This window comes from Apus apus, chromosome 6 (assembly GCF_020740795.1).
Source record: "Apus apus isolate bApuApu2 chromosome 6, bApuApu2.pri.cur, whole genome shotgun sequence".
Lineage (NCBI taxonomy): Eukaryota > Metazoa > Chordata > Aves > Apodiformes > Apodidae > Apus > Apus apus.
Window position 1 is genome coordinate 22,218,728 of NC_067287.1, and position 72,089 is coordinate 22,290,816.

Below are 72,089 nucleotides of genomic sequence, written 5' to 3' on the forward strand. Positions count from 1 at the left end.
TTTCAGCCACTCCTGGATCTCCTTTTCCCACTTACCTACCATTCTTTCAGTGTATCAGCACAGGTCAAAAGAGGAACACAGGTTTACATGCACTGGTCCCCCAATTCCAGTTCAGAACAGGCTAAGCAAATGCAACATTAATACTGCCAGGGCACTGGGAAAGGGTCTCTGTGTAAATGAAATACAAGTCTTCAAGTTATGGTTTAGAGAAGACTTAAATCGTGCTGATGCCTTTGAACTACCCTCCACGCGTAGCCTCAGACCATTGACTGAACTCCCATGTCTTGTCCAGCATGCACAGGATTCAGAGTAACCCTGAAGCTGGCTGCATGAGAAGCCAGTTGTTTCAAACTCCTAGTTAAGATTTTTTTATATTTTTTTTTTTTATTTGTAAGTGACTCTGAAACAGGAATAGGTCCTGAGAGTTAAAGGATCCCTCTCAATTGAACGGGTAAAAATCACTTATTGAAACCAGGACTAGAGATAACCTAAAACATCCCTCTCTCAAAGAAAAAAAGGGTAGTGTTCTCCCTTAACTGTACGGGTGGATACAGTAGGGAAAAAGAAGGAAGGAGGAAAAAAGAAGAAAACAAAACAAAACAAAAAGAAGAGAAAAGAAAAAAATAAAAAGGAAGAAAAAATAAGAAAAAAAAGAAAAATAAAAAAGAGAAAGAAGAAATAAAAATACTGTGTGTGAAGTGTTCTGGGATACACAGAGTTAACTGTTCAACAAGAAATTCTATCACTATTCAGAGATTATCTAAATAGTTCAGAATATAATGTAATATGTGTCTCTTAAAGGAAGTTGTCAGTGTCTGACGGGTTTTTATTACAATTGCTCACTATAAAATGCACTATTTAATTACTAGCATGAAAGTGATTCAGCATAAAGAAGGGGAAATGAGACCTCTCCACCTTTTCAACAGTTAATGCATTTGTGCATGTAAAAATACAATGCTTTTCATATGTATTTTTAATGATGCATTGCATTTTCTTAGATCTATGGGATGTAATTCCTCTGTTGATGCCCTTAGATACGATGCAATACCTAAATATTTGACCACAAGATATAATTCAAATAAGTCTAAAATTCTTAAGACATTGGTCAAGAAGAGATTAGCGATTTTGTGCCAAACTCCACAGTCCATTAAATGACACATGACTAAGTGCTCAACTTCTAAAATATGCTATATTTCCTAAGACATTTCATGTTGAACTTCTAAGATAATATACCTGTTTCCAAAATGTTGAATTAGCACTTCCGCAATGCTGTGTATAATCTGGAACTTGACCTTTATTTAACCAGCCAAACAAATTTCAAAAAAATCCATTTTTGAAGGTTATGCAGGAACTGTAATAAAGTAATAGTCAAAATAAACAAACTGTCACAGAACAATGTCAGAAAAAATTAATGTTTTTAACACTCAACATCAAGTTTTCAGCAAAACAGAGCACAAGTCAGAATTTCTGACAAGCAGAAATGTGTACCTCAGAATCTACAAACTGTAACTGTACAAGGCCATGCAATATTTATATGCACTATCAAAGAAACAACTGAACACAATGTGAATTTTTCTTACCCTGACTGAAAATTCTTGTACCAGGATAACCATATCCGCTGGGAAAGCAGTATTGTTTGGAAAGAGGCCAGATCAGACAGATGGCAGAGAAAAGGAGATCAGTGAAATGTTCAGTGTTGGAAAGTTTCAGAAGCAATGTTACATTTTGAAGGACAAAGAAATTGGTTGGTCTCTTCAGCTTCTTACATTACCAAAAACGAAGACAGGTATTATATAGACAAAACACATTTTTCTAAATTAAAATAAATAAATATAATCATCTCTGGGTTTTGAGAAAAATATCTGAAAACTAGTGAAACAAGATGTCAAAATATATACATTTTCTTCATATACAACCCAAAATATTCTCCTGTGTTTCCAAATGAGTATACACTGTATTAAAATAATAATAACAACAACAATGCCTCTTACCTTCCTTAATTGTTAAGATAAGGTTTTGAAACTAGGGTAATCTTATTATCTTATGATCTGTATGACCATCCATAACTTTCAACTTTTTAACTGTGATAAAAACATGATAGATTCGGTGCAATTGTGTGACCAGCAGGCTAAGCACTTCAAGTCATTGCTTTTTGTTTGATGTAGTGCTGCTCACAAAATCCTGAGACAAACACACAAGCACAGTCTGTTTGCCCGCATCGTGCACTTAGTTTATGGATGACCAGTGAAACTGTGAAGACTTAGGCAAACCTAACCAAGCTAGCAAACAATGACTCAAGCAGATCTGTTTCCAACACTACACAAAATGCTGATGTGGCTCCATCATCCAGCCACTGTCTCCCCACCTGAATGGCTCCAAGAGATTGATACATTTGGGAATGAAGCTCTGACTCATGCAACTGTGCTCAGGGAGAAATGTGGCAGTTATGCAACAAGCATCTGCTGAGACATTGAGGGGAATCCTGGCCAACTACAGTGAAACTAGTTCTCTTTTTCAGCCCCTCTGAACTGTTCAGGGAAAATATTTTGGATAGCCACACTATCAGGGCTCCTGCAAATGCTTTCATATTAATCCCAAGTCATGTATGTGTACATATTCTCTGTACTGGCTTCTATCCAGCTCAAAGACATGGGCAATATGAATCCCACTGTGCCAGTCATCATGCTATACAATTATTCTCATTTGTGCTGCCACAAATAAAGAATTAAAGGTAAAATTGGTACCTCTGGTATGAAATCTAGCTTTTGTTGTTAAGATTATTTCCTTGTCCAGTGACATAAAAGTGAACAGTAAGCCATTATGTGGATAAAACAATTAAAAAGTTTCTCAGAACTAACTCTGTCATCCTGGACAGCAAAATTACTGCTGCAAGGAGCAGTCATCACATTTGTTTTCCTTATAACTAAATACATCATCCTTATAAAAATGATAATTTGACAGGGGATTTTTTTTTTGTTCAACTCATGGCAATTTATCCATGTCAGTGTTTATTATCTTACTGTCAAAAAAGCTCCTATGCAGACTGCCAGTTCATTATCTATACATGAGTATAAAGCAGTATTTTGTTTTATCTGAAATGCCAAGCAACTTCTAATTTGCCAAATTTGCATTTGCCAAAATTATTTTGTAGTAGGTCACTGGATTATTTTCTTAGAAAGCGTGTTGTACTGAATCTTTTCTTAAAACATAAGATAGTCAATGCGTCTACAGGATTAGTAGTTTCATTGCAGTACAGTGCTATAGTTTAAATTGAATGTATCTTGGAACAAAAATTTGGGCTAGTTGTAATGAAAATAACTATCAATTCTTAACTATATTATCTATTGAACACTTTTGTAAATTCTCTGATGTCAGTTCTTCAGTCCACTTACAAGAATATAAAAAACTGGAAAAAAGTGGATTTATTACTAGCAAAACATTAAGATTCATAGATGCTGAGTTTCAGCACAAATCTGAAACATTTTATATACTACTCTGGGAAAGTAACAAAGACATGACAAAATATAACAGCAGGGATATAACTATGTAAAGAAATATAGAAGACTACATTAGTGACCAGTGATTCAGTTATGAGGGAATTGGATTTCTAGCTGCAGCTTGTTCCTTCAAATTTTAAGATCTCCTATTTTTAAGAAAATCCTCTCATGATCTCTGTTGAACTTTTTTCTAACTACCACCAACCCTCAGTATGCTCACCTTCATATGATGTTGGTATGTACTTTCTAAGGTTGCTTTTCTCTTTTCTGCCTAAATTTTTTCTGAGGTACACCAGCCCCCAACTCACTCAGCAACAGTCAGCAATGCCCTTCTTGATGCCCTGTTCTTTCTTGATGCCCTGTTCTTTCTTGACTTAAGGTTTAACATTTTCTTTTTACTTCTAATAGCTGATTGCTTTTGCAAGAGGTGTATGGAAAAATCCCTGTGACTGTGCCCTCCAGCTTGCCAGCTCTCTTTCAGGTATTTAGTTTCCTTGTGCTCTCCTGTCCACATATATCTCTAATCGTACACCTTCACCCATCACCCCACACCCCAGACATTACCACTTCTGACTTCAAACATAAATCCCTCTAGTGCACACATGCCAACACAAATTACCTCAGTCCCCCAACACTTGCATCTTTGTGTACATACATTCTCATCTATTCTCTGACATCTCCCTCTGGATGACTAACTGAAATAGAGCTGTTAGTCTCCTGAGCCCTCTTTCTGTCCAAGTAAACCTTGCACAAGGTCTCCTGTCCTATCCACAGTGGATAGTATTGCCATCCTGCCCATCGCTCAAACATATAACCCAGACATCATCTTCAAATTAAGATTTCTCTATAGATCCTCTCCTAATATCTCTATACAACTGATACAGAGCCTTGCCGCTTAGTGCACGAGGTAAAATTTTCCCACGCATTCATATAGAGAAAAGTCCTCTCTGAGCTCTCACTTCTTTGTTATTCTAGTATTTTTTCTTCCAATCCTGCCAAATTCCACCCTGTTAGATTGTCAAATAAGAACACATACACATTATCCTACACTGCGTTTCACACTTGGGAGGAGCTTTTCAGAATTACCTGTGCAGGATCCTCTTATCTTCAAATCCTTCCTTCGAACTCTTTTACCACCATGCCAATTAAATGCTGAGAAAACTGCTGTTATGCTCCCTGACCTGCACTGTCATTAGGGCCTTCTGCTTCTCTGTCTCCATGTCCACCTGCTGTCATCTCTCATTTTACACCAACAATACAAGGTCTTTGAGCCAGGGACAGCCTCTTGTGTTTGTGTAGTGCTACCCAGAGCAAAGGCCACTTTATGACTAGGACTTCTGGAGAGCATAGACTGGTAGTGCACACCACAGCAAAGCATCACTGTGGTAAGAGCAGCAGTCTCTGCCAGCTTAGCTTTCCTTACTGCAGAAGGGAGAAAAACCCCAGCAGACCTTTCTCCAGCACTTGCCTGCTTACAGTTTCTTTTAAGGAAGCAGTGTCTGCTTGACTTGGAGACAGTCCCTCCAAGGGATACATAAGCATCTCACACTTTGAAGCCCATCTAGCACTCAACCAGCCCTCTTTCCCTCATTGGAGAAAGAATAAGGTAAAGCTTTAAGAGATACAATAAACAAAACCTGTGTCAAAACAGATAGGGGCCAATGGGCTTTGACAAAATCTGCTGTTGTAAAGAAAAGCAGGCTTTTGCTGAAATTGGTGGAGTCATCACAGTAACAGCCAGAACTCTCTTCCAGTCCAACCACTGAGCTATTCAGCCATTCCCAGCCACCTGCTGGCAGTTCACACTCCCTTCTCTGGGATGCCTTCCTGTAAAACTAACATATTCCAGCTGTTCTACGGTCCCAGGCGTTAACCCTTGCATCTCCTTGCTAAGTACTTACTGTCTTCCTCTACTTCTTCCTTTTTGCCAAGCAACTTTGTCACATTGTGTTTACGCAGCTCTGTGATGAGGCCTAAAAGAAAGGTGAACCATTTAGATTGCAGAGTAAAACAAACAAGACCCAAATGTCTTCCTTTGAAGGCAAACACTGAAATTCTGGAGTGGTGAATAAGATAAAATAATTACCTGTTCTGGATCTGGATATTTTGCAACCACTTGGTATTTTAATTCTAATGAGAATATAAAAATAAACTATAAACACATCTTTAGCATTAGTCAAATTTGTATCTTAGGAAACAAAATTAGTCTTTGTCTCCCAAGTCTTACATATATACTTTCTATATATTCTTAATATATATGCATATATTTATTGATACACACCTTCTCATTTTAGTTCTATAGGAAAGTTTCTGCCTTGGTATCTTTATAATATGATACTATAGCAGACACAGTCTTGGTACTGTTGTCATCCATCATCATGACAATAAAGTCAAGGAAAAAACCCTACAGCTTCTTTATGAAAAGAAAAAAAACTTATTTTTATTTCATTTAGCTAAATAAAAAAGTATTATGAGAATTTAATATATGTCATCATGTCATCCATTTCTGTCCCCAGATGCTGTGGTTTATAATGATACTCAGATACTGCACCCAGTACAAGTCCTTATTCTTCAGCTCCATACATGGTTCCCACTTATTAGTAGAAGAGTAAGTTCTTACTGCCATTAATTCTTCAAGAAGATTTCTTTACTTTGCTGCTTTCCAATATACATTTTCACATCCTCAGGCACTGCATGTGGCCAGCCACTGTGACTGTTTCAGTTGGAAAGAACATCAAGTAGAACCTGTCATTAAACCAAACACAGGGAAATAACTGAGGTTCTAAATTATGAATCTAGGAAATGGTGGAGGGAGAATACTGACACTCCTGAAAGAAATCTCTTAGCACTAAGAGGTCTAGAATGCCTACACAGAGGCCAAGAAAACTTGGTAGCATCCATTTAAACCCCCCTTGCATTCCAGCTTTTCACATATGAAGAGTCAATTTATATTCTGCATGTTCTCTTTTGTGACATATGCAGTTCATATTACAAAGTCATTAGCTAATATACCTTATTGCAGGACTAATGTACTCTGTCAAATTCCTACATGCAAAAGCACTTGGTGGTGGAAGTAAAATATTCATGAGTGATAACGTTGGCTTGCATCTTACTGAAGGTATTTACAGATGGCAAGCCAGCAGCTAAAAAAAAAAAAAAAAAAAAAAAAAAGCTGATTCAGAGCTCTATAAATAGACAGTTTGAGAAACAGCCTCAATTATTATGGATAGCAAGGTTTTGGTGATCATCAACATAGAGTCTCTATCAATAAAGGAAAAATAAAGGAAAAAGTATTGGAATAGCATTTTTAACTATAGCGAAATAGAGCAACAAATAAAATACTTTCCCATTTTGAATTTTTACTTGTATCCAGCAATATATACCTACATTTTCAATTTATTAAAAACAGCTTTTAAATTATATATTACTTCTAAGAGCATCAGGAACTGTAGAGCAGGGGAAGTAATTAGAGCATTGTATACCCATAGCAAGTACAACAGATACATGTAGAAAACAAGGAAAAGGGAAAAGATGCAGGAATCGGTTCAGGGATGTTTCAAAATTTTGCAGTTGAATTCTGAAAGCAACAGTGAGAAAATATGGGAAATCCTATGCAAAACACAAAAAAAGAGCCTGTGGATGACAACTACTCGACTGACCCCATACCCAGAGGCTTTTCTTTGTCTCTAAGGAAGCTAATAAATGACATATGGAATCAAATGTGGATATTTATTTCTAGATCAAGTATAAACTATTCCTTGGTTCCTTTTGTCTTTTGTAATTTGAGGTTTTTAGATTTTTTTGGATGCTGTCTCTTAAGCTTACTAAATTCAGAGTCCATTTGACACTTTCACTATGGTATGAATACCTTGGGAAAGAAGAGAGCCAGTAGTGTCTACCAACCTAGACTATGACTTTCAAGACAGCTAAGATGGAAGTCACAAGGGGTTTTAGGACTTTACTTAATTTGAAGATGTTAAAATTATGTCTGAAAAGTTGGAATTAGAACAAGAGTATTGATTTAAATCCTGATTTACAAATCTTTCACATTTATTTTTCTATTTGACTCTTTAGGGACATTTACGGGGAAACTGAAAACATTAATATCCTACTCAAATTATTTTAACGGAAATTGGTATGCTAGTAAAATAGCCTGCAATGACTGCAGGAAGTCCAAGGTACGGGGAGACAGGGCAAGAGCCATAACTTGGTCTCTCTTCTCTTTTCCATGTTGGCTAACTGGTGCCCTTACTATATGCTAGGTTTAGGGTGATGATTATGTCCTTCTATACCTTGTAGAACAATGACATTTAACAGAAATTATTTGGCAAGCTCTTGCAAAGCAATGTATAAATTTCCAAAAGCAAAAGCTGATCAGTCCTTGAAAGTACAGTGATGACTATTACAAGTTTCTAAGTAAGGCGTCCAGAAGTATTTAAAAGACCTGATTTCTGAGATAGCTGGCTCAGAAATATCTTAAGATATTTTCTCACTTTTTCTTATTCAGATGGCTTCAAATGGTGATTTGGGAAGCTGGAACCCGGGGGCATATTTGCTTCGTTACATACATTATTTTGTCAGCTGGAGCTGATTTTTTGTTAATATACAGATGGACACAGAAAGCCTTCAAAGACCTTAAAAATATATTTTGTTTTAAATGTAAATACCACCCTGGTGTTGTTAATAGCCAAGCTAGCTTGTTTCTCTTAGCATTCTACTCCTTATATGCCAATAATCTCAGGGCTTTATTTTGCCTGATACGAATTTTCATTAAGCCTGAAGAAAGCTCTTTCTGTCTTTCCTGACTGATTCAGGTTTAATTGGCCTCTAAGGATAGTAATCTGCTTGAGGGTTCTTTTAGAATCTGTGTTCCTCTGCTTCTTTGCCAAATACATATATATATATTTATTTATTTATTTATTTATTTATTTCATCTAATAATTTGTTTCTATCAGCTTCTTTTCCCCATTTTCCCTGCCAGAGATAAAGCTGCTAGGTTGTTGTGGTTTTTTTCTCTCATTATATTTTATAGGCATTCCCCCAATCAGTGTTCTCAGAAGAAACACTGTTTTTCAGGTAGCTCCACCTTTTCTTTCAAAGTCTATTCTGCATGCCCTAAAAAAAGGTTCAGTCAGAAGATTTTTGCTTTTTGTCCCCACTCCAGTCTAACTGGATCTCTGTAATAGATGTGTGGGCTGACCAGGCCTCTTTCCAGCAAGGCCAAACTGAGTGCAAGAAGTCAGAACATAATTGAATCTAAGATAGAGACAATGGGGATAGAGCGGGAGAAGAAAAAGAAAAACAAAAAGCAAAAGAAAGCCAACAAAAAAAAACCCAACCCAAGGAAAAACCCAACCAACCAAACAAAACAGCAACAACAAACACAAAACAAACAAAAAACCCCCAACATCTTAGATAAGGAATTTAAAATTATAAAGAAAAGTACTTACTTATCAACATTATTTCCCTCTCAATAATAATACAGAATTCTTGGAGGTTTTTTCCTTCTTCCTCTGGGAAGACTGGGATTCTTATATGAATTACTTTGAATTAAGAGTTTTGCTATCATGGTGAATTTTCCTGATTTTTCATTCTGTTCTGTGTGAGCCTCCATTTCAGCAATATATTATTTCCAGAAGCAGTAATGAATCTATTATTTGCTTGCTGTACCTCTAATTGTGCTTTCAGGGTTTCAGAAATAGTCCCATTCTGCAACAGTAATTAGCAGATTTCTAAACTGACAGCTCAAGTTTGCTTTTTTTGGGCTGCCTTTGTATCCAGTACTCCTCTCTTCCTCTATACAGCTTTATTTATTTAACAAATTTCCAACCACAGTGTTTGTGGCAGTCAAAGCCATCCCTCTTTTCACAGATGATGACAACATTCAAATAGTGGCCATTTCATATGGTTGAGTACTTTGAGAGCCAGGCTTAGTCTGAGATGGATTCTGATCTCTCTCAGATGATACTTGGGTTTTCAGTAGTATAAACTACACATTTGGAACCATGACATTCTCAAATATGCTCTCACATTCACATCATATTCTGATGTTCAAGAGCCTTTTAAAATGGGAGAGACAACTAATCCAGAATGTGGTGAAATTCTGGATAGCAACAGCAGAAATTGTATCGAGGAGTCTAGCAAAAGTCAGTAATGTATTGAGCAACATTATTTATGTCTAAGAACTAAAAATTGCACTGAAAGGCTAAAATTATAAACTTTGTACTTTCTGTAACATGGAGAGAGGAAAAACTCCAGAGAGATAAAACAATGAGAGAAATAACAGGGAGGGGACAGAGAAATAAAGTGTTTAGACAGAGAGGTGACTGGCAGAAGAAGTCTGCTTCTGACCCAAATGCAGCAGATGCTTCTCATTAAAGCAGCTGTCTCAGATTAACACCTTGAAAGAAATTCTGCATCTACTGAACATCAAGGGGGACAAGATTCCACAACAATCTTTGAGATAACTAATTAAATGGGTAGATGTTTAAGAGTGCCATTAGAATGCTTCCTGTAGTCTTTCTTGCAATTAAAAGAATGAGAGAGAAAAAGCATGGGAATAAACAGTTAAACAGTTTCATGTAAGTATTTATGCTTACCTGGCTGAAGAGAAGCAGGAAAGCATGTTCTCCTAGCCCAGATGCTTGCTTGCAATTAGCCTTGGACCCTTTCACTACCTTCATCTTCCTCAGAATGTGCAAAACTTTCATGCTCCAAGAAATAAGAATCTAAGATAACAACCAATAATACTTTTTTGCCTTAATAAGTTTACATATACAAAGGATATCTATTGAAGGATACGAGATTTCTTTTACAAACGGTGAAGCCCCACATTACCTGATAAGCATCAAATACTGTATCTCAGCCTGTTTTTGAAGTCTTGGGATTGCAGGGCCACATTTCACTTGTCTGCTATGCAAAAATCTTCTGTACACACAAAATTGACAGATCATAAACTCTGCTGCCAAACACAGAAACTAAACAAGAAAAGAGTGGAAAACTTTTTACATCTGCAATCTTTACCTGATACTGCTATTTCAAGTGTCCCTTAGATTAAGCACAGGCTCATTAGAAATGTCATTTTAAATTGCAGAGATCACCAATACGTACTGAACAGTGTGTTTGAAAAACAAACCACATTTTGCATGCACACATCAGTCTTTAAATATTCAGGTTGAAAACTGTTTATATTTTATTTCTCAAATGTGTGGGGGTTTTGGTGGTTGCTGTTTGTTTTGTTGTTTGGTTTGCTTTTTTTTTTAACTTACACAATTTTATTGATTTTTAAAATCATTTTGTTGTAATAATTTATATAACTTTGGTTTGTTGCTGTTTACATGCTCTGGTCCTGAAATCTGCAATCTTCTTGTAGTATCTCGTGTTGAACTTCAAAACTAGCCTGTTTCTAAAGTATGAAAAAGGTCATGAACATTGGGAGAAAATGTACAGCCCTTACTCAAAATCATACAAATATTTCACCTGACTAATTTTTTGTAGCGTAACACTGAGCTGAGCTTTACTGTGGCAATCTCTCACTTGTGTCATAAAAGCAGATGTGAGTCTTACCAAAACAAAAGCATAAAACCTGTTTTTAAGTCATAAATTATTTATGAATGTGTATATTTTATTATTTTTTTTATAAAACTGAGAATCAGGGTTTGTTTTCTAGTTGTACAGGCTTTATTGTAGGAAATTATATAGATGGGATAATACACTCTTACATGGATTTGAAAACCAATGCAATAATTGGACAAGAGACATTCACAAATAGCTCTTTTATGTTACTTAACATTCACAGATGTAAAGGTTCCTCACAGTGGCATTAGGCCACAGTTAACTCTTTATCCTATTTTTTTACATGTCCAATATTCAAGAGCAGGATCCTCTGTTTTTTTCCACACTGTCTCTCTCCTAAGCAGGATGGAATAAACTTTCGACCATTCTACCCCAAAGACAGGAAACATCTGTCACTCTTGCTTGAAGAGGTAGGAGGAGAAAAGGGGCTTCTAAGTAATTTGGAGAGCTGCAGAAGAGGCATGTGTTAAGTGAGGCTGAAAACGAAGGCAGTGAGAGGATTAACACTGGGAGGTGACAGTTCACCTCCCTTACTCTGCTCCTGAAGTCAGAGCTCATCCACAATTGCTCTGTATTCCCATTCACTAGTGTTCGGTATCATACACATACCGAGAAGGAAAACTGTAAAAAATATGCCAGGTCCTCCAATCCTTCTGCATTTGAAATACTTCTCACAGCTATTATTTCCTCTGAAGACTGTTAATACTTCCAGGGAAGCCATAAAAAACCTCCTGCTCCAAATCTCAGATGAGCAAATACATAATTGGACATGTAAAAAAGCTAATTACCACAACAGAAAGCAGTACAATTTTAATTCTTCAGATAAATACTGATGGGGGGTGTTTGAGTAATTTTTTTTCTTAAGGAAATGCAAGGGAAGTCCCAAAATGACATTAAGTATTGATAGAATTTTTTAAGGTGTGTTATTTACAGAAAAGACTTGAATAGCCCCTTTGGAAGTATTTAAAGCTTTAAGTAATCATGTATTGAGAACACAATACATTTAGTAAAAAAATCTACAAATATACATGGAAAAATTACGATTAAATCTTGTTATCTCAGATGGCAGCTTTGGCACAAATAACCCCAGGCAGAATCATGGATTTAAGCCAAGAACATAAGGCACTGACCTGCGTAAAGACACCCCCTCACAGCCTCAGTGACCCCCCTCACTTCTCTCTGGCACGGCAGCACGCTGACCAAACATCACATAAAAACAAAGCCCAGCACTGACCAAACATCACTTAAATACAAAGCCCAGCACCATACGCTTACAGCCTTGGCCCACATCCCTGCCAGACCCACACACCCCGCTGCTCACCCCTCTCTCCTCAGCCCCACACGCCACTTGTGCCCCGACACAGGCGAAGGGGCGGGGGGAGCCCGGGGCCCCGGTGCCCGCAGCGCCGCAAGGCCGCGGAGCCCCCGCTGCAGGCGGGACCTGCGCCAGCCCTTTGGACTGGTCTCCAAAATAAACTAAGTTTCTTGAATCACGCTCTGTGTTTTTTGCATGCCTGTGGAGGCAAACGCAGCGGAGCTGAGCCCAGGGAGCCACAGGGCTGTGGAGGTGTGTGGAGGACTGCGGGTCCTTCACCTGGCATGAGCAGCCCCTCAGGGCCTGGCCCCGTGCAGCCATCGCAGGCCAGAGGCAGCGGCCTTGGACAGCCAAGGAGCCGTGTAGAGCAGCTCAAAACAGCAGGCAAAAAACCCCCCTTTCTTCAGATAACAAATAAAGTCAACATGCAAAAGGACCAGCCCCACCCTCCCTCCCCCTGACCACCCTTTCATACTTAATTTTCAATCCAGTTCCTAAACTGTGGTATCCCTGTATTTAAAATGAAAGGACAATATTCAGCCTACACGCCACGCAAGCAGAAGTTCACAGCACAATCTTAATTCACAGCTGTTCTCTCTGCCTTAAATGCCTTCAACAGTGCATGTTGCCAGACAGAAGCTTAGCAGTCCTCAAGCAATAACGCTTATCTATGGCAAAGCTCAGCCTAGCACGTGCTCTCTTGCTGGGTTTATGGCATCTGGTGACCTGGCAGGAGAATTATGACAGGAAAGCGGTGCACAAAGCAGTAAAGAACCAAAAGGCAGCAAGGACTGCTATGAAAGCATAATGAATGGTGGAAAGCTTTATGCAGCACTCAGATTTTACTTTCAAGCCCCCTTTCCTCGCTTTATTGCATCTCATCTGATCCACTTACAGCCTCCCTGAATTCCATTCACACCTGTGAACCTGGACAAAAGGTTTTGTGGGGGACATACCAGGGATTAAACCCCATAAATTCCATCAACTCTTACCATCATGTGTTGCCACAGCCTTCTGCAGCCCTGCTGCAAGTCACTTGTCCAATCTATCTGTTCCTACCTCTTTCCACTTGGTTGTCTGGTTCACAAGGCTTCCTACCAGCCCATAAGCTGTGCCACAAGAGCAGTCTTCTATTACCCATGTGTTCAGTGTGTTACTAACAAGCTGCTTGTTACCAGCTCACTTACCTCAGCTCTTCTTACCCACTTCTCACTGCTGCTCTTGAAAAATACAGTGAAGCACTGCCATACAGCCATGTGCTTGCTCCATCCGCACTTGGACATCAAATGCTTCTTTATGTAAGGCTGTGGCACAGGTGCCAACAGGGATTCAAGGCTTACAGAGTAAGGTATACAGTTGTGCCAGATTAGCTTGTGCTCAGCACCTTGTAGTCAAGCTAACAATACAAGACATGGCTTCTTACCTTTCAGGAGCCAGTTTTCACAAATAAACCTTCCAGCCATACTAGCTGTAGTACCAGAACCAGCCTCTAGTACCAGAAAAAAAAATGGATCACAGACCGAAGTGTCCAAAACTTGCAGAAGCAGTAAGATTTTTTTGTGTTCAGCTACCTTCCCTGTGTCCTGGTAATGACTCATGCAGTAGCCTAGGCAGAGAGTAATCAGGAACAATTTAGCCCATACACATAGATCAGTCCCATCAGAAACATCATTGTGATGTCTCCACCACAGGGTGAACACATGCACAGAAACCCAGTGATTTTCCCTTCAAACCTCTACATTTCTTACCAGCAGTGATGGTTGCTTGCCACATAATGGAGTGGACTGCTATTTCCTAAGTGTGTGTTTTGATTTGACAAACAAAACCTGATGCAGGAAAAAAATTCTGTTAGGAAGCATCTGTGATGAAGTAGCTGTTTGTGGGTTTTGTGCACAAATTACAGATAAAATTCTGTGAAAAGCTTTCATAAGGGAGTAAGTTCTATAGAAACAGGAGGGAGAACCTAAGAATTCTGGGTGGTTGGGTGGCCCAGCATATGAGAGTCAGAGACTCCTTTGGTTAACATGATTTCAGTAATATTTTTGTCTATTTTTGGAACCCAGCTTGATCATCTTTCTGATGGTTCCTTTCTTCTCAGAGGCCTTGAGGTCCTTACCTGAAAGATCTTTCTGGAGAAAGATGTATTGGACCATATGATACCACTTATCAACCAATCATAGATATTTGAAAATTTTCAGCTAGTTTTCAGAGCATTCTTCTGCCAACTCAGCAACAATAGGGCTTGAGAATGTGTACCAGCTTGTCCAGACAGGGGCTTGGTCAGGGACAAGATGTGAAAACAAGCTCTAGAGTTACATAAAGGCTCTCTGGCTTGAGTCAGAAATGGCTTTTCTTACTTATAAGATTAAAGATGGAAACATATGTAGAACACCTTGTATAAAATGTTTCTTTTTGATACAATCTTGCAGAAACACAGACCAAACTGGGGAAAACTACCAGCACCCCTGTAACGTGGAAAATGGTTACGATTCCTGTCTAGTAGCAAGACTAAGGGTAGTACAAGGTCTTCCTCTGCCAGTGATCAAAGAGGTGTGTATTATTAATTTGCAGACTTTAGGTCTTCCTTAATTTCAAAATATGCAAACCTTAACATTTCTTTGTAAGGGCAATTTCAGGTCTTAATGGCCACCGAGCTATGGGATTTACTATACATAGTCTGTATCTAGATTTCACTGTCAGAGATAGCAGACACCAGTGAGAGGAAGGACAGGTTTTCACTAGCAGCAACATTTCTGACTTCTGGGTGAAAATAAAGAATCTTCAAATAACACATTACCTCCCTCCCACACATAAACACAGAAAAGTGTACCTAATTCTTATATATAACACAGTACATCATGTATTGTGTACCTAAAACATTATGTAGACATTTTATAAATATTTTCCAAACACAAAGGCCAAGACTGTGAAAATTACATGTAGCACATTCTAAGCAAAGGTACAATGTGAATCTGCTGCAAAACCCCAACATCACACCCAAGAGCTTCTTCCATTTTTTTCTACCTGTGGATTCGTGGACATCTCAGGAATTGGGAAAGACTGGCATAATGTGGACAAGAAAGGCAAAAGGCTCCCAACAGACCACTTTTTCACTACTAGTAAGTGGTCACAGATACTTGTGATAAAGTACTGACCCCATCTGGAGCACTACTTGAGACTGCATAAAATATAGACACATCTGAATAAAATTCTAGCAGATGTCCTGCAGACACAGGTTATAGGAAAGATGTACCAGAATACACTGAAGTAGTAATGAACAGCAATTCTGGAGCATCAAACAGAGGTAGCCTTTTCACAGGATATCATCTGCCAGGTAAGATCTGTCAGCCATGTCAGCCCTGTTCTACAGTGCATGTTCCACATTTTTGGTAGTAATTTGGTAGCAAAAAGCTGGAGGAAAGAGAACCACCTATCCCAACAGTTTTTTTACTTAAAGGAACCAACAACCACTTGACACTTGACTATTGGCTCCATTCCTTCATTCCCTGACACTCAGAGCCACTTGTTACAGAACACATCAGAGCTTTCCTGAAGCCATGAGCAATGCTTATCTTAGTGATTCCAGCAAATCAAAATGCCTCAAATCAAAACCTGGTATTTCTTTCATGTTCAGAAAAGCCAAAAGAAGAGCTCTATGGAATCCCTTCCCAGAGTGAAATCTGGATCTTCCAATCAGAAATCCTGCTCCTCACAAGTATTTCAGTGATATTATCATTCTCCTTAGTCATACTGCCCCTTGGCCTGGTAATTAGCCATGATTAAAATATCTTGTTCTCTGTAAGAATTGGTAGCTGTTTGTAACTTGCAAGGATCCAATCATTAGTTCATTCAGGAATGAGTCTAAGAATAGATTATAGCAAGTGTATGTACAGGCTTAGAGAAAGTAAGTACTCTGACTGTTGAAATTGACAACACGGGCTGCTTATGCTCACTTGCAGAACCAGTTTTAAGGTCTTCTTAATTAGCAATCACATCAGACTGCAAGAGATAGAAACCACCCAAGGATCTAAAGCCTACTGTACCAAGAAACTATACAAGTGACGAAGCCTGACGTGAAAATGTGTAAAATGCTACAGATCACGCTAATAAGAAGCAAGAAGCACACCAAGAAACCATCATCAGGGATCCATGAAGAACTGATTGACAGATAAACTCAAAAAGCCCTCTACAGAGTGCACAATTTTGTCTTGGTATCATATGAGTTCTCAGAGTGACCAGGGTAGCAAGTCATGAGGCAGCAACAATCTTAGATATATCAAAGATGTTATACTTGGGCTTGTGAACCTTTGCCCTGGAGGTGAACAGAGATCTTTCAAAACTCACTATCATACAACATGTGAACACATGCAGCAGCATTCTCAAATAACACAAACAATAAGGCTGTGAGCCATTAGGCAGACAGCCCTCGTACTGCAGGCTTTCCACCAGGCCTTTTCCTGATCATTTGAGTTACTTTTTTCCAAAACTTCTACCTTCTGAAGCTTCCTAACAACAACATATCCTTTTGAAAAATTGTGCCACCTAAACATTATTTAAAGTAACCATGTGATGTAACAAGCACTAAAATTCTGAGAAATTAAGCAATCTCATTTTCAGCAATGAGGCATCAAAACCATTGGCATGAAAACACCTTAATCCACAGACGCACATCAGTGAAATTGTTATGCCATAAAACTTTTATATTGAAAAGCAGCTCCATTTAAAAAGTAACCCTCTTCCCTGCCTCTTAAAATAATGCACTAATACCTGGAGAGGAAGTGGATCCACAGTATGTTAAAATACTGACAACTATCAAATGGTGCAAGTCTACACAGAACTGTCTTCTGTCCCAAGCTGCTGCTCTTGTGTCTTCCCAATCAATTTAACTCTCTTATTTTGCTAAACAAAAGATAAAGCTGACAGTGAATGAACCTCCTTTCTCCTGTACCAAACAATTCCTGTTACTCTGAATCACAAAAGATTTAAATTAGTATTTTTCCATTGAACAGCAAAAGCAGAAAATCTTCCCTTCATAACTTTTCCCAGTTCTCTCTTTTCTAGGCTGAATTCCACATGGCTTATCACAAATTATTCTGGTCTTCTGGCCATTTGATGCTTCAAGACTTACTTCACAAACAAGCTTTTCACTTTTATCATCGCATCATATACAATCATCACTCTCTTTCATCTCACAGTTCTCACTGGTCTTTCACACTCCCTCTAAACCTATCACCTTGCCTTTCCAGTTGTATTTTCTGACATTTTTCCCTCTTTTACTTATTCTTCCTTCCTATGCTTTAAGCAAAAGGCCATTATCCCTTTTAGCCACAGCTCCCCATCAAGACTCTGTATTGTGGCACATGTATGTCAGGGAATGTAAACAAAACTTTATTTTCATATTCTACAGGATATGTTTCCTACACTTCTGCCATGCCCTGCTCAGCTTATGATCAAAAAAGTTACCAGTTTTATACCAACACAGTATAAAATACATGCATGTCTGTGCATATACAGGTGGGTTTTTTTCCAAGAGCAAGGAGATGGTGTATTAGCATCACCTTGCCCATAAGGAAAGGAAACACCACTTCTACATCCCACCAACTAGCACAAAGTAATAATGCATCTCAGGCTATCAAGATGCATTATGAAATTATACATTGTTGGTTAACAAGAAGTACAGTAAACTCAAGTCAAAAGAAAAAAAAATAGTGTTTTATTAACTACCACACTGTTATAATACACTTTAAACGTACAATAAGGTAGCCTTTAAATTTGAGGTGGTTTTAAGAATAACAAATGAACAGATTTCCAAATGTTTGTAAATAGGTGAACTGCAGTAATTATTGTTGTACATTTTTTTGAAAATGGTATAGCACTTACAGACTGGCTATATAACTTGATTTTGTACATTTTTCTATAATTGAAAATATAAACAGTAATTAAAAAATAAAAAGAAAATTCAGCATAATAAAAAACATATATGTTTATCAGTTAAATGTACTGGATACATACAATTTTTAAGGGAAGAAGCAAAAAAGGAAAGATGGCTGATATTTAAATGCAGATTGACTAACCAAAAACTAAACAACAAACAAATAAAAACCTCATAAAATCCCTAGTTCACTATGACTATATCCATATATTTGGGAGTACTGTCATTATGGAAGTGATTTTTCTGTTTTATTTGCATATGTTATATTTTACTCGTAATTTACAAGATGGCTTTTAAGGCCCTGGCAAACAGATGTTTCTTGGAAAAGAATTTGATAAAAATCACTGCTGAGACGCAATATACCTTATTTTTGGTCCTCCAATGTTCAAAAGAAGGGATATACTTCACTATAACATTTGCCTTACCACCCAAATGCCTCAACCTATACATATTGATTTTTTTTAACATTTTAAGCTTTTTAAACATTGGTTATATTACCCACCTTGGTTATTGAAAGGATATTAGCAAGACATCATTTTGGCAAATTAAATCTTAAACATGGCTTTTCAATAGGATTCAAAAGGTGACTATCCCTAGAGTTCCATGTTAAAACGTAGTTTTCAAAATCTTACAAGAGTAATGCTTAAAATATTGTACATAGTTAACCTAATTAAAATAATTAGCTTCAAAATGACAAGTTGATGAGCTAAGTAAAGCCTATACTATGTAACATTTGCTTGGAAACTTGATTTGTCAGTTATGCGTAATAAAAATTCCAGTCATCAAGAAAATTACAAAATTTCTTTTATCATAACATGATTTCTTTTCACCCATCAACTTTTTATCTTACAATAGATAAATACCAACATGTTCTCATTTTTTTTACACTAAACCACACAGGATTGATGCATTTGGTTAGACTACCATTTCCATCGTTAAATTCTTTTTTTTTTTTTTTTTTAATATAACTTGGTAAAATTTCATTTCTTCTAGATTCCAAAAGTACCTACAAAACCCATGCAATTTTACCATTTTAATATACTATGGAATATCATACAAAGTAAGGCATTTCAGTGTCATGTATAACCAAGTTACTGTCAATCCAAAAATTTTTGCACATCAATAAAAAGATATCTAAGAACTTAGGAACAATATTCTTCTCACTACTGTATAAAAATAACCACAATTAATAGGTATCTTGTGTAATATTTACTCCATTGTCTCGTTTCCCGAAACTGTGACAAGCTGTAAAGGTATTTCAGTGTTGGTAAGAATATCCTGATTGCTGGTGCCAGATGTATTAACAGTTCCTATTCCTGAAACAGAACCTTGTTGAATATTTGCAAGGATAAGTGTTGTTCCTCCTGCAGTAATCAAAGTATCATCAGGTGTTGCTTCTACTGATGCCAGCACTGTACTGCTAGAGTGAATACCTTTTTTATTCTGATGTGTTTTAATGTGTTTGGCAAGGTGGTCACTTCTCATGAAGCGTTTTGAACATTCTGGACAGACAAATTTCTTCTCACCTGTCATAGAAGATATGAAGAAAAAAAATGTTTTCAACAACATAAAAAATACCAAATGTACACCAAAACATGAAATAACTTTCTGCCTTCAAGAGTCAGAATTCTAACAACATCTATACTGACGAAAAAAGCAATCCAACATGATAAACTTGTGTGTTAAGGGATTTGTATACATGTCTAGACATTTAACACACAAGTTTATCATGCTGGATTGATTTATTTTTCTGTGTCTCGATGAGTTTAGGGAGATCTTTCAGGCAAGCTAAAGAACATTGCCATCTCAATCCTCAGGCTCCTAAGCTTCACTGCAATTATTGCCAACAAATAACCTAAAAGGAGAACAAAACCTGCCAAACGATGGACAGGGAAGACTGTATGAGCTCCTGCAGAACCATATTTGAGACTGACAGACAAGATCATCGTGTAATTCAAGACTGAAGTGACCTCTGGAGGTCTCTAGTCTGATCTCTCTTCTAAGCAGTTGAACATTCTAGAAAGTAATGGTGGGTTCAGTTTGTAGGAAAATAGAAATACAGGAAACAGGTTTGAAGCAAACTGCTCCTTGAAAAGGTAGAAGTCCTAGATTAAACTATTTTCTTTGTATTAGACAAAAGGAGAAACGTGAACCTCGAGTTCCTAATGAGTTGTCTAACCATGAAACTGGAAGATGTAGAATGATGCACCATCACATGCTTTTCATTGATTTTGTGGATGATAACTAATCTGTTGGACATCTAGCTCTGACTTTTTATTTTTCTTTTTTAAGATGAGAGAAATATTAAAGTTTTAAGATGGAACAACAGTTCTAATCTGCTTCATACAATGAATTTAACTGCTGAACCTGAACAGAAGTATCCTGATAAAACTATATTAAATATTAGTTTAAATGTCAGTCTTCAATCAAAAAAGGTAGCTGTTTTTCCTCCTCAGACCTACTAAAGAAACCAAAGTGTACACATAGCTCTAAGTTTTAGCCGATTTTAGAAAAGTCACACTACATTAAAATCAAACAAACACAAAGATCCATTCTCCTCTTAAAAATTACTTATCCAGGCCCTCTCCACTACCCTCCTTCAGTTAAATGCACCAGAATTAAAGACTGAAAACCTGTGTGCGTTCTTCGGTGTCGCTGGAGCTCATCGCTGCGAGTGAACCTTTTGCCACAGAACATCCAAGTGCAAACAAATGGACGCTCTCCAGAATGCCAGCGGAGATGAGCTCTCAAATGTGAAGTTTTCCCATAGACTTTGCCACATCCTGGTATGTGACAAATGTGTTGCTTCTTTTTTCCCAAGTTGGAGCCTCTGTTTAAAAAAAAAAAAAAAAAAAAAGGAAGTTATTCATTCTAACACATTCCTCCTCCATATTGATCACACATGTCAGTAGGGTTACATATACCAATAGGTTTCCAAACAAACCTGAGCAGCTTCCCATTTTTGTTTAAAACACAGAGTCCAGTACCCTCCATAAGAAGCTGAAACGAAATTTTATAATGGGATCCTGCTTCTGCAACAAACCATAAATTCAACTGCATGTGATATCCAAATGATGGAAGTCTAGTCTTTAGCAAGTATACCAGTATATGAAGTTGGAAATACAGTTGGAAATCCAGTCATTACAGCAGTTTGAAGTGCCCATATTGTAAATTTCTTCCAGTTTCAGTTTTTACCATACCAAAGACAGTTCTGGCAAAGAAAAACACAAACGACTGCAACTGCCAAAACAGAAATTGGAGATTTTGGCAACTGGGAGGAGAACAGATGGGACTTTTGGCATCTTGGGGAAACCTTAGAAGCAGCTTAGGGCTGGAGGAAAAGCATAGTAACCTGAGTATTTCCACTAAAAGTAGTGTCAGTGAAACAGCTGATTTTCCTGACACATTTAAATTAATTTATTGGTAATTCAGGAAAAAAAAAAAATCTATCAAAATGAACACATAATTCACAGATAGTGTATTCCAGACTCCTCAGCTTGATGCCTATTATAAGACGCTGCCTCACTGAAATGGTGGGTGATTGATTCAGGTGAAGCACCTAACACAACAGCCTAATTTTTTTTTTCTCCCCCCTTTTTATTAATAAAATTGCCAGAGAAAGGTAAAAGCCTCTAAAGACCTAGAGAAAGAGATCAGTCTGACCACCACAGGGCATCATAATTGATTTTAGACAATTCAAGTGTTTGCTACTTCTGAAAGGGGCACTCCAGGGAATAGGTCTGGCTGACAACACAGCTATATGAATGGTAAATGCTGGCACAAGGGAGGAGACTAGAAAATGCAGCCAAGCATCAGGCCACCTTATTCATCAGCAATGTTAACTTAGAACACCTTAAGTAGATTCTGAAATCACAGTCTTGGGTACTCCATCCTCCATGACTGATTATACAATTTTCAGTTGCCTCCACAGGGCAAATTTTTTCCTTAAATTAGATGTTCAACTTCCACTTAACAGTCCAGTGGCTGAAGGATTTGCCAAGCAACTATTAGACCTAGATTTTCATCTCTGCATCTAGAGAGAGAATAATTCTGTTTTATATCTAACGAGAGTTCAGTGTAAATATGTGTATACACTTATGGAGCTAGCACTTGAAGCAAGGATTTCTGAACAGGTATGGAAATAAACTTACTCTAAAAACTCACAGCATCTAGGGGGAATTCCAGCCTACGCACATATGCACCTAAAACATTCCAGACAGTCCAGAAAAATTAAGAGATTAAAAAAAATTAAGTCCCAAAAAACATTTAAAGGAAGTCCCAAATAGAGCAATCTTCACAGTGCTTCATTAATGATTTTGTCTCAGAAGAAAAAAAAAAAAACCTATCACTTTTACATACTAATTTTGTCATGACAATGGAGGTATTGACTTCAGAACAAATACAGTGGCAGAAGAAGTAGAGAGCCCAGAAGGCTTTTGACCCTGCTGTGTAGCAGTAGACTCATACAGGCCTATGGGTTTGGTGACAGAAGATATTCTGCTTATCTAATTTCTTTTGTTTTATTGCCACCCCTCAATCCATAGCCTCACAGTTTGCCTTTATCCAGTTTGTTTATAAATTTAATGGAAAAAATTCTGACATCTGACCTGACATCTTCCTTCACTGTTACTTGGCAAGAATACTTTTAACTTAATTTTCCTTTTTCAAATGTCCCAAAAGACCACTTCTTTGGATAAGGACAAACATTGCCTTTTTTACATCTCCAACCTCATCTGAAACATCCATTTTTCACAGCCTGTTCTCCATCTAAACTGTTAGGTTCACACTCTTCCATGGTCTTCCCTCAAGCCAAGATGCAAAATTAACTGTAATGACAGGCATTTAATTTTGTACTATGCCAACTACACAAAAGTCCAATGTTCACAAGTTTTGAACATTCAGCCAATTTCTAAGGCATTTCGTAAAATGTCAATATATTTCCCCCTTTCTCTTCTAGTTTCTCAGCCTGCACAGACAGCTAGGCCACCACACCAAACTCCAGGTACCTGTCACAGTTCAGTGGCATTCATCTAACAAACCAAAGCACTCAGCTCCCTGAACTCCAAGGAGGAAATTTTCTGTATTCTGCCTTTTGCCTTACTGCAACCAGTTCCACAGTTCTCAGGCTCCAAGTTCACCTTCATCTAATGATTCAGTTCTAGACAGCTTTTCCTCAGGTCCTCTGGTGGCTCAAGGCATCCAGCAACTGTGTTGCAAGGCAAAGGAACACCCATGACTCTTTTCTATTATATAGTCTTGGTAACTGAAAAAATTCTCCACAGGATCCTGCTATTGCGTGTCTTTGATTGTTTGTCCAACTCCATGTAACCCTAACAAGTGCTCAGTCCGGGCTTATTATAACAAACTGTATTTCTGCATTTGAGAATGTATTTCTTTATGTAGAATATTTTTTGCATTTGGTGTTTCATCCTCACACCTCCAAATATACCATAGTCATCCACTCCACAATAACCAGTACAAATATTTTGTAACTTTGCATGATACAGCACACAGAATCATAGAATGGTTAAGGTTGCAAGGGACCTTAAAGATCATCAGGTTCCAACCTATAAATGTGACACTTATTTGCTTAATTGCACCTTTAGTCTAGACTGAAGGAAACCAAGGTTCAACTAGTGGTCAATTTACTGTGCGTAGGTGGTGTAGCATATGTAATTCTAAGCACCTCACCTAATTGGTGACAGAATTCCTTAGCAGACTCAGAAGTTTGAAGTGAGGGAAAGTTAAGGATTCACAGAGTGAAATCTACAAGACTACTGTGAATGAGTAACTATGTGGTTTTATTCTACACAGCTTCATGTAGGCATCTGCATGTTTGCTTCATGTGTGCTCTAAGCTGACTGGATATGAGCCAAATTCTATCTGGATGCTTTGCAGCTGTGACAGTCTGGCCCTATGCCCTAACACATCATGCTAAGAGGCCTTCCTTGCTGCACTGGCCAATAACTATCATCATTGAGCAAAAGGATACAACTCAGGCCTACTCCTTGGCTGAAGTCTTCAAATCCCTTAATATTTAACTATTTTCATAGTTCATTTTATCTTTATAAAGACTGTAAACCACATTTCTCAGTAACTGTGCAGAACACAATGATTTCAGTAGAGGATACCTTCACCCTCTGAGAAACTGGGTTTTCATTCCAGCAATACTTCCAGGAAAACACCAAGTATTTCAAGGGTAAAATATACACTTACTAGTTATTTTAAGAATATTTAGAGTTACGTACCTGAAGCGGTACTCAGAAGCACTGTTCTGCTATACATCCAGACAGTAGTAGTTACAACTCAATGTAATTCCAGACGTAATTGAGAGGAGGGTGAAATCTCCAAATGTAACTGAGAGGAAGGTGAACTTTCCACCTAACTTCAGACACCCTAACTAGAAGCCTGATACAGTTTATTTGGGATCAGAGTCACCCTTTGAGATACATACCTCTATGTCTCTCAACTTGCTTAGCCCCTATTCACTATATCAGCTTGAGGCTTTAAGGTTGTAATGTACACATCTAATACATCATCCTCTTCCCTCTCCACCTTCCCCCCAGCCACGGTAAAGATAATAGTGGCTTCCTATTTCACAGGACTGGAACAAATAAAAATATTTTGAAGACTGCAATGTTGTTCAAGTCTGTACCGAGAGTCAAAAAAGCCAACAAAAAACCCAATAAAAAACAGAAGAGAACCCCTCAGCTTGCTTTTGCAACCAGAAAACAGAAAAGACAAAAAATGCCAAAACTAAGATTATGTGAAAGGTGATATTATGCCTAAGTCTGAATATGTGAAGCCACGTACTACCTTCTCCTATCCCATTCAGAGCACAAGAGGGGTAGTATTCACTGACTGAAACTCTATTCACCTTTTTCATACTGATTTAATGTGCTTTTCTTGTCTTACTTGTTACTGTTTTAAATACAGAATTATTCTCTTCCCAGGTTTTTTTTTCCTCATCACAATCATACACAACACTTACAATGTCCAAGTAACTCACAAATATTAAAGAATTTATCATCTTGCAACACTGCAGTGTAGTGAACTTTAACTAGTACAATCATTTCATACATCCAAATATGAGGAAGAAAGAGATCGAGGCCAAAACTGTCAAACTCTCTCCAGCCTAAGGTGTCAATTTCAATACAGCAGAAGCATATTTTCTTAGACTACTGTAGATGTTCACAATTCAGCTCAATCAGCTTCATAACAGCAATGAACTCAGTACTTCTGCAGTGGAAAAGGTGCGGTGGCTAGACAAACACCTCCAAAATGTCAGAGCCCTGTGTCTCATTTCCTAAATGCCTTCCAATTTCTGCAATAAGTGAAGCAGGTGCCAATCATTTCATAGCCCTGATTCACTCCCTGTGCATCCATCCCATCCACTGAATGGCACTGGGATCATATGAAAAAAAAAAAAAAATGCAGTCATGTAATTAGAAAGCAAATCACAATGCATATGTGCAAGGGATCAAATTAAAATTGCCCAGGACATCTAAACTTTGGTATTTGCCAACTTCCAAGTTTTTAATTTTGCAACCTTAACATCATCTTAAGAATTGTGAATGCTATCTGAAGAAATTTACAAAAGCAAATGTCCTATTATGTGAACCTCTGCAAGTCATCAGTAGAGTTGAAAGACAAATCAAACCTCAGAATTAAGCAATAGAAATAAACAAGTAACTGTAGCAGCTATGGAACATGATCAACATGTGTGAGAGGGAGAAGGAAAATATTCCTCCAAGTAGGCTAACTCCTTTTTGCTAGACTCTGAATGAATTCTGCATTCCAGCGGGAAAGTTGCTCTAGCAACTGCAGGCACTTTCACTCTTTTTCTGTTTCCTTGCCATTGTCTCCTTCGTTATCCTGTTTCCATTCCAGTCCTACTTCTCACATCCCGACTTCCTGCCCTACTTTTCCTACTTGCTTTGTATGTTTGATGTGTCCAGTCCTTTCTTTATATTTGATTTCAGATTCTTGCCTATCTAAACTCTATCTAAACCCTTTCCCAAATTCCCATACCTGAGTTTCAGTCAGACTACACCCTTCTACCGACTTCATCAAAACCATCTCTCAAAAAGATTCTCTCTTGGGCTTCGACTTTAAAATTTGGTGTTATAGCAACTCCGCTTAAGAGGAAGAGGGTTTTAAAGTAAAGATGTTTCTAAATTCAAACCACTGTAGTTTGGAATAGAGCACAACTCCACATTTCCTAAGGGTATGGCCAGTGCAAATCACATTGTCAGAGTTTTCTCCCAGACTGAAGCAAATCTCAATACAGGGTGCTTAGGGTATATCTTCATGGCAGAGTGAAGGTTCATCAAAAACTTACAAATGCCTCTGTCAGGTTTCAATAAACTACATATAGGTATTTAACCAAAGGAAGTTGACAAAGATGCTATATAACCTTAAATGCAGCTATTACCATCAGTGCAATTTGTGATGTAAATATACAAGCGTGTTTCTGTCTTTAACGCTTAGTATTTACTCAGCATAGTTGCCTAGAGGTATTACCTCTCCATCCTTGCAAAGAAGGTATCTAGAATATACAGCAAAAAACCACAAGTGACTTCCCAATAGACATAATCAGTCAGTACCCTTAGAACTCAGAGCCACAGGACACCGTCAGTTTCTTTAAAGAGAACTCTGTAATTTACAATTCAATTTTAAGACTTCAATTTTAAAGAAGAAACTATTGTCAAAATGGACAAATTTTATTATATGGAAAGAAGCTCCTGCACAATTATATCAAGCACAAAACCAAAAACATTTTCACTTGAAAAAGGCAGCCTATTATCCTCTCTTCCTCTCTTATATCCATACCTGGGATTTTTAAAAGTGTTTTGCAATAGAATAAAATCTATACAATAACAAAAAGCTGAAGAATAATTTCATGAGATGTAGTATAATAAAACACAGCTTCCTATGCAGCCCTGAAGTTTTACACAAATTGGAACTTAGTACCTTTTTGTTAGCCAAATCTCCACCAACTCTGACTGAAAACAATCAGTCAATTCAAAATTTGGTATATAGAGTTATTATTTAAATCTTGTTTTTCTTAGGAAACCAGTGAATAAGAAAACCGGCATAACTGTATTTTTATAACACTCTAAAGCAATCAAACTGTGGGGGGAAAAAAAAGCGCAATCAGTGAGGAAATGCAGGAACACAGGATTTAATCAAGTCCTTGACATATGATAGGAAGCCAATCACAGATGTGCATATTCTAAAATATTTCATTTTCATATTATTTAGGGCAATGTTCTACCCCCTCACTTGTTCTGGGTGGCATCTAACTCCAGATTTTTCCCATTAATCTCAATGGAGTAACTCAGAGGATGGGATCATGGATGGAATAATCTGCCTGTCCATCTACAAACCCAGAAACAAAGGTGTCAGTCCTCTTTTGCATAAGCCGCTAGTTTCTCTCACTGAAGAGAACCACTGTTAACTAAAGCTTCTTTTATCCTCACTCACTTGTTTTCATCATTACATGCATTCTATGACACAATGTTACATACCTTCCACCCCCTTCTTTGCAGTTGGGACATGTGCAAGCTACTCGTCGCAGTCTTTTTCCCTCTTGATGTGGTTGGTCCCCTTCCTCATCTACCACCTGTACTCTCAAATGTGTTAGATCATTGGTATTTAGTGTAGAATCACCACTGAGCTGCCACTCTTCTGGATCAGGCTCCTCTTCTTTAATCCTAATATCTGAGGAAAAGAACAAACACAGATCCATACGTAGCCCATTAAATAGAGAGAAGGAAACCATGATGATCAAATCTTTTTACAGCTGAGAGCACTATGTCAGTCAAAAGTCAACATCCTTTACTGCATACTGACGTTGCTTCTGTGCCCTTCTAACCTTTAACGTATTTAAAAAGTTTACATTTCAAAGCTGAAGACAAGCTATAACGAAGTATTAAAGTTTTAAGTTTGAACAGTTCATGGTAGGGAATGCTGTTACCCAGAGGATTTTCCTGGCTTGAAACTTGGGAAAAACTGAGGAAGAGGTTGGACAGAAGCTGAAAAAATGTAAACGTATGTTTCAAATGATCCTGAAGTAGCCCTTTATATTTCCACAGGATTTCTCAATTAGTGTGACATGCAGTAGAAACAGCCTTTCTTGATGATCTTTAGAAGTTTTCAGTATGCACAGTGATATATATAAAGTAATACGAGAAATCAATTAAATAAAAGATTTTTACTTAAGACCAAGATATTTGAGGAAAAAGCACACCAAAAAATCACACCTTTATTCCATTTTCTCCTTCTCACCTCAAATTTATGCCTTTTCCACTATACATAGAGAAGAAAACATTTAGGGAAGAATGTTACTCAGCATTAGAGAGAGGTAAGCAACACATGAACCACTGTAACATTTTGATGAGCTCATAGCCAAAACCAGTTTTTGCAGTTTCATGGATGCAAAAAAGCCTCTTAAGTTATCCTCATAGGATGGACATTTGCAAGTATGTGTAAGCTCTCCCTATGGAGAATTCTTTCAATGTCATTCAAGAACTAAGTACAGCATCATAGTACACTGTGAAACAACACTATTTTAACAAATTTACATTTTAATAGGAACATTTTTCCCCTCAGACACTATTCTTGATCCCTAATGAGCAAAAAGTCTGTAAGTCTGATTTTCAAAAAGAGTTTCTATATATCATCATTAAAAAGCTCAACCCCAGCTCCTTCTGTTCGGCAGAGTAGTTTACTTGTTTTTTCCAGTGAAAATGATTAGCCAAAAGCACAAACTAATAAGCAAACCATCAATGTTTTATTTTTTCTTTTGTTGAAGGCTTCAAACTAAAATCTGTGTGTCTTTTTGGATGTATTTAAAAGACTGTTTTCTCTGTAGAATGAACTTAGGTTTTTATCCTTAAACCCCACTCAAACAACAAAATCTTAACTGAGCACTGTGACCATTTGAAATTCTTCCTGTGACCCAGTGCATCAGCCATCTATAGTCTGAAAAGAAAGCTGCATGGATTGCATGATAAATTATAACAGAAACTGTGCTGGCTCAGATCATAAGCAGCATCCAGCCCCAGTGAAGATCAGGAAAGAAATTAATGCTAAAACATATAAAAAGTAATAGTTACCTGGTCTACCTCCCACATAATCACCAGCATTCACCTGTTTCGAGAAAATGTAACTACACGTAACAATTTGTTTGGTGCTAATAAAGTCTCAGTCCAGCCTTTCCCAACACCTCAGTTTGTCTTCCTCTTAATTCCACATGTATAGCCACTTGTGAGACTGTGCTGAAAACTATCACAGTTAAAATAATTTTCTAGACAACCACAGCATTGGGAAGAGAACTCCAGGTCAGAAACAGGGAAGTCTAGAATATTTGTCTGGCTTGGCTGCAAAAGCCAATGCTGTAAAGTAAGCTTGAATAAATACAACAGACTGAGCTGTGGGAATCCAGATGCTAGCACCTTCACTTCTGCTGGATCTTTAAGCCCATGGTAACATCCAGCAGAACTCCTCTGGTACCATTTGGCACTAAGATCACCTGCACACTGAGCTTCACTGTTACCATAAGTTCACGATATTCAGAGAGCAACATAAGTACCTTTCATGTGAAAGCCTATAAAATCCCTGTGGTGACTTCTAGCCTTCTGTGTTAGCCATCAAAGTACCTATCCTACAAAATTAAGTAATTTTTTGAGACTCACCTCTGAAGTAATTTTATTATACATAATAATTTCTATATACATGTTTAATTAAAAATTCTCTTACATGGGCAAAAATTAAACCACCATTTGACATATAAAGAGTTTACAGAATTGATCTCTCAAACTGGATACTATTAAGTGTACTAATACACTCACAGCAACTTTAGAAAAAGGGAAAAGTCTCCTTTACTCTTTTGCAACTGAGGACATAATAGGAATTTAAATACAGGGAGTTGGTAAGGCTGCCATCACAAGCCAATTCAAACCTCCAAACAGTTCTTTAGGACTGGATTTGCTATACACCATACTCAAAGTTCTCTCGCCAATCAAATGTACATTGTATACATTCTGCTTTTAGCTAAAATAAAAATTAATGCTAATAGAATAAAACACTGTATTAAGAAAATAACTTAATTATGATCTTACTAACTTTAGACACTGGCATAGAGCTAGTTTGTAAAGTCAGTAGCCAAAACCAGTTAGTACTGCATACACATACTTCAAAAGAGATACCAACATATCCTAGCAAAGGTGAATGGATCAAATTAGGGTATGGATCTGTGCTCCCAAGACCTAACTTCACTACTGAAGTCAAAACATTCCATATAACATGTTTTCTTATGTTGTACGGACATGCCAAAGTCACACTCTAGTAACAAGGATACACCTAACAATAGAAAGACATCCAAAATGTCTACTACTGCACACCAATATCCAGGACTTCCTACCTTCAACTCATGCAATGTTTCTTCCACTTTGCAAACCTTCATGACAAGTTCCTTCTACTTGTTTCATTGGTATCTCTCTATTCCCAGTCCCTCCCAACCACCATAACTGCATCATCACAAAAGCTGGTTGTAGTTTTACCACGGAGGAGAAATTATTTGTACAAGAAAAGAGAGACAGACAAAATACACATAAGAGCTGAGGATATTGGAGAAGATAACAATTTGCGTAGACATAGAATAATTCATAGTATTATTTTTAAAGGAAAACTGAATTGAAGTTGAAGTAATACTGCACTTGTAATTTGTGCTGTTTCCTGGTTATCTTGGTAGGGCAGAAAGTGTAGCTATTGCTTTAGGTATTCTTCTGAAAGACCATCTTCTAGTCTAGGCACACAGAAAAGTACAATGTAAACTGGCAATTTATAGACAAGAAACCCTAAATAAAACAAAATTAGAAGAAATATCAAAAGATTAAGTGTTTCTTTAGATAACCTCTGCAGGATGTAGCAGAGAGAAGAGTGGATTGTATCAAATCCCATAGGGAATCTGATGGCCTGAACAAGGTCCTTAAAGTCAGTGAGGCTGTTGCCCTCTAAGTAGGTCTTACATTATTTCAAGAGATGAGGGAAAAATCTGTCACTATTGCCAGAGGGGAGGAGAAGGTGCCACTGTAATTTAAACAACAGTAAGAAAATGAAGGTAGAAAATTCAAGTCACAGATAAAAGCAAAAGATAAGAGTCTTCCACAGGGCAATGGAATTGGAGATTATGCAAATTCCTATAGACAGCAACAACTCCACATTTCTCTCTTGGTGCTCCCTCTGGACATGCATCATTCTCGTTCAGTCTCAACAGACAGAACACTAGGTTCTACATATACTCTGCAAAAAATTTGGCCTAAAAAATTTACACAATTACTGAAGTCATGACAAGCTAATGCAAACACTGGTAAATTAGAGGCAACTTTTAATTTTTACCAATCAAACACAGGCTAAATGAAGGTTATAATTTCTTACTATTTATTTCCATGCTTTCAAATTTCTATATGCCTTTACTTCTTAATTAAGCTCAAGACCTAGTGCCAGGTAAGTATAAAGAGAAAATTCAGACAGACTACTTATAATGGCCTACAGATTCTGAAAACCATACATGTGTTCCAGTTAGTTTAGGTTTTGCTTTCTTCTAAAGGATGGAAATTAGGACCTTGGTGTGCAATTTTGCTCCAAAGGTACTATTTCGTAGTCACAGAAAGCCCAGAACGGCCTACAGTACAGAGCAAGTTTAAGTGTATTTGGCAAATAAAATCAGTAACTAAGAGATTTGCTTAAGATGGATCAGAGAAGAAAAACTAAACAGACAGGATGAAACTATGCAGATGTAAGTGCAGCTAAAACTATTCTCGAGTACATCTCAACTATGGTTTGGAGAGAATTATTGCTGCCCATTGATACAACCAGGTCATTTACCTACTTCAGCATGTATCAGATTGATACAACCAGGTCATTTACCTACTTCAGCATGTATCAGATGAGTACATCTGTCAAGCTTCATGTTCTATCTTGGCCTGTTTCAACTAGGATTTTAAGGAAAAGCTGTTTTCTTCATCTATGAGAAAAGTTATTAGTTTACCCAACAGCCACAGAAGCAGGGATAAATTGAGAAGGGAGGAGGATGTGGTGCAAAAATGTTTCATTTGAGGACTATGCCATCACTTAGATTTTTTTATATATCTGCATCTGCAGAATGTCATACAAAGGCACTGTCAGCACTACCTGTAATTGTATCCAAACTACAGGCTTCCGGTTTAGCTGCTTTTCCTGGATGCTGAAAGTCACTCTGCCTTTCTACTCAGCTAAACTTTACAAGTTCCTGATCTGAAAAGCAGAAATAAGCTGAAAAGAGATTTGCAGTAGCACTGCACATACCTTCACATCAATTTCCTCATAGCATCACATATTAATAGATTCTTCCCTTCCCACCCCTTTCCATCTTCTCTTATTAATTTGGTTTTCAGTTTTCTCTACAGTGCAACCCACATTGCCTCAGTATCTTGAGTTGTCTTGCTTTAATCTCTGGCTGAGAGGAAGCTTTAATAAAGATGTTCAGAATTCTTAGACACTGGCATTGTTCATTCCCATCTAAACTTAACTTCCTAAAGTAAACTATCTTAATTAAACTCTCCCTGCTAGTTGACCAGCTGCGCAAGTCTTTCAGACAGGAAACTCAATAAGGTGAATGAGTTACTCTGGTTTGCTCCCCAAAACTGAAGTGTGAATTTAGGCATTTTCATTATATAATAAACTGCAAGGCAACAGAAGATACACTACAAAATGTCATATTGAAACACCTATGAACATCAACTCATAAGATTGCAATTTAGTTTCAATAGCTCTGAATCAGATCTTGAATTTCTGAGGAAAACAACTGTTTTGGACAAGTCTAAGAGCAGGACCTCACAGTGCTGAATATAAGCAGCACCAGCAAAACTATTAAAAATAGAGCTATAGATTATTTTTTTCCTTGCAAGAAACTCTTCATGCTGTATTTCCAAATGATCCTATGTATTACTCTAAGCCAATTATTTGAAAATCCAAATCATGAAAGTACTTAAGTCAGTGCTACCACAACACATATTATGCATCAAAGAACAGTTACTTACCCTACAGTAACTGCAGTTCTTTGAGATGTGTTTTCTACAGATTCTCACGATTTCAGATGCTTATGGACAGTTCTGCCTGCTGCAGCATGCCCTTATTTTTTCCTTTTTTCCCATAGTTGAAAATATAAGAGGGGATAACTAGAAAGGGGGAAGAAGAGTTGATCATGCTTGATATAGAAGAAACCAGGAATGGCAGAAATGGGTAATGAAAACAGGTGGATACAGAGAATTCTGTGAGTAGCAGGGTTAAGTATTCATACATAAAAGAGTGTTATTAGACTGCTACAAGGGTCAAACAACAGAATTATCTGCAGTAGTTCAGGCAGGCAGAACTGTGCAGTAAGTATTTATGTTCTGTACTTAGGTAAAACCAAATAATGGTCCTATCACTGTATAAGAATGAAAAGCTTCCCACTGACAGCATGTCAGGAAGATGTAAAAATAGTTACTGAAATAAACACTTAATAAATCAACAGATTAGCATAATTTTCATTCTATAATTTTAAGAGGAGGCTGAAGAGCTCTGCAGTTTTAATGCTGCAAGCCTCAGACCATGCGAATGCTCCAGTCGGTTAGAAAAAAACTAGCACTGTGATAATACTGAAAAAGGGTAAACAAAGACTCAAAGAAGTAGTGAAAGAATTAATGCTACTCAAAATGAGAGTATGAGAACAATTAGATTAAAAAGTAGGGTTTGTTTTTTTTTAAATCAGTGATGACACTTCATTGTTGATGGAATATACTTGAGAGCTCTCCACAGAAAGTGACTTATTAGGATACAGTAAAACATTTTGACTAAGAAAAATTAAGTACAAAATATACATGGAATACAGGGATTAAAAACTGGCTGAAGTTTAAATGCAGATTGAAAACTAGCACTTTTGTATGGTCAATAATGAGAACATCACTGAATGTATGTTTTCCCCTCTTTTGACCTTAAAAATTACCACCTTTCAAAAAAAAGGCCTTCTAAAAATCAGTAAAAGACAACCCATCTACAACTCAGCCTTAACTTCAATAATGCAATCACAACCAGAATCCTGGTGAGCACTCCTGGCATTATGAAAAGACTGCCATTGTCCTTGGTAGAAACTTCAGATGCTTTTTATGAGCCAGATGCACTGACAAGTTAGCTTGAGAGATCAGAAACAAACTATGTGATCCTGCCAGGAGGTTCAAAAGGCAAGAAAACTGCACTGAACCTGAAACAATGGACCTGAAGTGCTGAGACTGCACAAAGACAGAAGATGAGTTTCCAGTCTTCTTTTAAGTTGAAGTAGTACTGGAAATAAAATCCCTTGACTCTTTCACTTCATGGATACTTGCCACACACCCCCAAAGGTGTAAGAGAGCTTTCCTTTTGCTTCAGGAATATCCTGTAAAAAGGGTATTTGAAAAATGAAAAAGGAATGAGTACCTGAAACCGGGTAATATATTCTTTTGTGAGCATCCTGAAGATATTCGATACTAAGATAGCTCAGACTAACCTCCTTAAGCTTGAGAATCTAAATTGCATACATGACAGAATATTCACTTAAGAGTAACATACACACAACAAAGTTGCACCTCACCACCATTGGCTGCAAGAAAATGAATTAGACTCTGAGCTCTGTTCTGGAACCCAGAGCAGAAAAGCACACAAAGTACAGATACAGAGAAAGGATGCAAAAATTCAATCTTCTTAAGAATATGAAGAAAAAATGCAAATCTATTCCACAGCAGTAGATACTGCATGAAAAAAATAATCAGACTAAAGTTATGCAAACTTTCTTACACTTGAAGTGATATAATTCACTATATACTTTTATAAGCAAGATTGTGAAATATATACAAGCATGATCACCTCGTTCTTCCACAATTTATTAATTTCCTTTGAAAAATTATTAGAAAATAAGGAATATAACTTAAGCATGTTGAAAGCAAACTATTTACACAATATCACTACATAAGAGCTCTAACTCCTGCTCTATCTTAAATTTGTCAGAGTTCCCAATTTAATTCTTCATGTTAAAAACAAAGCAGTGGGGGGATTTTTTTTCAGCTATTTTGATTTTACAACATGCAAACTAAATGCCTCAAATGTACATGGGATAGCCCAAAACAGATGTTATCAGATTAAAATATTTACTTTACATAATTGCTTCAGTTTACTTCATGCATTTCATATGACTTTTTTAATAATCATACTCAATTTCATAGTAACACCATGCTGTTTTCTCAAAAGCTTAGTATGAAGAATGCCTTAGAAGGAAAAACTGCTTAACTGAAACTAAACGCAATAAGGTTAAAAACTGGAACTTGAAAAAGAAAAAACTGAGCTGTGTACTCAGTTGTGACACCAGCCAAAGCTCTTTATAAAGTTCTAGATGCCAGAAGAAAGCTGTGCTTTAAGCAGCATTCTGCAATACTCCACTGGAAGCATTAAAACACTGAAACAACCATCCCTGCAAGTAAAATGGTAAATACTCCATTTTTAATTTTTTGGGGGGTGTGAGACTGTTTTACCTCACAGATGTTAGACCAAAGCCTCACAAGTTACCAGCAAATGAAAGGTGTTAAGTTGTTGCTTGTACAACTATTTACCTTGAAAATTGTCTACCAATTTTTTTGGCCAAATTTGGAATAGCTAAATTACTTCAGCATGATAAAGACTTCAGGTTCTGGCAGGGATTGAATGAAGTCCCCACCACAAATAGCCAGCCACTCCCACTCTCTATCAGCTGGTGTAAATTGATCAGCAGTCATGAGTGTACAAGATTCAATGGCTGGAAGATGAGTCCATAAGTAGCTGTGTCTGTTCCTGCAGAGGAGGAGCTAGGAAGAACAACGTAGAAATGCAGACCTCAGTTCTGCAGTGGCATTTTGAGCCAACTCTTGATAATCCTTTTGACTTTATTCCAACTGTAGACCAACCTGGAAAAACTGTAATTTTTTTTTCTATTATAAATAAATTAATCTTCCAGCTCAGTGTTTCTGGGAAAGACCCTTGTCAAACCAGTGCTACTTTCTTTCAGGTCACTTGCTAGTTTCTTCAGATGCTACTGGAATAGTCAAAAGAAGTATAAATTAAAAAAATGCATCCAACATCTTATAAAAATTAAGCAACACAGGTAAGACCTGGCAAAATTGTCTTTTTTCAGGAAATGAATCATCCAAAATTATGTTTCGGTATATTAATTAATAAGCTGAGACACTACTACAATTAGATTTTGGCTAACACTGTCAAGTCTCCTTTGTCTGGACAATGGCTTTAGATTAAAAATAAATAAATAAATAAAACAGTAACTTAAAATCCTTTCAAGTTGACAAAACTTGCCAGATCAGAAACATGAAAACCAAGTTCGTACATTTCAGTACCCTGTATTTTTCCAAAAGAAATGTTAATTTATATGAAGTGTTTGAAGAAAAAAAATATATAAACATGTCGCTAAAAATAAACAACTTTCCTGAATAGGTAAGTTGCTAAAGAGTAATATGATCTGTGTGCATAAAGGATCTTTTTGTTACACACAATGTAGTATTTTATTACAAATCGTCAACAAATGGAGTAGCCTACTAGACAGCTTTCTTAGGTTTAACCTCCTCTCAAGACCAGAAGACCTAAGCCAGGTGAGAAAATACATCTTTGCCAGTGTTTAACAGAGATACTATTTGATGTAGCTTTTTGTTTTGAAAAGCATTTCTCAGCTCTGACTAACCAATACTCTTCTCTTTACCACCACAAGACAACACTAAGCACAACAAGGAGGAATATGAGCTCTAACAAACATTCCAAGGTAAAAGCAGCTCAGCCAAGACTTTTCAGAACTATTCAGTGTAATGGAAGTCTCTGTGTATGTACACCTAGTAAAGCAGATATTTTGGTTAAAACCTAATTACTGGACATTTGTCAAAGAAAACTGTACATTTGCTGGAGAAAGCCACTAGTTGTGTATTAGGGTTGTGATTACATTCAATTATGTAAACAAAATGTAGGACCCAGGTAAAGACATTTTTTCCTCTCACACCTTTGTAAGAACAGTAATGATGTCCTCTGCTGTTTTCCTGGGAAGTGAGGCTTGGAAGAACATCTCTCACACAATGGGCTGTAGCTACCAAAATCTTAAATGCAACCCAGTTTTCACAGCTACACTGCTAACAGACCTATCAATGTTACCTTAGACCTATCAAACATCTCTGACCCAAGACTAGGAGTATGTTATTTTTATTTTTGCCTTAGGTAGAAAAGTTTTCCTAAATGAAAACAGAAAATACAGCCCAACTGTATTTGTTATGGAAGGAAATTATTTATATGGGGGGGGGGTGGGGGGGTGGGGAGGTGGGGCGGGCAGAGAAAAACAGGGAACGCTCCTTATCTTGCATGAGAGCTTGTTGGTAGTTCACAGCACTTTAGTACCCTTTAGCTTTAACATCTCTCATTCTGCTGTCCTTTCCACATACCTTCCTCTTTCAATTTAAAGCCAAACTTTTTTTCCTCATTTACAGATCAGAAGAGCAATATATTTTGACTGCAAAAATATTTTTTATAATTTCACTATCTGCTTCTAACTGCATATTTATTCTTCCCTTAAGAAATGATGCCATACCATATTGCAAGGGATTATAGATAAGAAGAGGAAGAACATCACTGAAAAATATTTCAGAAAACTTCAACAGAGACAAAATACCAAATGCATATGGAAAAGACACTGAAGGTCAATCAAGAGAATTCAGTCTACTTCTGTTAGAAGCAGTGTCACATTGATCATTACTTTGGAAAAGTGAGTTTCTTATAACAGAAAGGAGGAATCAATTAAATTCTCCCCAAATTTAGAGGATGGCAGTTTTACTACCTTCCAGTTTATTTATTACTCCTAGACAAGTAGGAAAAATGTCAATATACATCTCCACCTTGTCTTTATATAACCAGGTGTTATAGCTATTCACTTCATGCAATAGTTTCTGCTGTTCATCTACTGCTTGTGCCTATTTAATCACATTTCACATATCCCATGTACTCTCTCCCCTTCCCATGTGAAATTCCTCAGAGGAAAATACAGTTAGGGAATGCTTGATGGAATTCCCTTTCGTTTCATTATGAACCACCATTAAAATACTCTCAAGGCCTGTAAACAGACAAACTAATAAACAGAGCACACAGCAGGCTCCACTTATTTTTCATGTGTCTTTTCTTTTGGTTCCTCTCTCCTTTTCCATCTTTCTTGTCAAGTTTTTTCTAAGTTACTCCACAAACAATAATATTAGCTACATGATCCTATACCAAATATAAATGTCAGAAATGAATAAGTTATCATCCTCCTTGTATTTCATTTTTGCCACAGGACCCTTTCTCCAACTGTTAGATTCTGACATGTGAGTTCAGCTGTATTCTCAAATAGTTGCACAACACATACTTTTTGTCACTGATGTCTATACTCATAGGTAACAAGGTGTGATGGAGACAAACCAAGACTTTCTGTGGTCATTGGAAATAGAAAATTTAAGAATCAAGATTACACAGAAGAGCAAATGCTGCAAGCAGCACACTCCTCTGTTTGGTGCTGTTGCTGACGAGCCAATGAAGAGCTCATCAAGGTCTGGGTAACTTCACTGTGGCAAGTCCATAATATAGAAGTCCTTTCCAAAACAAATAGAACTAGAAAAATACCCCAGCTTAAAATTTTGAATTATTTTTTTTTTAGATTTCAAAGGGAAAGCAACCTTCCTTACACAGACTGTACCCATATCAATAACTATAAAAGTATTATAATCAGCAGGCTTTTGAAATAAGTCCAATCCAGCAGCTCTTCTTGCCATTTTTCACTTAACAATGCATTCTTCTCACATGCTTAAATAGGCATACAATACAAAACATTTATGTTTTACTTAAACACTTATGCTTCAGTATCTTAATGAAACAGACAGAGCCTTAGATCACACAATTTTATAAAAACAGCAATTTGCAAGCTACCGTGTGCAACAGTTCCCTCTCAAATTACTGCTCACTCTGCTCGTCATAACTAGCCTGGGCTAAAACCTCGCACTGATGAAATTAAATGGCTTCTGGTATAGCAGAATGTCTTCAACCTCAAGAATCTCTTATTCTATCTTTTACGTAGCTACGCCCTGAGATTTGGAATGCACAGGCATGTTTATTTTTTCTCACATTAAGAAATACCTATTTTAAGAAAACTGCCTTGCTTCTCTGTTCACAGTGAAATTTATTACTAACAATTATACATTCTGAAACATAATGCAAATAAGTAGTACTGGAAATTCACAGATGTTCTTAAGCACAGCCTCCATTTTGGTATTTACATGCTTATTTCACTTCTGCTTACAGGAGTTCTGTACATTGTACTTACACTGGTATTAAATCAGTAGGAATTAAATTTAACAAAACAGTGGATCAGTAACAGCACCTTGGGGGTCTGAAAATTCTCAGGGAAAAAAAAAATTGTATGAACAGAAATACTGGAATTTTCCAAGAAAACTTCACCTAGTCAGGACTGGGAAGAATGGGGTATGCTCATGACACTTAAGAGTGGTAGATGATAGTCAGATTTCCCCCTCCACGATTTAGTATGCAGAACTTCTGCATGGTAAAGACTCAGAAGCACCAATAAACACTGTATAAGAAGTGCTGTTAACTAATATGACCAGTTGGGAGTTACAGTTATACTAAAAGAAGTGAGGTGGGATTATGCTCTACCATTACAGCAGTTTTTATCAGAATAGCAGTTTCAAATAAAATCTATTATCACTATGTTTAACCCACTGTATTTTGTAGGCTTCCACAAGACAATGTTACAATTATCACCATTCAAACCAACCACATGCTATAATAAAAAACAATTTTCTGCAAAAAGAGTAAAATAAATACCTGCAGGACTGCCAGCATTTTCTCCTTGATGCAGCTGAATACCAGCAGAATCTATAGAGTTTACTGTAACTGTCTGTAGATTTGGCAATTGAGCAGTGCTTAGACTAACTGGAGTTGACGTCAACGCTCCACCTGCTGCAACTTGACCAAGAGTGAGAGTCTGTACAGGGGTTAGAGTTATTTGTTGACCAGGTGCATTTTGAATTTGCAAGTTCTGCAAGTTCTGAACTCCTTGCACTTGAAATGTCTGCCAGGTTATCTGCCCAGAAGGGGTCACTGTTTGTGCCTGAATTAAAAAAGTTCCAGGATTCAGCTGCAGCTGAAGGTTTTGAAGAGCCTGTTGAGATATACTTTGACTTGCTTGCACGCCATGGATTGTCTGTTGCGCAATACCTTGTACAATCTGGGCTTGACTGGTTGGCTGCTGAGACTCTTGAAGCTGTATGTGTTGTACAATTGGCTGTGCTGTGGAGACCTGAATATTCTGAGCCTGCGTGTCATCAGAGACTGATGTCTGGATGTAATTTCCCTGAAGATCAGAACTGTGAACTTGACCACTAGTTGTGGTCAAGGTGTTTGCATTTTGTTCCAATATACTAGAACTGTCTATGGTCACAGGCAATTGTGATGAAGATGATGTTGGCACAAATAAATCATTATCAGTGGCGGTTTCTGTGATTTCAGGAGAAACTTGCTCACCAGTCCTTTCAGAATTCTCTGAACTATCCATGGCCTGTCCAGTATTTATCAAGTGCCCATCTGCATTAATGCCTGCTGTCATGGTTTGAGAACCACTGCCAAGTCCCAGAGAATCTAGATCAACACTGTTGATGGGTACAAAAGTAATATTTCCTGGCAGTCCAAGAGGGACGTTAGCAACTACTTGTGCTTGGCCAGGAAAAGACGAACCACCAATTGCAACTCCCTGAACCTGGACTTGACTAGACTGTGATAAGATATTCTGAATATTAGCCGAAGGTGTTCCAGAGGCAATGATGGTTTGATTAGAGCCAGGAATTATCTGAATTTGACCACTTTCTTGATTTATACTGGTATTATCAGAAGAGGCTGCAAAGCCAAGTTGAACTTGCTGACCATCCGCTGTCTGGATCTGGGGTATTACTTGGTATTGTACGTTAGTACCATTCGATGAGTCTGATCCTGGTGCAACAGAAAAGATTTGTTGATTTTGCAAACTCTGAATAGGAAGAACATACTGCCCACTTGAAGTTACTGTGGCAGCACCTGGAATCTGTACTATATTACCAGCTTCATCCTTTATGGTGGTAGGAGCTGCAGACAAGACTTCCCATCTATTTGGGGTTCCTGTTAGTTGCACAGAAGACAAGTCCCCTGTCTGAATAAAAAGAAGAAGAAAAAAAACCAAACCAACAAAATTAAAACAAGAGGCATACAAACTATATGCTAGAACATCCATGCAATTCAACACTAGAGATTGATACACTACTGGAAAACATGCAAGTGCACCCCATATGAACGATAGCAATGGGAAGAGAACTACAAAATGCAGATTTTGTAAGTGAGCTAATGCCCAAGTCAGGGTAACCAACCTGTGGTTCGTGAGCTGCATGTGTCTCACAAGCAGGTCAAATGCAGCTCCTGTGCCATGGCTACATCAGATGACCAGCAACAGGGTTATCCTGGTGTGGGGGCTGCTGAATAACCCCACACCCTGGCTGTGGGAGGAAGGGAGCTGGCAGAGGCTGTTGAGCTGGTCATCACCATGTTACCCTGGCACTCAACTATGACTCTTTACCTAGTCCAGCATCTATTGCTCAGAAGTGGAGGAACTGCCACGAAGCCAGTGTCACCTGGAGCTCCACTGCCTTTTGACTCCATGTTATATACGGTATAGATGTGCATAGTATAATTCTCACCAGTATGGAGAGTGTTAAGAGGTGACTCCGTCACATGGTTGGAAGGACTGGAGAGCCTCAGTTTAAGTTACACATAATACAAAGTCCTAGTATTTATAAGCTTGTACAAGTTACTGTTTCACTAGGAAAGATGGCCTCTAAACTGACTTTTACACTGAAACCACGGTTGGATTAGTCATATGTATCCATTAGGGGGAGAAAAAAAATTTAAAAATCTATCTTCACTAAGTTGGAACAACAGAAAAGGTCAGCATTTCAGAACAGAACCCAGACAGTTAAAGATTAAAAGAACCTAAGGACTGATGTAGTATGCTTTTGTTCCTTATTCAGTAAATTGTGCTTACATTTCTTTACCAAAACAAGCTTTTTCAGGACAGAATATTAAGAACTAGATTTAACATCCTGCAACGCTTAGCACAGATTTGTGTAGTCAATCAACTTGGTATTGTAAATAACCACCAATCTAAAACAGTTGTCCCCTTATCTGTTTGACAGCACTACAGTAAACCAATGGAATAATTTAATACTTAGCAATAAGTAAATTGTCTTTCAACTCATTCAGCTCTGTGAAACAAATTTTGTCTCCTTGGCAGAGTTCACAGGACACAGACAGAAAAGCTCTAGTTAGTCCTTCTGCACTGATCCTGTGATCACTCCTGGTAGGGAAGTTACTGGAGCGTATCACGTCTTTCTTCTGATGCTGCACTCTGACTTCCTCTAGAATAAAAACTCAATATGCAAAACAGAGCACACACCTTATTCTTCTCTAACATAGCATTGAGACTTAGCCAGCCTGAATGAATCCTGCAGCATGCAACCAAGAGAATTTATTTCACAGGGTAGGCTAGGACTTAACTAGTTTCACTTTATTATTCTATTCTGAGCTGTAACATGAAATGTTTACATGCACAAGAAAAATACACAATTTAAGTCTGAGTACTTATTAAAAAAATAATTTTACTGTGTATGACAAGCTGCATTTCCAATAAGGAAACACACATCTTGGTTCTAAATTCCTCTCAAGAGCTATACAAATAACAATTACAAATTAAAAAAAAAAAAAAATCACAGCCTTATTTTGCCTTAGGGTTATATATAATCTTTCAGGTAGTTTATTAGTAAATATGACCAGAACAAAACTAATTTATAGCCTTAATGCTTAAAGGATCAGAAAGAGAAAAAGGAATAACAATAATTCCATTTTTTTCCTCTTATATTGATTAACTTCTATTTAAAGAACACTTAAATCCCTTAGTCTTTCAACTTTAAAATTTATTATATTAGAAAAAAATATGCAATATTCCATCACACCATCTTATTTAGAAAAAGGAAAACAACTCCATTTTTCTCTACTACCACATTAACTTTATACTAATGTTCAAGACTGTTTACAAATAGCTACTAGCTGCTGAAATGCTGCCAAAATTTCTTAAGTACTCAATTCACTAGTATATAAATACTTATTAACTGAAGGTTTTATAAAGTATCAAGACCCATAAAAGCAATAGGCAAACATCACAAAATACCATAAGCAAAAAAAAAAAAATTAGTATAGAAATAGTTCAAAGGAAACCTGTCTGCTTCATGATACAAAAGTGACCTGTGTTATTCTTCTCCTCCCCAAACATATGTTGATTTCCATATTGCCATTCCATGGCCTTTGCCCTTTTCATGCTGAGCACACATCTCTCCTCACTTTTTCATGATCTAGTGAAATCTCCCTTCAAATCCTGCTAAGGGTTTTAGTTCAACAGAACCATTCTTAGGAGATGCATTTGTCAGTCCATAGAAGAATTTAGGGCAGTTGTGCACATGGATATAAAGCTACTGCTACACATAGTACATGAAATGCCTGTTATTCACATGTTGCTCCTATAGCTGGCTATTATCAGACACTACCAGATGAATCATGAGGAGGGAGGGGCAAAAAAAGGGCGAGGCTTTCAAGAAGCTATCTGGCAGCTAACAAAATTCTAGCATTAAAGCATGAAAAAACCCTGCACGGTAAAGAGCTTTTGAGGATCATCTCTAACCTCAACTGGTCATCAACCTGTCTGTTACACCCTTTCTCAAAATCTGCTGAGCTAGTAGGGTATTTCTTGGATTCCTTTTCCTACTAAGAAGAGTAGTAACCTATCACCGTGTCCTCAAGCAGCTAAGCATTGTTGTAGTAACTCAAAGTTCTACCACTGACAGATGAACAGCAACATCTGCAGCCCACTTGCTTAGTGATCTTTACAGAGCAGTCCTAATAGACCAGAGTTTGTTTGCAGTCTTTCAGCCATCTGTGAAAAATACTTAGAGTGTAGAGATAAAGCAACGGTTTTTTTCCTTACCAACTGATATGAGCAGTTATGTGGAGGCTGCTCCTTTAAGAAAAGGCTGGACGATTTCAGTCAGGAGGAAGGGACAAAGCTCTGAGGAAAGTTCAGCACTAGCACTACTCAGCCAAGGAGGAGAGAACAGGAAGCAAGGGGGAGTTCGCTGGGAGCAGTATCAGGAACCAAGAGAAAGAGACAAGAATAGGGCAAAGACAATAGCTAGCACAAGGCACAAGAAGAATTAAAATCAAATTATATGTCCACCTGAAGAAAGGTCAAGTGCCACCAAAGAGTGGAAGCAACAACCACTGTTCGGCCTGTCTTTTGACTCTTAACAAGCTTTGTATCACTTCCAGCATGAAAAATAAAGAGATCACTCTGAGCCAGAATTCTCATATTTGAAGAACTAGGAATCATGGTAAATAAAAATCTAATTGTCTTGTCCAATTTATTTACAGAAAATTAAAACAACAGTAAGTCAAATGTGGAAGGAGACAAGACAAATAATACAGTGATCTAAAAAGCATGTTGGGGAATAGGACTTGGGTTGAAAAAAAATAAAACCTCTTTCACCAAAGTAAAACTGGAAAGGGCAGAAACATCCTAGTAAGAACTGGTATATGCACCTGCATTTCAATATGTCAAATATCAACTAGACACATGCTATTAGCCTTCAGTATTTTATTGCTAAAGAACTACCAAACGTTTGCCTGTGCTAGTCTATTGTGGACTGCTTTTTGCTGCACTTTTCAGAAAGTCACTTTTGCCCTATTTAGTTCCGGAGCAAAAGCATCAGCAAAATGAGCAAAGGTGGATAGATAATGAGTCACGAGCTCCTAAACATTTAAAAATCACATACCTAATGAACAAGATTGGCCACTGCCTCATCCAAATTGTTGTTTTATTAAAGAGTTAGGGTGATAATGCATGAGTTTAATACCATGTGTTTACCAAGCTACAGTAAACTATATGTGCATTCTTAGGTCATTACAAATACAAGATAAAATGCACTTGCTTCAACTCTTTCATTAAGGTATGAGCTAATACATTCTATTTTGTATTTGCCATAGGTTAAAAACATGTTCAACATCAGTCACTGTGGTTCAGCTGACACAAAGCTGCCTGTTAAGGCAAATTAATTCTGTGCCATGTTTCAGACCTCTGCCAATGAAGCCACTCAATTCAGAGAAATACCTTTGCCCATATCAAAAGTTTAGAGAATCAAAGAACGCTTCAGGTGAAAAAAGTATTATCTGGGGCTGCTAAAAAATGTTATCTTAAAAGATAATTCCAACCTAGTGGAACATATTTAACATTTATTGTGCCTCACTAAATAAATGTCTACATCTTTTTGCTTGCGATGGACAACTAGATCCAAAGCTTCAATAGCTTGTTTTTAATTAGTAGAAGTCTAAATTAAGTTAATAAAATGTCCCTGACATTAGCAGAAACAAGAAAGCTGCAGTATTAAGGAATGAAACATGGAAACAAGGAGACATTTCTAACCAGTTTGTATGTAAGTAAACTTGTCTATTACTCTATATATGCATGTTAATCTCTATAACTGCATGCCAAACTAGAATTTTGCATGAAGTGGTTAATCTTCCTTGTGCCTTCAACTCAGGTGCTGAAGGCTGCACCAAATCATCAAGGACAAGAAACAGGACCTGAGGCCTCAACTTGATCTTTGGAAAGGCAATGGAGCAAATAACCTTAAAAATAACCTGGGGGAAAAAAAAAAAAACACCACACAAAACCTTCAAATAACCTCGGGGGGACACAATAACAAAACAGACACACACACACACAAAAAAATCCAAAAACCAGAAGGTGATCAGAAGTAGTCAGCCTAGACTTAGGAAGGGAAAATTATGCTTAATTACATAATGTGACAACCTTCTATGACGAGACAACCAGCCTGGTAGATGGGTTTAGGCAGGGGATATTATTTATCACTACTTCAGTCAAGCTTTTGACTCTGCCCCCATAACATAAGGAAAAAAAAACTTCTTCTTTTTTCTTTTCTTAAACATAAATGTGATCAAACACTGGGACAGGCTGCCCAGAGAGGCTGTAGACTCTCCATCCTTGGAGATACTCAAAACTCACTAGACACAGTCCTGAGCAATCTGCTCTTGCCGACCCTGCTTTGAGCAAGGGGGTTGGACCTGAACATCTCCAGAGATCCTTACCTCAGCTGCTTCATAGAAGGCAGTTCACATAGAAGAACTGCTCACTTCATAGAGCCTCAACTGCTCTATGAAATCTTACACTTCTTACTATTGTTTAAATATCAGAGAACTTTTTTCATGGTGTCTTTAAAAATGAAAGTGTTTTTAAACATGTATTTTCTTACTTTCTCTAAAACTGTAAAGAGAAATTTAACAGAATTTTTAAGAACTTCCTTAAAGCACCTGTAAAAGAGCTTCTACAGTTGGTTCTGATCCAGCACTAGGAAGACAATTGGAATGTGAAAATCACAGAACATTTTAAAAGATGAGCTTCTTGACAGTGGCAGGAGAAACATTCTGTTAGGAACTCCATTCTCTGTTTTGCAAAATTACAAAACAGAGAGAGGCAAGACAACCAAGAAGCCTTTTCCTATGATGGCTGAACACATTCTGGTGTATCTGTTTTTATCCAGAAATTTAGCATCAAGAATCTATATTACCATCCATAAAGGAGAAAAATGGATACCAGAATAACTTTGAGCTTTCTCAAAACCACCATAAAGGCCAGAGAGCTGAAAAGGATGTACTTGACACACCTAAGCACGGACACATAACATTTGTCCATATTTTTGCCTAGTGGAAAACATGAAATTCATATTTCACTATTACCACCTAAACCAAGGTTAAGCTAGTTTCATCTCAAATGGTTGAAGCAATGTTGTGGCATAAAAAACCTGAAATTCCAGATTTTCATTAAGTTCTGCAAAGCACTGATACTCAATTCTAAAGCTCAAGATATGCCCAAGCAGACTTTTAACACTCCAACATTTATTTGTAAAGGATACAAACAAATGGCTTGTCTGCTGCAGACAAACAATATTCATCTTCCCCACACTGCTAATTATTAACCTCTCCAAATGTTTTCCACCTATTCTTGGTAAGCAACAACACAAATAAATCATTCCTTTCTGCTTTTTTTCTTAAAAACAAAACAAAACACCAACCCTAAAGAATTAGTGCAGCCTGCAATGCACTAGATGCAACTTCATACCACAATTGGAGCAGTCATCTCTGACAGCTCCCATTCTTTGGCAGCTGTCACAGCCAACAGCTTTGTTAGCCAGCCTGCCACTTTCCGTAATTTGCCCGCCTTCCAGCCCTCCTACCCGCACTCCCATCAGTCTTGCACTGTTTGCTCACTGCCCCAGCCATGCCCAGCACAACCATAAGAGTGGCCTTTGGGAGCATGATAGTTCAAGACTGTCTTTAGCTTTCTGCTGCAATGAAGCCAGAGAACATAAACAACTGGTTATCATCGCAACTTTGTAGCTTCTTAAACAATCATCTGATCCTGCAACAACCAGACAAATGACCACCAAGTGTTACATTTTAGAATGTTTCCTCTTTTGCTTTCTCCCATATGCACAGCTCTGCCACCTTCTGCTTTGCTTCACCTTTTCACCTAATGCTAAAATGTCTGCAGATGTTTCCACTGGAATGAGACTAGAGAATTTAAAACTAAATTAAAAAAAATCCTAAATATGAAAGTTTAAAGTAGAATTATTAATCAATGTAAACGGTGAAAAAAAAAAAACTTGTCAGACTTCCGGTTGCCAAGAGATGGAAAGACATCTGGAAAGGTCAAAACATATGAGCTGTCATAGGTCAGGCAGAAGTGCATACCACCCCAGCAAGCCTTTCATACACACCCACAGGCAACAATATTCAAGGGCAAGTTCCCATGGCAAGCAGTTGAACCAACCATGGATACAGCAGTATGGCAAGCGAGGAAAAGATTCTCAGGTAAGCAAGCCACAATCTCAAGGCCATCTACATTAAAACCAAACACCAGCAAGCAAAACAAAGCACTGGTGACGGATGATCACAAGCAGAATAAATCAGTGTCAAAGCCTAAGCTTGAAAGACTGCAATCTCCATTAACGCACAAAGATGAGATTAGCAGTAATGCCTGCTAGTATTTTGTCATCCAAAAGTAAATACAACTCTAACCAGGATCCTGGGTCAAGTTGAAAACCCTGTGGACTAGAGAGAGCCTGCCCAGTTCATTGACAGTATAGAAGGGAGAAGAGGGTTGAGTTTAGTTCTATCAATGGTGGTCTTAATTTGCTTTCCATACCAAGCAGTTGCCACATTCATTAGTCTTTTTATTTCCACACTAAGCCTTTCAGTGGCATAAAGTGGCATCCACTCAAACAGCAGGCTTGGATTCAAATACCAACATAGAATCATAGAATCATTTCAGTTGGAAAGGACCTCTGAAGGTCATCCGGTCCAAGCTCTGCACTCAAAGCAGGGCCAACCAGATCATAGCAAACACAATCACATTTGCTCTAGCTCTTCCCCAAATCCCAGATACGCAATATTCCCTGCATTCCTATGGGAGTTTTGTTGTTGCTGTTGCTTTTAAATCATACTCCTGGTCTCTTGGGAGCAGCTGCAGCATACCATTTCAGCCAGGAAAACAGTGTGCAATAATAGCCTAGCATACTGGCTCCAGCCCTGCCAATTCCGACCAAGCAAATGTCAGTAAAGCATTAACAAAATAATCCCAAAAAACCACACCACCACTATCCTTATACATGCAAGCTCACCAAATGCTTCTAAAAGGAAACACCTAATTTAACTTCTACTACCCATTTATACAGCTTGAGAGCTCTACCAGACATTCAGCAGTCCACGTATAGAAGATAGTGGGAAAGGACTGCTTCCCCATCACTATGTTAGGCACCATCATTCATAAATGGATATCAAACTGATTCCTCTATATTCCTCGGAAAGGGATGAGCATCACAAATCCGAGGAAGACAATATGTCTATGTCCAAGCATATAGGTTTCATTTTTGCATGAGTTATGAGGTACCCACAATTCAAGCCTTTTTAGCTCCTCCCTCCCTCTTCCAGCCATTACTCCCTGCCATAAGATATAATAAGGGAACCAGAAAAAAATGAAAGTCTTCACTGCACTAAAACCCTTTCAGTATTCAGTTTTTCATAAGGAATATGTTTCCCAGACATCAATCCCTGCCTTTATTAATGTCATCTTAATTAACTCCAGTGTCTAGTCCAGCTACTGTAGGTATCTCCTCCAATTTATATTTAGTTTCCACCCAAAATATTCTGCATCATTCAAGAGCTATGCTGTAGGAGTGTAAAAATTACCAGAATGCTATAACCTAACTCACAGTAGATATGTAGGAGGAGCCTATCTGCTTGTATGAAAAGGAGTGAGTTTATATCCATATTTAGTTTTAACTAAGACTTTGGCTTTTCTTGAATTGCTTCTGCCTTGCCCTGAAAAGCCCCTTATAAATAAATATAACAACAGATGAATTTGACAGGAATAAAGTAGTACTATTTCAAAACTGCTTTGCTCATTTTGAATTTTTAAGAACCGTTTGTCCTGTACTACCATTCTAGTACCTCATCAGACCTAGCACTGCTCATGCTAAGTGACCAACCCATCCTCAAGATGCACAACTCCAGCTTTGAAATGAGAACAACCTTAAGGTGGATATAGGAAAGCAAGCTATCATTTAAGCATCATTCATTTTTCCATGTGTGCTTTTCACTTTTCTGGTATTATGAAACAAATTTTAGAGGTATCAGGCTCTTAAGGTCTAGAAAGATTTTTAAAAGTGTACTGCATAAGAAAATAAACAGGTTCAGCAAAATGGACACCTGAAAGGGGGTCAGAATCTTAATATATTTTCAAGTTCTGTCATTAGTCTACAACCTGTTGCATGACCTCAGACAACTATTTTGCTGCAGGTCCTTTCATGTAAACAGAAATGTACAGATTAGAAGTGTTTGAAGTGTAGCACTTGAGTATTTCTTGAACTGAACATTATGATTAACGTTTTGACAATTGTTAAAAGCTTGCCAAAGCCCCTTCATTCACCAGTACAATGCTTTGCAGGCTTTTTTCCTATGTGCAGAAACCTAAAAATATACAAGGCTGTGGTACAGCAAGTTTAACAAACAAGACTTGCTTTAAAAAGCAAAAAAGAGCTGCTTCTGCTTGCTTTAAAATCCTTTTTGTATAGAAAAAGGAAAAACATATATATTATATCTGATTTCCCAAGGACTAAGGCAAATAAAAATTACTACGTCCTGCCATTTTAAAAGGTATCTTGGAAGTCCCCCTTAATATAGTGATATTTTGAGGCAGTAGTTATCTAAAAATGTCCTATCTCTTTCAACTTTAGAAGCATATGTCAACAAGAGTTTAGCTAGGCCAATTAAGGAACACAGGAGTTTCCATTACGCTTTCGTTATGGAGATGGTTAAACTAGCTTCAACACGAATACATTTCTAGTCTTCGAGATCCATCTCCATCACACAAGGCCCCAAGGTCACCAAGGCTCTTTTCAGAGCCGGCAACGCAAGAGAGATAGGGACAGAAATTCAGTCTGCCATACCAGGGACCGCATGATGACTGCACCTAGAAAAAACCGCGTCGATACAGGAAGCGAGCAGCTTCCACCACCGCGTTCGCTTCTAAACAGCCATTTTACTTCTAACTACATCCTTCCTTACAGCCAGCCTTCATTTTGTGCTCCTGCCCGGCTGCGCGGCTCCAGGCCGGCAGCTAAGGAGAGGGTCCCGGGGGCGCGCTCAGGTGGAGGTGAGATGCCTCCCGGCCTCACCGGATACCGAGCGAGCCGCTCCGGTGCCAGGGCCTGGGGAGGGAGGTTTCCCGCCTCCCCCCGATTTTGAAAGTAAATGAAGGCGCCGCTCCCAATGGCGGGGGAGGGGGGAGCGAGGCTCCCTCCTCCTCCCGGGAGCCCGGCTCCTCCTGGAGAGGCAGGGGAGCCCGGGGACCCCTCTCCTGGCAGGTCGGCCCTGCTATCGTCCCTCCCCCCGGGCGGGCAGTGCCGTGTGTCCCGTCCCTCCCCCCGGGCGGGCGGGCTGGCTGGCTGTGCTGTCTCTCCCCCCGGCAGGCCGTGCGAGAGCGGCGGGGCGGGCACTCACCGCTCCGGCAGAGTGAGAGGCAGCGGCGGCGGCGGCCTCATCCTCCTCCGGCGACGGCGGGCCGATCTTGCTGCAGGTGGCCGCCAGCAGAGCGAGCGGTGACGGCTGAGCGTCCTACCCACAATGGGCGGGTTCAGGGAGAGAAAGTGGGTGGCGGTTAGTGCGGGACAGCGACCGGGCTCCTCGCAGACGCGCACACAGGAAGCGGCGGCGGCGGCACCGGCTCCCGCACCCGCTCACAACGTGTCACCCGGGGGGGGGGGAGGGCGCCCGGCCGGGCCTGCGCTTACCTGGGGGGCTGCCGCCCCGGCTGAGGCCGAGGCGGCGCCGTTGCCGTGCTGGAGATACTCGCTGTGGCTGCTGCTGTCCACGTCCAAGGCAGCCATTTCCTCTTGTTTCACGGGCTTCTCGGGAGCTGCGGGCACAGCGGGGAGGGGGAGGGGAGAGTCACTGACGGGAGCGATCACCCCCCTCCCTCTCCCTCCCTCCCTCTCCCCCCCCCCCCTAACCCCAGCGCTCCCCCCGCCCTCCCGCACGGAGCCCTCCTCCTCCTCCTCCTCCTCCTCCCCGTGCTGCTGCCCCTGCCCCTCTTCTCCCTCCTCCCCCTGCTCCTCCTGCTGCTGCACTCAGTGCCGCTCTCGCCTCGCTCGCACACGGACGCTCCGGGGCCGGAGCGGGGAAGCGCAGGGCCGAAGCAGGAGCAGGGAGCCCCGCAGGGCGGCTCGGTCGGTGCGTACGTACCGGTCATGGTGTGAGTGCGAGCGGCCGGCTGGCTGGCTGGGCGGGAGGCAGGCAGGCGGGCTGGCTGGCTTGCACACAGGCCCTGCTGGCTGGGGCTAGGCGGCTGCCGCTGGGGACATGCTTATTGTGCTCACGGGCTGAAGCGGCGGCGGCGGCCCGAGCCTACTCCGGGGTTTTTTTTCCTATTTTGATTGACGGTGCGGGAAAGCCGAAAGGTGGGGCTTGCAGCGGGAGAGGGGGCCCGGCCGACACCGCCGCCCGCCCGCCCGCCTGCCAGCCCGGAACTCCCGCCTCCTCCCGCGCGCGGGCGCTCATTGGCTGCGCCCCGCCGCCGCTGCCGCTCCCATTGGCCGCCCGGCCTGCCAGTCACCCGCCCGGGGCGGGGGGGGCGCCTCATGCCGAGGCGGCTTCCTGTTTGCCAGGGCTTGTGCGGGAACAATGAGCGGGACCCGCCGGGCGCCCGCGGCCTCCTCCGGCCCGGCCCGAGCGGCCCCCGCCGCGGGGAGCGGCCCCGGCGCCGCGGTTCTCCCGCCGGGCTGACGCGGCCCGCGGGGCTTGGCCGCTCTCCCGCGCCGCAGGGCTCGGCTCCGAAGCAGCACAGCTGCGCGGCGGCTGCCCCGGCCCCCTCCCCGTGTCCCCGCCAGCGCGGTGCGCCTGTGAAGCCTCCTTGGCGGGGCTGCCAGAGCTGGCGACGGCCGCGGCGCCGGCCGAGCTGCGCGCTGCCAGCACCGGCGCTAAGATGTCGGCGCGGGGCCCCCAGGGGGCCCGATCCGCCCGCCAGGGCCTCGGCGGCGGCCCCGCGCCGGTACCGGCTGCCGGAGCCCGCCCGGCCTGCCTGCCGTGCCGCGGGGCGGGGATCCCGGCCTGCGGCGCGGCCCGGCGGGCAGAGCTCCGTGGCGGGCCCGCCGGCGTTGCGTAAGCCTGCTAGTCCTGGCGGGCTCGCACCGGGCTGACCCGGGCGAGCTAAATCTAAAAAGCTCCTTTGCCTCTTCTGTAAAATAAACCTCGTCGAGGATAAGGCCGCAAGTGAGATTTTACCACGCCACGTCCCTTTGACAGGCGTGCGGAGGGCGGCAGCGTGCTCCGCTCGCAGCCCGGCACCAGCCCGCAGCTCGTGTGGTGGTGTCGAGGGGACGTGGCCGAGAATCCCTGGGCAGCAGTTTGCTGCTCCGTCCTGGCGTTATGCAACACAGAGGAAGCCAGGAGCTCTCGTATTGCTAAACTAAGGCAGGAAATAACGTTTAAAGCATTATATAAGTATGTGATGATACAGAAATGATTATTAGTGGGGCCCGATTCGCTGTTGTGCCATGTAACAAGGTGAAGTGTTCCTGTGAGCGGGAACAGCTTGAGCTTGGCCTTTCCTCCCGTCCCTCCCGTGCATGTGCAGGGTGACAGGACAGTGTGTAGGCTGAGGCAGTGATCTTGACCCTTCCCTTGCAGACTTCTCTGATGAAGGGTGTTTTTCCTGGTTACCTTTCATGTGGTGTCCGAGGGAACCTGAATGAGGCTGGAAAGCATGGGACTGGAGAACTCAAACCTCCTTTCCTGTTACGCTCTTCAATGTAATTATCACTGAGAATTACCTAGGAGATAGAGTGAGCATAGTCTCACACGTTTGTAGTTGTGTGAGAATTTGAAGTCCCAGGCCACCCAGATACCTGTCTCCACAGATAACCTGCGGAGAAGTAACTAGGAAACCTAGAAATATGGTCAGAATTTGCAAGAGCCTTTCAGAGCAGAGAATGAACAGTGCTTTTTAATCAGTCCAGCACTATGACCTTGCTGTAATTGCTCAGGCTTAGCCTAAAAACTATTACAGAACAGGAAAAAATGCACTGAGAAAATGCTAATTCAGTATCAGGAAGTTATGAGGGAGGAAGACTGCAGTATCTTTGCTATGAATGGAAGTTTGCTCTTGCTGTGTGATGTGTAGTCTTATTTTAAGCCCATTTGCTTCTGCCAGTATGTTGAGAGTGCCTTCAGATGACTTTTAATAGTAAATAGTTAATAGTTTATTATAAATAGTAAATTGTTAGTCACAATTTTTTCCAGGGTAGTAAAAAAAAACCAAAACAACCCCCCACTTCTGTTTTTAAAATTCTGTGTTTGCTTACATAGTCTCCTGTGATTCTACTTTAGAATAAAAAAACATACTCATAAAGGAGAAGCTTTTTTTGCAATTCATATATTTTCTTTTAATAACAGAACAAAAGCTGAGGAAAAAAAAAGTTGTAACTAGGAACAGAAGCCATATTTATTCTGACATAAGATGATCATGTCAGAAATAATTTTTAGCCAGTAAAAAAATAAAGAACCTTTAAAAGTGAGTCAGTACATACACACAAGCAAGTTTTAAGAGAAAAATGAAAATGCAAGTTTACATGATCAACAATACTGTAGTATCAAAAACAAAAGTCTTCTACAGCTGGTATAAAATCTGCCATTAATTTTGCAATACCTGAAGTTGTTGGATGATAAGCTGTCATCCTGGAACCAGAACTATTCTAGATTCCTTTGCACTTCTGATAACCGAGGAAGTGGTTCATTTAAAGACTGATGTGTAAGAGAAATAATTCCTGTTCATATTCTGTGAGGGTGAGAATGGCAGTAAAAAACTGGCCCTTGCCAATTAGCCTGATATTGCCAAACACCAGTGGTGTTTTGCTTTAGGAAGATTATGTTGTCTAGGACAAACTAAATAGTGAAGTTAGTCTTCTGTGATTGGATGTATCTTGAGAGCTCTGTGACTTTAGTGAGATGTTGTTGCTAGTTTACCTGTATGGATCTGCTTCCAGGCTTGGGACATAACTGCAACACTTTATGACAGAAGGATTTGAAGTATTAATAATAGGATTTGGTTTATATATTAAAAGAGTTTTTCAGTGCAGTAAAACTCAGATATAAATAGGGTTCACAACACTAGTTGAGGAGCAACTTTTTCTGGTCAAGTACCTAAAATTAGGGGGATGCTTTGTTGGTAATATTAAATTCATATAAAAAAGAAGCAAAACATAATAGAATATTGATAGTCTATTTTGAAAAAGACTTTAAGATAAGATAAATTACAATAAAGTTGCAAAAAAGGTCTGCTGTTATGAAAAAGAGGTATAAAAGAGAGACTCAGACAGAAATGTTAAATAGAAACTGATTGGTAATAAAAATAAAATGTGTTTATTTACAACTTCCCAGTGGAGATTAAGAACATGTGAGAAGCAAAAAAAAGAAAAAAAAATCAAGGAAAAAAAGGAAATTAGAAAAGACATTATTTGAAGCTTTTTGCTTATCCATATACTAGCATCAAGACCTGCACTGGAAGAATCCTGGGTGTTTTGGGGAGATCATTGTGTCTGTCCTGGATGGAAGTTCTGGGTCTTCCTGCTGAGTTAGCGCTGTGCTGATATCTCCACAGAGATTGAATTCCATGCCCAATTAGAACAGCCATTGTTTCCTCTTTCTTGAGATTACCCACCAGATGTACTGTATCAGTATGTGATCTGAATAAACTAACCATGACCAGTTTATTATTAAAGAGCCTTGCCTCTTTAAGCCCTTGCCTCCCGCTTCTAGGCTGCTTGTGGGAAACAGAAGGTCCTGGGATGAATTCTCAATCCATTTGCTGAAAACAGTGTGATGTAACTTGAGCTGTGTAGATACAGAGAAAGCCACACTGGTCTATAATAATGAGAATCTCTCCACCAGATACCGAAATGCAGCTATTTCAAAAGTGAGATGCAGTCTTTATGATAAGTAGCAGTAGAGTTCAGGAAAGGAAGTGATTCCGACCAGCTTCTGATGAAACTTCAGGGAAGGTTTTGAAAGATCACATTAGATGCAAATTAGAAAGAACACTAAAACTAACATCTACCCTGTAGTTTGGATTTAAGCTCAATGCTGCATTTGGCCACTGTAACTTACATCTCACTGGTTTAAGTCTGGAAGCTCAGTCCTGGTGAGGGTACCAGTTCAGTGCAAGTTCAGAAGGAAGTACAGCACCTAACACAACTACCATCCCCTACAGTGCTGTACTTGGAAATGGCTTTTCTGTCTGTGTACTCCATTTAAACTTGTGACTTATGACATCTTATGTCTGTCTTTAGTAGTCCCTTCTACTGGTGACCCTGCATTTATTTAAAGGAACATATCATTTAAGGGTCGTTGGTATGTGGTCCAGTTCAGTCTGCATGTCCGTGTTATTCTGTTCCTCTGTAAAGTGGTGGTTTTGCTGTACTGAAGCCTAGAATGCAACTGGACAAGACAGGCAGGAATGCTTTCTGCTGCGGCGTGTTCTGTACCACTGGGATAACTCAGACTCACTTTAGTTTGAAAGGCTGGGTTTAAAATAACATGGAATAATCAGTAGGGATTCAATTCAATAAGCTACCTTAAAACACAGCCTTTACTGAAGGGACAACAAGCAGAATTAACTGTAAATCTCATGCCTGAAAAAGGTAACTAAGACACAAAACCCAACAATTTAGAGGAGGTATCCTTTTTGAATTTGAGGTACCTGCTTTTACTTTAGTCATCTGTTTAAAATTTCAGTAGAATCTGGAGGGCCATATGTTTTCATTTCTAAGTGCCAAACATTTACTTGGCACAACAAAAACTTAAGATAATTTCAAGGTTCTGAAACAGTCCTTACTAAGCTTACTAGAATTCAACTTCATTCTGGATTTCAGCCTTCCTTTACAATTCATTAAAGTCTTAGCAAACAAAGAAGAATCTAGCTACTAGTCCTAGACATCCTTAATTTCTGTTCAGCAGTTGGAGACAGATGCACAACTTGAGTTCATCCCTTTAGAAACCAATAGAGAAATGAGTCCTTGCCTGGTGTAAAATCAGCAAGGAAGCAGCAGTGGTCAGAGAAAGGTGTTGGCTGGCATGGTGTTGTCATCCTCCAGAAAGCACTGCCCTAGTCAGAGATGCGTGGCTATGACAGCATAAATATTGCAAGGTCAGAGCAGGCTTGAGCAGTAGGTGTGGTTTGACCAGAAGAAGCTGAGCCAACCTAAGAGCTCATCGACCTTGCCATAATTTAATCAACTTACACAACTGCCAGAAAACCAACCCTGCAAAAATGCTGCTCCCCACATGGCAAGCTAAATTGAGTCAAACTAGCTGCCATGGGGTACAGGGCTCTATGGGTGGGAGCAGATGAGAAGTGATAGGACTCCCTTCAGCAAGTAGCAAGTAGATTAATTCAGGGTGTCAAGCTTGCTAAACTGCACAGGAACTTGCTTTTGGCTGTGTCTGTAGAGTGCTTTTCAGTAGCCTGGGATTCCCAGCCTCTGGAGGAGCACAAGCAGCACTTGAGAGCATCTGAAATATCAAGGCATTGGTATAATCTGCTGCACAAGTGTGGTGGTAGCCAAGTTTAACCATATAGAAGACAACTAATATTTATTAAATGTTAAATTGGATTTTAGAAGAGCGTTTTTTTCTGTTTTTAAATGGGAAAGCAATTCTAAAAACCCTAGTTTCTTTCTGAAAAAAACTCCATTAAAGAGAGGTCAAAGAGAAATCTGTGGTACCTGGATCCAGGTGTTAAGAGGGGGCACGTTTGATTCTACTGATCTGCTGACATCCAGTGGAAGCTGTTGATGGGATAAAGAAAGGCCTAGCAAACTAATGGACAGCACAGCACAGCAGGAGCACACCAGCTCCAGACACCTTTTTCACCTGACTGGAGGTCTGAGACAGGCAACCTAGCCACAGTAAGAGGAAGGGCCTGTGAATGAGTAGCTTAACAACCCTGTCTGTGCACAAATCTCTAAAGGCCATGACTCTTCAACACAAATGACAGATCTTCAAGGAATGGGGCCAACAGAAACTCTGTCCGGGCTCTACAAATGCAAGTGTGTTATGACAGTCCTCTGAAACATTTTTTATAGCCTAATCATTGTATTTATGAATTTTTTTAAGCCATTAGAACAAATAAGTCATGTTCCCTTTTAGTCAGAAGTTCTTCCTTGTTTGTTACAGCTGCAACTCTCCCTGGATGATACATTTTTGTATATTTTGCAAATTGTCAAATTCCATGGGGACATCTATTATTTGACTGGTAAACAGGCTCTGTCCTTAATAACATGTTAGAGAAAACTAATTTCTGCTGTTTTTTCTTTTTTATGTTAAACTATGTGACTAAGACAGGAGGATAATTTCTATGTACTCACACAAGGGTTTTTTTCTCCTATTAAGATTGTACTGTTTTGGTTTTAGTGGTTGCACAAATAAATAAAGATTATATTAATTATATCTTCCATGTAAAAAATGGGTGTTTTTTATTCAATTGGCAGCTTAGTCCCTCTAAGTAAGAACTTTTTTCATTAACAAAATTTGTTTCTTTTACAAAATGGAAACAAATTCATCTAATCACTCCCCTTTGGAGAGAGGTATCAGAAAAAGCAGATACATACACAGCTAAAAACTTGCCCTTAGCAGGTAAATCACCATAGCCAACTACTTAATTTCATCTCACTTACATGAGAAATACATACCTCTTCTTTTCAAGCTTCCTCAAAGTTCCTGCCTTTGGGCCCCATCATTATCCTGTTTGCACTTAAATTCCTCTCCTTTAAGGTCATCACTTCACGTATGGTTTAATTATAGAAATTTAAAAAAATAATAATAATCATAGATCCTTTAGGTAAGATTGGAAAAATTGTTAAGAGGAAGAAGTCCATAACCATGACTTGCAGAAGCAGTAATAATGATCCTTCTCCATAGCCCATCACAAAATTGGAATGGAAGTAAACAAACAGATGCATAGCTAAATTCACCTGAAAGAAAAAAAGAATATGTTCTGTTGTGTCCTTCTTGTCTGGCATAGTTCTGCCTTTTTCCCAGTTTGGCATTTTACTTTTTAACAGTACTGATAGAAAAGTAGACCATTGTGGAAATGAAGGAGACTGGCAAATCATATACATGCATGCATGTGTACTGAAAACTTAATAGCAGGAGTTATGTTCTCTGAAAGGAAATATTTTTAGAGGGATGAAGTGACATTTTTTAGGAATCTCAGTCTGAAGTCCCATTCCCAGAGCAAGAATGAGCAAGAGTCTGTGGGTCACTCTAGGAGAAGGAAGTCTGGGGCTACAGTCCAAACCACATCCCATGCTCCTGCTGGCAAGTCTCAAGGTGTTGGCAAGCAGCCCCAATTCCAGCAGTCTTAACGGCCACAAGGGAAGGGGAAAAAAAATATACTAATTAAAATTTATCTAAGAAATGCCTCAGTAAAAGAGTTGTCAAACTATTTCAGCCTAAGTCTGAAAGAGGCACATTTGAGGCTTGAAAATGACAATAATTTACACACTGATGGTGCTGACAAACACCAATAGGCATTTTTTAAGCTGGTAATTAACCTCTGGCTGCTATAGAAATATTTTTTTAAAATGCACATCTTCATCACCTCTTTAGCAGCTCAGTAACAATGACATAGTTTACACTACTTGGACCATGTTGCAGATCCCTCTTGGTCCTTTTGACCTGTTTCTTTTCAGAATTACTGCACAGCCATCCCAATCTAATGCTACTTGCAACATCTGCACTTGCTGCAGGTGTCCTTCCTATTTATAAACATTAATTAACAAAAGTTAATTATTTTTACTGTATTGTTTCTCTCTCTTGTGTCAATATCTGAATTATTGAAGTGGATCATTGCTATTAGTTCGTTTTCACAAAGTTGGAAAATTCAGAAACTCCACTACCATCTTAATTACTTACAAATGAAGGGTAAAATGCCTTCCTTTCCGTGGCAACACTCCCAAGAGATGCAATGGAGACAGGATCTCAACAGCAAGCCTACATTTCCTACACATTCCTCCAGCCTCAGCAGGACCACTCAGGCACTGAAGGCAAAGCATGTGTGTGCAGTGCATAAGCACAAGGATGCAGTTCCAGGACAAGAATCCCACCACATCTTTTACTTTACAATAGTAGTGCGAGATTTCCAGCAACACGTGTTACATTTAACAGAGAGTTGAGTGAATATTCCATCTGCTGTGTAGAAAAAAAATAATTAGTTCATCCTTCTTTTCCTCTCCCATAGAAAAAGCATTACAATACCTTTTTCCTAGCCTGGATTCCTACAGAAATTAAAAGGGCTTTGAGATTATTATCTCTACATGTGCATAATACATCTCCGTGTGCGCATGTGTGCACACATACGTGCATGTACCTACTTGCACGTTGTGCAAGAGAGGGAGCAAGAACAAACAGTAGCAAATTTTAACCACATCTGACAGAACAATAAAAGGCTGAAAATGTTACATTCTTATACATTTCGTGAAAACAGGCTTCTAAGTAAGAGAAGAGATCCATTGCAGCTTGAGTTAAAACCTTTTTTAACACCAAGAAAGCTGCAAAGATGAAAGATATTAGGAATACCCACCCACAGGAAAAGCTGCAATCAGAGCTTCCAGCTATGTAGACCTAAAAGAATCCAAATGAGAGTGCCCAAGGGACACCAAGCCCTGTCAGATCCATCATGGCACTACTGGTTTGTGCTGGATTTCTATTTCATTGCTGTCTGGCTGAAGACATACACAATCTTTGCCCTTTGACTCTGGAGAAGAAAATTATTTATTTATTTTTTTTCACATAGATTTCTCAAACCTGGATGAGCTGAATCCCAAGATGAAGGAAAGGACCACAATGTGTTCTCAAAGACCCTATAGGTTGTTCTCACCAGAGTCCCAGTGATCCACATGCAGCACACCAGACAAAGAGAAAACAGCATCTTCAAGTTCTCAAATCCTGGAGACTGGAGGAAAAAAAACCACAAAAACTTAATGCCCTGCCAGCCAGGACTTCAGTCTTGTTTAAGTTTGCAAAAGTCAGTGCTGTTAAAAAGCCTTTCATCCCACTTTCTAACCTATCACATCACTGATGTCCAACTGTCTAACCATTCTCACAAGTTTGGTGAGGGATACACATCTTGGGCCTGTTGACTTTCCTGATTTTTCCATAATAGAGGTGCAGTATCCATGCAGCTGGAGGAAGGAGTAAGTCAGGCTTCTTGGCATTCTTGTCCCTTGCTGGTGCAGTGCAGGGCCTTTGACTCTGCTGGTCTGCAGGAGACGCACAGGTCAGTGCCACACGGCTTTGGCATCTCACTTGGATACCAAAAGAAAGCTGAAAGTGAGAGAGGGTCCAAACAGGGTGCTGTGTGAGGTACCAAAAAACACACCATCTTCATGGCACTTGCCCACTGTAGTTCTTGTCTCCGTCACATTTCCTCCGCATTCACAGTTGGGGCACATCTGACACTGTTTACATCATCCCCTATTGGTCACACATCTGGGGATGAACTCTGGTACTCCAACAGTCACAGTCCGCTCTGGATGACTGCCTGCTTTTTTATGTCCTAGTCATTATAACTCATGTTTCATCTATACCTCTATTCTGCACTGCACACTCCAGACCCTCCTTTGCTAGGCATGTTCATGTCTCTAAAAATAACATCCAGGAACTTTTTATTCTTCATGTTGCGCAGCATGGAAACTTGGCTCTCAAGCTCAGCAGTCGTAGGTGCTGAGGCAATCACTGCACCTAGGCTGCGTGGGTGCCACAGTCATGTCTAGCAGTGCTCTGGTTCACAGTCCTTCATACCCCACACAAAGGAAGGAGAGATAATGAAAGAATTCAGCAGCCAAATCCTGCTATTCCCCTCTTCTTCCCAAAAGGTTAACTGAGAAAAGCAGAAGTGCCCAGTCTTGTCACAGGATGACAGAGGGATGTGTGTGGCATTATTATTCTTGCTGCTACATGTGTGAAAGTTTAGCCTGCAATATTTCTAATGAATTATTATTTTTTTTAGTAATCTTTTCTTGCCATGAGAATATTAGTGACCTGACAAAATAATAGGAAACTCCAAGGCTTGGAGCAATAAAATCAAGTTGCAGTCTTCTAAACTAGCTACATTTTGCAATTTTATGGGAAAATACCCATTTTATTTAGCACATTATACCTGTCAGTCCCTGTTTTTCCTACACTCATCTAAAATAAATTTGACAAGTAGCCTCCTTTTTGTGCTCTGTCATTCATTACTTAAGGATATAGAAAGGAAGATAGAACAGTGTGTTTGACTAACAGGTAAATATTTAACAGATGGACTTCCATTTTAACAGTATAGGGGAACAGTATCATAAAACCTTAGAAAAATGGCAGTACTAATAATTTTTTAACGTGACACTCAAAGTTAGTCACTGGAGCCATTTTATTTTATGGATGAATGATAATTCCTGCAATAGGACAATTCAACAAACATCTGCAATAAAACAGGTCAATTAAATCTGCAAGTTAATTCTAGGCCAGAGGAAGAAAGCCTCCTCACTCTTATTTACTCTTCCCTAAGGAGTTAAGACCCCAGGACAGTATGACTGCATGGACTCGAAGTTAAACATGTGCTTGTATTTGGAGTTGCTGGGACTCAGACCTTCACAGTTCTGTAATTCACAATAATGGTCTTGGTTGGAAGTGCTGTAGTCAGAGAATGCTTCCTTAGTCACATTATTTTCAGGCAGGTTTCTAAGTCCACAGGAAAAAAAAACAAAACGAAACAAAACAAAACAAAAAAAAAAAAGCCAAAACCCAAAACCAAGCAACCACAACAATTTTAAAGGTTTCCAAATGATCTGTGAAACTTTGTAATCTGCCTCTCAGCTTTCCATGGGGAGAAGAAATTTATTTGTGAAAGTCAGCATAAAAAGCCCCAGTTCGGCTTCTATGAAAAGTGTTAGATATTACGTTTGTCACATAGAAATCAATAGGAATTAAAGTATGTCAATGATTTCCCACTGGGTCAGAGACACAGCCGCTCATGAAAAAAAATGAGTGTCAGCCAACACAACAGTGAGCCAATGCTCCTTTCTCCCATTTCCTCACCCGTTTGTCTACCATTTGTCCACATTTGATACACAGGTCCACAGTATGATGATTTTAAGCAGAGAAGAGATTCCACAGACATCATAACCTGCTGTATCCTGAGCGAAAAGGCCTCAACCTGCCCAGTATCTTGTATTTAATTCTGCTCCCTGTTCCAGTCTGTACCAGACAGTTTGGGATGTATTAACAGTCTGAGAACTCCCAACTAGTGACTATGCAAAGTATTTTCATTGCTGCAGCTAATCTACAAAGACAAATATTTTCTTGTTTACACTGTGAGAAACAAAATATCCTTATCTCCTGATATAAAACATTTATTCTTTGTTGGATACCAATGCTGTTCAACTCCAAAACTGTTTGAAATCCTGGCTTGTTGCTTATGTAATTCAGCAGTGCCCATTATAGAAATCAGAGAACTCCCTCCAATGCTGCTCTGCCTCCCAATCTGAGGACTTGGTCCGTTGAGGATGTTCTCCTCATAGTCTCTGTTGATCATGGGAGGGATTATCCCTGTTTCACAGACATGAATGAGATATGCCGGAGTCTCAAGAACCTTCTGAGGGGTCATGACAGAACCAAACACTAAATTCCCATTTTTTGGATCTCAGTCCATCCTCCCTTTCACATCTTTCCACCTCAAAGAAGAAAAATGGTACAACAGTCTCCCTTTGTTTTGAGTAAGAGCTTAATTATTTGGTACTGCTCCATTCTGTTCTTTGGAAAATGTTTTTCCTTCCTAGCTGCAGATTTTCCAGATACGCATGCCTTGACAATTTGCAAATTGCTGCCACACAGCATCAGTCAACATTCTGGGAAGCAGTGGGCCAGCTATGGACGCAGCTCCCAGGCAGCACCAGCCCAGGTTCTGCCTGCACCACACACCTGCAGTGCTGCAGAAGGGAAACAACTCAAGATGCTAATGGTGGGAGCGGCTCTGAATTAATCAACAACTCAGTGACTTCTTGGGCACTTCAGCATCCAAGCAGAGGATCCTGCAAAGCCCACACAGCGCCTGCTGCTGCCTGGCCCACGCTCTCCCATTTTGACCATTTCATGCACACTTGTGAGTAGGAAGGATATCATTACAGCCCCTGGGCCTTACAGCCAACTTGAGCTTTTCAGCCTGGATGTTAATAGAAGCCATAACCAATATTTTGCCAGTTAATGCTATTGCCAAGATACTGGCTGGAGATTAATTAGATTTGGTTTTCCACATGCTTTTTTTTAAGGTTGTGCTGTACTTAAAAAAATAGCAAAACATTTTTTCCCAAGTCCACCTGTGCAGTGTTAGTAACTGTTTCATTGTGGAACAGTGCTCAATCATCTCTGTAGATTTTTCAAACCTTGCCACCCACCCATCTGAGCTGTAAATTCTCTGTGACATTTCCCTCAACCTTTCTAGCATAGAAGAAAGGGGCCATTGAAGAATATCGTGCAGGCTCTCAAGCAGTTCCCGAATTGATCCCTCAAGGCTCAGGCTGGTAAGAGGGCAGCACAGCTCAGAGGCAGAGCCCAGCAGAATTTGCTGAGGAACCTTTGAGCCAGCAGCATGCTGCTTGAAAAGTCTTTCTCCTTCAGACATGTTCATGCCTCAAATTATTACCAAATATAGAATGTATTCTTTAAAATATAGTATTTTCCCCACATGAAGTATCTAAAACTGTTGGGGAAAAAAAAAGAAAAAACACGGCAGAAAAATACAATGATCCTCCTTGCCATATATGAGATGTGATTAAATAAAAATGTCCCCACAGCTGGACCTGGTGGCCACACTAACCTTTCCTTCACTCACCAAGCTAGATGCATGAGATACCACCAGACTCTTCAGGGCTACACAGCTACAGCCTGAGCTCCTTGCTCACAGCCAGTGTGTGACAGGCTACCCTGGTGTGCCTGTGGTCAAGCAGTCTGTTGGCAGAGAGGAAGGGGCACTCAGCAGGATCATTGTTAGTAACACAAAGGTATTAAAATAACCAAAACAAAGATGTAATGTTCCCTTGTCCAGATGCACTGCCAGTCTAAGAAAACAGCAGCTGTTTGCTGGGAGTAGCACACTTAGGTTAGGAGAGTCACCTTGACAAGATGCAACATAGATACCAGAAAAGCCTGCACTCTGTTGTGTGCATCTGTTGCAAAACAGCACTTAAATGCTGTAGTGCCAGGTGGTTATGCTGCTTGGTTGAGTGAAATAAAGAAATGGAGGGGAGGAGGGAAAGCAAAGTGTCACCATTCCTCAGGTCAGAGCCCTGACAGTCTGCCTGCTCTTCTGCTCTGCCTGAGCACCTGAACATTATCACACTTGCCCTTCTGAGACATTAATACAAATACACTCCTTAGACACCAGCCAGCTTATCCCTCTGCCTTTCAACATTCTGCATATTCATTTCTGTATCCTTTTGTGTAAGGCTGATAAATACAATCCAGCCACTGACTGTTCTTCCACACTGAGGACACTGCATTCCTAGAAGGTAAATCTAGTTAAGGCATGTCTTAACCCCCTGCAGGAACTGAAGAAAAACCCCACATACTCTTAGTTTACATCTTTGATCCACCAGCCTTACCCATGGAGCACAGCATGCCTCCCATGGAATTTTGCTGAGGGCTGTCTTCCCTTTGTGCTGCCAGTGAGACCCCAGGAGGTGCAGTGTGCATCTGTTCCAGCTGCAGAACAACAGACGGGGGTCAAGAAAATCAGAGGAAGAAGGGGCATCAAAACTATTTTCTGACTCATCGCAAAAATCAACAGAGGAAAAAAAAATCTTTAAAATCCTTTCAAGATATTTTAATATTGAACATGAAAAATTATAAAGATGTGATACTTACTAGTCACTCCCAAATAAACAAGAACTTTGCAAGCAGCTATTAGAATACTACGCAGTTTGTAGTAATGCTATTAAAACCCCCAAATATTTACAGTCTTCCCTTCTAACCCAGAGATGTGCCAAAATGCAAAATATCTTTCTAGTAACAAAACAACTTACGGATAAAATGGTCTCGCAGCATATCCCAAGCTGTGAACAGGGGGAATGTGTTTGGATCCTGTTTGTTCACATATACGACTTGAGCAGCAACCACCAGGTTTAAACCAAATGGGTTCAGCCATCAGAGACGCTCTACAGCTCCTACTGGCCTTGGGCATCTCTCAGCTTATTCATAAAGAAGTTAAAAGAAGTGAAGAAAACAACATATCACACTATCTAGAGTTATTAACAAACTGTTTCTAGCTGCTACAAGTTGGAAGTCTCTGAGCATGAACTGACACTAGTATTCTCAACTTCAGTTGTGCAAAGAAAATTAGTATCTGCCAAAGGTCAAACGGGATTTAATGCAGAATGCAACTGAGCAGAAGATATATTAATCTATTTTCACTGTTACAGTCAGGCCAAGTTTGGGATTCTGGAGGGAAACCTACACAGGCCTTTCCTTTTTAATGCAAGTTAAGGAGCCAAGTACCTTATAAGTGAACTACATCTTCTGGTGTTGCTTCCTTAACTGCTATACTGGATTAGCTACTAGGGATGGCAAAAGCAAGGACCCCCTGCTGATCAAATTCAGTCAAGCAGGGGACAGCAGGACCACCAGAGTCATATTCAACTGGCCCAGCAGAGGAGGGCAGCCATAGCCAGCATCCTGTGGTGTCTCATGGTTTCTTATATCCCCCCCCAAAGTTCATGTTTCACTTTCCTGTTATCTTCTGTTTCCTTCATCCCTACCTGTGCTTGGTGTTTACAAAAGTTTTACTTCTCTTTTCTTCAGCTTTGTTTATTCTGTTTTCTTGTTCTCAGTATTTCCACACAAAGTTACACACTTTGTTCTCTCTTCTCAACATTTGCACATTTGGAACAAACACCCCAAACGTGTGAGCTCTGAACTTGTCCCTGCACAACCAAGAAGAAGAGAGGCATAAAACAGAATAAGAAAAAGAAATAGGGACAGAGACTGACTTCCTTACAGCTACCTCTGAGCAAGGCTAGTCCTCCCATGTGAGCCTGTAGCCACCAACACACTTCATACCAAAAGCAATTACTTTAGCAACACAAATGTCACAAGGCTTTGCCTCCTCCTGCCTGACATTCAGATAGTGGAGGGCAAGCAGGAAGGAGCACACCCATTAAAATAACAGCTTCAGCAGATCTTTCCTGGACCTGCCACGCAGCTGCAGCATTTCCAACAATTCAGCATGGAAGATACAAGGCTCCCTGGGAGAAGTCACTCTCATACCCAGACCTTCTCTTTCTCAAATCTGATGAGTCCCAGTGGCCTCGGCATTGCACCCAGCCCAGAGGGCAGTTCCAACTGCTTCTCTACTGTGCTGTTGCACTGGGACCAGCAGGAAAAGGTTCTGTCTAAGGTCACAGTTCCTCCACTATGCTCGGAGAAGCAGGGTGCTGCCTTTGGCTGGTGACCTCCAAGAGCTCCTCAAACACCCCATCAAGATGAGTGGGCTTTGCAAACTCTTGCATACACCTACCTTGATATGATTATAGGGTCGTAGCCTTCAGGGGAAAAACAGACTGGTTTCCTCCATCTACTCATTCAGTCAAAGTAGCCTTAGAAATTTATTTTAATAACAGAGAGAAATTTTTAAGTGGCTGGTGTCTTTCAAATAGGGAGTGATAATATGTATTCAAAGAGTCACAGCAAGGTTTTTATCTTGAAAAAGCTTAATTTCCTGAAGCACATATCAAAATCCCACCCAGTGAATCCCTTTGGTGCAATACAGCTCTCCTTGTTAAAATTCTGCACAAGCATATTTCCTCCCCACTCCCTCAGGTACCCTTCTCTCTATGTACACTACAATAACAACTGTGCCTTTACTAAGACTGAACACAATAACCAGGTCTTTGTAGAGGATAATTAACAGCCAGCAGTGGATCTTAGCATTTATTCAATGGAGTATGAATGAGTTATGAAAAGTCTTTTTTCTGGAAAGGTAATGGGATATTGTTACTTTTGCATATGCTTTGCCTCTTGCATGATAGCATATTTATGGTGTTCAGAGTTTCAAGTCAGAAATATGTACACAGACATTGTGTGTTTGTATTCAGGCAGTTATGCCTCAACGTTTGCCTCTCTTTCTGTCATTAACAAAATCCCCGCTCCATCTGTATCTAATCCAAATTCCTCGTGTCCTTTAATGAGCAGGATGAGTAGACCTGAGCCTCTCCAGCTGTTACTAGAGATGCAAAGGTTCATTTCTGGAATTGAATTTCCACAGTCTTACATAAACTATCTAGATTAGTGCCCTCACACAGGATGCTCCACAGAGTACTTGGAGGGAAATACAATGACATTACAGAATTGGGAAATACAGGGAGCCCCTCAGCTTGTGTGTGCGTTTCATTTTGTGATAGAAAACTGTCATGTTCTTTACTATTGAATAGCTAAGTACGTGTGAAAAGCAGCAACTCCCACTTGCAGCAGTGTGTATATATATCTACAGAATGTATTCGTGTATATATATACAGTACATATATAAAATACAGAAATATCTTTCAACTCTAAGACTAAAACCAACTGTAGCACAATTTAAATGAGAACATGGTATTTTTAAAGTTTAATTACTAACAAGCATTATTAATAAGGCAAAAGGAAGAAAAAATGTCCAGCTGTATTAAAAAATAATAAATAAAACCAAAGACTATTCCCAAAGTCCACAGTCTCAGTTCTCATCCAAGCTCCCAGGAGATGACTATGAGAAAGGACTTGGGCTGAGGAAATGCACACTTTTGCCACTGACTCACAAAACACCTTTTCCTCACTTTTTTGTGACCCTAGAAATGTTGGTGTTCCAGAAGCTACCACAGAAAGTGCCCAGCTCTTACCTGCCATCCCCACCACAGGCACCTCCTGCATCACCAGGGCACATCGAGATGCGACGGCTTGGGTGCCAGAGCCAGACTGGGACATCGTGGGCTTTGTCGCTGCTGTTGCTTGAGTTTGCATTGCTAAGCACACAGGAAAGCTTGGGAATGCTGCCAGAAAAGGAGTAGTTTTATCTGACCTGTGAAATGGCTGGAAAAGCAGTAATGTGATTGGTGACATGTCAAGAAGTGTGTCAGGCAGCCTGGGCTGGTGTAGGAGTCCTGGCTGTAAATGGGCCACAACAGGGAGTTTCCCATTGCTGATCAGGGTTTGCTGAAGCTGGAAACCTGGCTGTACACAGGCACTTCGCACCAGTGCTCCTGAAAGTGGGCTTCACACCATTTCTGTAATTGTTACTGTATAGGTCTTTTTTTAATTCTCCACTGCAACCTAAAAATCCCCTTTCAGTCCAGCAACTCATTCACACTGAAGGTGCCTTTCCAAAGCGTTGATCTTAAGAGAGGACAGGGAATAAAAACATTGCAGCCCTTGCCTGCAGTGCAGCAGCCCTCAAAGTCGACCTCCAAAGGCAGCCCACGAGCCTCTGACCTCCCCTGCCCTTTTATCATGTTTTAAAGGAGTCTTGAATTGTTTTTTGCTTTGAAAACTAGCAGGGATAGATGAGAGGGTCTGCACTATGGTTTGTTTATTCATTTGTTTTCCTTCAGAAACGTAGATCCTGTCTCCCCCAGAAGGAATTCTGGCTAACTGGACAACTAAGGAAACAATAATATTGGCCGAGATGAGGAGTGAAAGTCTAGAGGGGAAAACAATTTTTTTAAACTTATTTTTTGTTTTTAATCTGACCGTTTAGCATTCCTCCTTCACAGTTAATATCTACTGGAGTTCAGTCATCAACAGACATTTTGGAGAAACAAACTTTTTGTAAAACATCCAAGACCTCCACTCCTCCTAGCAGAGCCCCCATACTAAACACAGAGCTGCCATCCCACGGAACAGCTTTTCAGGCAAGACCGACATTTAGTACCATGCACATTTATGGGGTTAAACAAAGCAAAAAAACAGCATTTGCCTCTCAAGTATCAGTCCACTGCCTTCTTAACCATCATGCAAAAGAAAACAAGAATTGCTCTGAAAATCACATGTGGACAGCAGACATGATGAGTTGGAGTTTAGTTCATTTGCAGGGATTTCTTCTAAGCATCGTACACCATGTGCTCTGTAGTCCTTAGCTGACATTTCTCATACTGTGGGATAAATGAACATGTAACATTCTCAGCTGCTGGCAAAAAGGCCCTTTGACAAGTACTGCACTTGAAGTTACTCGCTGCAAAGATGAGCTAAAACTGAGTCTGCTTCTGCACAGGTGCAAAAAAGCCACTCTTTGTACAGGAGGGGTTTTTTGACGTTAAGATGCACATAATGAATTTGCAACTACGGGGAAGCCAAGCGTCCTCTCTGACCCAGATGGGATCTGCAGCCCTCTGCAGACGCCCTGCCCGGCTGGCAGGGGCAGCGCTGCCCTCCCGGCCCCAGCCCTGCAGCTCCCTGCCGGGGGCTGGCAGCGCTCCCGCACCTTGCCCGGCGCCCGCAGCCTCATCACGGCAACAAACACAAACATGGATTACTACACTGAACACGTCAGGCTAAGTCAATAGTTTAATAACCACTATTAAGGCTTTTCCAAATCCATTTAACAACTGTAAATTATTCCAAAATAAAATAGCCTCAGCCAATCAGCTGTGTAGTCACTGACCCACAACTATGTGCTTATTTCTCAATTAAGCAAATCTCCACACCCTGATTGGCTCTAGCTGCTTCTGTGGCTTTCTGTGTTGCAAGTCCCAGTATCTAAATCCCTGTCCCCTGCCCGAGAACCTCAGCTGGCTGTTCCTGACACCAGAAACTGTCACTTTGCCCTCAGTGGCAGTGATGCTGGTGCTGGGATAAACCACTCCGCTCATCCTGTGACATCCTCCCCCAGCACATCCCCCAGCTAAAGCCAACCCCCCTGTCCTGCCAGAGTGCAGGACCACCCTGAAGACCTGTGCTTGCTGTACAAGGAGAGGGCTCACTCACCAGCTGGCACTGTCCCCAAGTTCCCTGTGACAGAGCCAGGGCAGCCACCTCTCACCTCTTGGAGCAGCATCTCAACTCCCATTGGGCTCCAGGACTTGCTGGGTCCTGGGTGCTTTGTGGCTCTAGGGGGGCGAACCAGCACAGGCACTGCCAGCTGCAGCAGGGAGGTGACAGGGCCAGGAGCACAGCAATGAGCACTGCTCAGCCATATAAAGCTGGAGAATTTATAGTAGCCAATCAGTCCATCAGGGAGAGACTGTCAGGCACAGCAGGAATAATTGGAGGGAGCTCCTAATTAATTTGATAATAACCCTATCCTCTACTAACACACTCCACATGCAAAAATGGGTAAAAAGTGCCAATTAACAGTGAAAGTGTAAGGAAACGTGTGATGGAGATTCAGGGAACTTCGCATCAGGGCCTGATGGCATGCAGTGGTGCAGGGCCCTCGGCAGCACTGTCCCTCTTCAGGCACCTGAGTGACCTGCTTGCATCAGTTTCCCACACTTCTGTAGCCTAGTATCTGCTGTAGCTTGTGTCTCCCACAGAATGAGTTAGATTCCTTCTCAGTACTCACATCTATCAACTGTAGATGGGCTCACAATACATTTCAGGGGTGCTCTAAATAGTTCTTCTGGTCTGTTTTGCAAGACCTAAGATCCTCATCCTCTTCAAATGCACAGGAGCCTGTGGGGCCTGTGTGCCTGCAAGCCAGGGAGTGCGGTACAGCCAGCAGAGCAGGGGCTCAGCTCCTTCGAAAGCAAAGCCAAGGTGAGCATCATTAGATGTCTTAATCCTTCCACAACACTGTCGTCAGTTTTCTTATTTTTCTCCCCACTTTTCCAATCCATCCAGAGGTTGGGGTGAAGTGAGCAGAGCTGCCCTCTGGGAGCTGCCCTGCCTGCCT

General features: G+C 39.9%; 1 protein-coding gene across 2 annotated transcripts; it reads right to left on the reverse strand.

Moving 5' to 3' along the window:
- Positions 1-18,077: 18,077 nt before the first annotated feature.
- Positions 18,078-52,678, reverse strand: SP3 (Sp3 transcription factor). Of its 2 annotated transcripts, XM_051622944.1 has the most exons (8): positions 52,391-52,678; positions 51,940-52,064; positions 51,650-51,763; positions 41,534-41,624; positions 40,268-41,428; positions 27,850-28,042; positions 20,953-21,149; positions 18,078-19,845 (listed from the first exon to the last, which is right to left on the reverse strand). In XM_051622944.1, exons 1-8 carry the CDS (start codon positions 52,395-52,397, stop codon positions 19,529-19,531), a joined length of 2,205 nt encoding a protein of 734 aa, XP_051478904.1. In that variant the 5' UTR covers positions 52,398-52,678; the 3' UTR covers positions 18,078-19,528. The 2 variants fall into 2 exon arrangements, with proteins under 2 accessions (XP_051478904.1, XP_051478903.1); XM_051622943.1 differs by having other exon boundaries at positions 40,268-41,624.
- Between the last annotated feature and the right edge of the window lie 19,411 nt (positions 52,679-72,089).

What these genes read in the sequence shown, in the direction of transcription:
- SP3 (XM_051622943.1), bottom strand. An exon ending in CCGGGGCGGCAGCCCCCCAG is followed by an intron (nt 51,764 to 51,939) that starts GTAAGCGCAGGC and finishes CATTGTGGGTAG; the next exon opens with GACGCTCAGCCGTCACCGCT. An exon ending in AAATGCTGGCAGTCCTGCAG is followed by an intron (nt 28,043 to 40,267) that starts GTATTTATTTTA and finishes TCTTTTCCTCAG; the next exon opens with ATATTAGGATTAAAGAAGAG.